This window comes from Bufo bufo, chromosome 1 (genome assembly GCF_905171765.1).
Source record: "Bufo bufo chromosome 1, aBufBuf1.1, whole genome shotgun sequence".
NCBI lineage: Eukaryota > Metazoa > Chordata > Amphibia > Anura > Bufonidae > Bufo > Bufo bufo.
In genome coordinates, this window is record NC_053389.1 from 143,866,994 (window position 1) to 143,939,082 (window position 72,089).

The 72,089-nt window shown below is 44.1% G+C and overlaps 1 pseudogene; it reads right to left on the minus strand.

The window, feature by feature from the left end:
- Positions 1-40,003: 40,003 nt before the first annotated feature.
- On the minus strand, positions 40,004-40,119 carry LOC120987520 (annotated as a pseudogene).
- Positions 40,120-72,089: the final 31,970 nt, after the last annotated feature.

Genomic DNA, 72,089 nt, shown 5'->3' on the forward strand with positions numbered 1-72,089 from the left:
GGTGGCAGCGGTGATGGTTCTAGAGGTGGAACATACTTCTTGAGTAACGATTTATGGAAGACGTTATGGATCTTAAAAGTCTGAGGTAGCTCCAGGCGAAAAGCCACAGGGTTAATGACGGCTACTATTTTATAAGGACCAATGAACCTAGGGCCCAGTTTCCAAGAGGGAACCTTCAACTTAATATTCCTAGTAGACAACCACACATAGTCATTCACCCCTAGGTCCGGACCTGGCGACCGTTTCTTATCGGCCATGCATTTATATTTACCACTCATCTTTTTCAAGTTAACTTGCACCTTCTGCCATACCGAAGAAAGAGATGAAGAAAACCTTTCCTCTTCGGGAACCCCAGAAGACCCCCCCTCTTTGAAAGTACAAAATTGGGGATGAAAACCGTATGCACCAAGGAATGGTGACTTGCCAGTGGACTCCTGATAATGATTATTTATGGCAAACTCAGCTAACGGTAAATATGATGACCACAACTCTTGGTTTTCAGACACAAAACACCTTAAATATGTTTCTAGGTTTTGGTTGGTACGCTCAGTCTGTCCATTCGACTGAGGATGGAAAGCTGAGGAAAAGGACAAGTGTACCCCCAAACGGGAACAAAAAGCTTTCCAAAACTTAGAAATAAACTTGGTTCCCCGATCCGAAACCACATCGGAAGGGACCCCGTGAAGCTTCACGATTTCACTGACAAACACCTGAGCAAGAGTTTTAGCATTAGGAAGTGCGGGTAGCGCAATAAAGTGTACCATTTTGCTAAACCTGTCTACTACTACCAAAATAACTGTTTTACCCGCAGACAACGGTAAGTCAGTGATGAAATCCATTGACAGATGTGTCCATGGCCTATTGGGGATAAAAAGAGGCAATAAAGACCCTGCTGGACGTGTATGAGAGACTTTCGCGCGTGCACAAGTAGAGCAAGTAGACACGAAATCCATAACATCCTGACGCAACCTTGGCCACCAAAAACGACGAGATAATAGCTCCAAGGTTGCTTTACTACCCGGGTGCCCAGCAAGTGCCGAATTATGATGTTCTTTTAATAATTCAAGACGCAGGTTTAACGGTACAAACAATTTCTCTGAGGGGCAAGAGGCCGGGGCGTCCCCCTGGGCCTCTAACACCTTTCCCTCTAGAACAGAGTGTATAGCAGAGACAACCACTCCTCTTTGTAAAATAGGTACCGGATCACTAACATTACCCCCTACAGGGAAACTACGAGATAACGCGTCTGCCTTGGTATTTTTTGCCCCAGGACGATAGGTGATTACAAAGTTAAATCTGGTAAAGAATAGCGACCACCTAGCTTGTCTAGGGGTGAGACGCTTAGCCGATTCTAGGTACAGAAGGTTTTTGTGATCCGTAATCACCGTGACGGGGTGGATTGCTCCCTCTAAGAAGTGACGCCACTCTTCAAGCGCCAGTTTAATCGCCAACAGTTCCCTATTTCCAACATCATAGTTCTTCTCTGCAGAAGATAATTTTTTGGAAAAGAAAGCGCAAGGGCGCCATTTGCCAGGAGACGGACCCTGAGACAATACAGCCCCCACTCCCACCTCTGACGCATCTACCTCAACAATAAAAGGCTGGGTGACATCAGGTTGAATTAGAACAGGTGCCGAGGTAAACCTCTCTTTTAGAGAGGAAAATGCATTTTTAGCGGCGTCAGACCATTTGGAAAAATCAGTCCCCTTCCTAGTCATGTCGGTAAGGGGTTTAACGATCACTGAATAATTTTTAATGAACTTTCTATAGAAATTTGCGAAACCCAAAAACCGTTGTAGGGCTTTAAGGTTCTCAGGAAGATCCCAATCTAAAATTGCCTGGACCTTCCCAGGATCCATACGGAAACCTGAAGCAGATAATAGATATCCCAGGAACTGTATTTCCTGAACGGCGAAGACACATTTTTCAATTTTCGCATATAATTTATTCGTCCGTAGGACCTGCAGTACTTGCCTGACATGCACCTCATGTGTTTTCAGATCAGCCGAATAAATTAAGATATCATCTAGGTATATGACTACAAACCTGCCGATGAGATGACTGAAAATATCATTAACGAAATGTTGGAAGACAGCGGGGGCATTGGTCAGACCGAAAGGCATAACTAGATTTTCATAATGCCCCTCAGGGGTGTTAAAATCTGTCTTCCACTCATCCCCTTCCCTGATACGAATCAGATTGTAGGCCCCCCTAAGATCAAGTTTGGAGAACCACCTAGCACCCGCAATCTGATTAAAAAGGCCAGTTATAATATCACGGTCGGCGTGACTATCACATACGTGATACAGAGGGAGGGAACAAGGAAGGCCCTGCCCAAGTGAGAGGGAAGGTGGTGACCCCTGACTCACCTAGCGGCTGGCACCTGGCTGCCTTGACGTCCCTAGACGGGTTCCTCACCCGTACGCCGATCACGTGCCTAAAGCCCTGGCTTTCCCTAAGCTGAGCCCTAGATAGTGAACAGGGCGGTGGGAACACTAGTCCGCACCACTAGCTCTAAAGGAAAACACCAAGGGAAGGACAGACAATACAAACTCAACATATAATCCCAGGTGGGCGACAACAGGAGACAACAAGAAGCCCAACAGGGATCCGGAGGGTAGCACTCTGGAACGACAACCAGGATTCACAACTCCAGTGGGTCAGTATAGATGTCCAGGCAGGAAGCTCTATAACTGGCAACTAGAGAAGTGTGAGGGAAGAATATAAGGAGGTTGGGAGTGGCAGACAAGAAACAGCTGAGGAGGAGAAGCTACGGATCCCTGATAGAGACAAAAAGGATAGCAAGGCAAACACAGAAAACAATCACTAAGAAACAACGTGATCTTTAGATATAGAGCGCGCAGCCACCCGCTGCGACCTCCTGACCCCGGGTATAACGGAGTCAGACGTGGCTCTTGATACCCTCGTGACAGATAGAATCAATTCCCAATACTATTGGTCTTCCTGGGGGACATTTCAGATCTTTATGGATCTTAGGAAGACAATAGAAAACGGGAATTCTTTTTTGTGTTTCCATAATATATCTAGCCTCATGGTCCTGCAGGAATCCCGCCGTCATTCCCTTATCACAAAACATCTTCAACTCTCTATGATATTCCTCTGTGGGATCTCCTTTCAGTTTCTGATATGTAATCCCATCTCTCAACTGTCTTAGACATTCTTCGCTGTATGCTTCTGTATCTAAAATCACTACCGCTCCGCCCTTGTCGGCAGGTCTAATAGTGATCTCTTTAGTATCTTGTAGTTCTTGGATCGCATCTCGTTCCATTCTTGTCAGATTTGAATTCCGGGTGCGACCCTTAACTCTTTTTCTATATTTGTCTTAAAGGTGACCATTTCTCCACTCATTTCCTGCCTTGGGTATTTTTTGGATCTAATTCTTAAATCAGTATGGGAATATCTCCCAACACATGGAACGTCCGGGGCCATACCCGTAACTGGATTTTTGAGAAAGTACTTCTTCAAGCAGAGCCTGCGCATAAACTTTTCAATGCCCACATATGTGGAAAATTAATCTAAGGCCCTGGTCGGAGAAAACTTTAAACCTTTATTGAGAAGAAGTGTCTGTGCCTCTGTGAGTGTGGTAGTGCTGATATTAATTATGTTTGATATTTCCTCGGTGAATTGTCATATGTTCTCATGCGTTTATATCATTTTTATTATTTAGACATTCATATTGCTATGTCTATATGCATTTTAATATGTCTATATTATTTATGACGTTAGTCTTGCAGGATTAGATGTTTTATATGGTTCGGGATACCGAATATAATTGGTTTCCATACCGGGATTTCTTGATGTCCCAATTAGAGCAGTCCCACCCATGCTTTCTGGGAGGATATAAAATGCTGTTTAGAGCTCACTGTCTTTACCACTGAGGAAGGGGTGTACTGTATACCCTGAAACGCGTTTGGACAAGTTGGGACAGTGAGCCTTTTTCCCCCAAGTAACTACAATTGACCGAGAATAAACTACGTCGGTCGGGGTGATCTGCATAGCCAGTCTCGCATTGAAGTGGTGTTTTCAAGTTCAACCGAGTACGTTACCACAGCTCCAGCTGATGAGTCACGTGAGACGTCACGTTTAGACTCTATACCACGTGGGACGCCGCGTTCGAGCTGTGATCGGCTGTCTCTTTGATTCACCACAGTGAGCCTACTGAAGGCATAGGGTAAGAGACGTTTGTCACTATTTTGCTACAACATCTGAAGAGAGATTCCTCTCAGGACTTGACACAATTGTCTATCCTCCTATCTTGGAGGTTTGAAGTTGGACAGTGTTTAACATCTATACCCTCCGTTTGACGCTGTCAAACCATGCGCTTTTGGAGCCTTATCCAGGTTTATCAAGACCTGCTGGGACTGATTTTCATTGCGGGGAGTGTCTCATGAACCCTTGAACTTTTATACCATCAGGTTTTTCTAGGGCCCTGCTCGCATTCACCTATTTTACTGTTATTTGATATGATGTTTTTATGTATGACTATCTGATGCGATGTGTGGTATTTTCAATTAAATTCTAATCCTTAACTACCGTCTCCTGTTCCCTTATACGGAGTGCCCCTCATATTTCCATTACGATGAGTGGTTTGTGCCAGTCAGCCTCAAGCCCGGCCTGGTGGTGTGTGATAATGGGCGAAATCTCGTAGCATCTCTGGGACTAGCCGGTTTGACGCACATCCCTTGCCTGGCGCATGTGCTGAATTTGATGGTGCAGAGATTCCTTAAGAATTACCCCGATATGTCAGAGCTGCTGCATAAAGTGCAGGCCGTTTGTGCGTGCTTTCGGCGTTCTCACCCTGCTGCTGCTCGCCTGTCAACGCTGCAGTGTAACTTTGGCCTTCCCGCTCACCGCCTCATATGCGACGTGCCCACAAGGTGGAACTCCACCTTGAACATGCTGGCCAGACTGTGCGAGCAGCAGCAGGCGATAGTGGAGTTTCAACTGCATCATGCACGGGTGAGTCGCTCGGCGGAACAGCACCACTTCACCACCAATGACTGGGCCTCTATGCGATACCTGTGTTCCTTGTTGCGCTGTTTCGAGTACTTCACCAACATGGCCAGTGCCGATAACGCTGTTCTCAGTGTTACTATCCGACTTCTATGCCTCCTTGAAAAAACGCTCCTGGCGATGATGGAAGAGGATGTGGCACAGGAGGAGGAAGAGGGATCATTTCGAAGGGTTTCCGGCCAGTCATTCCCAAGTGGCTCCGAGGGTGGGTTCCTACACCCACAAACCCAAGGTACGCAATTGTCCAGCCAGGCCACAGTTCTGGGAGGAGAAGGAGGAGGAGGAGGTGGAAGAGGAGGAGGAGGCATGTTCACAGCAGGGTGGCACCCAGACCAGCTCATGGCCATCACTGGTGCGTGGATGGGGGGGATACAGAGGACACAGACGATACACCTCCCACAGAGGACAGCTTTTCATTGCCTCTGGGCAGCCTGGCACACATGAGCGATTACATGCTGCAGTGTCACCGCAACAACTGCCGAGTTGCCCACATTCTAACTTGTGCTGATTACTGGGTGGCCACGCTGCTGGATCCCCGTTACAAGGACAACGTACTGTCCTTAATTCCATTACTGGAGCGTGATCGTAAGATGCGCTGCTGGTGGCATTCCCACCTGACAGCGGGGGCACAGTGGAAGCACAAGGCGAAGGCAGAGGATGAGGAAGAGGTCGCCAACGCAGCTGGGGCACTGCCAGCACCTCAGAAGGCAGGGTTAGCATGGCCGACATGTGGAAATGCTTTGTCAGCACGCCACAACAACCAGTACCACCAGCTGATATGTAACGTCTTAGCAGGAGGCAGCATTTCACCAACATGGTGGAGCAGTATGTGTGCACATGCCTACACGTACTGAATGACGGGTCTGCCCCCTTCAACTTCTGGGGCTCCAAATTGGGCACATGGCCTGAACTTGCCCTTTACGCCTTGGAGGTGCTGGCCTGCCCTGCAGCCAGTGTATTATCTGAACGTGTGTTTAGCACGGCAGGGGGCTTCATCACAGACAAGCGCAGCCGCCTGTCCACAGCCAATGCGGACAAGTTTACGTTCATTAAAATGAACCAGGCTTGGATCCCACAAGACTTGTCTGTACCTTGTGCAGAATAGACATGTATACCGGCACTAAGCAGCCATTGTTATACTGCAGCACAATTGCTCATGTTTGTATTTTGGATATTTCACACTCTTTTGGAGTGTACCTTAATTTTACTAAATTTAATTAAAACCAAAAACCTGTGTTGGCTATCTCATCCTCCTCCACCGCCGCTTCCACCTACACCGCTACATCAATGATATTTTTTTTTTTTACGACCATTGATACATGACCCTTCCAACAACTAATTGAATAAAATACCATCACTTAAACACAGTGTGCGTAGCTTGGAGACACGCGTCCCATATGTAACAGGTATCAGAAAACATGGGACCATACCTATTCTAGGCACATGCTTACACCAATAGCAATATGCAATAGCCCCCAACAAGCCCCTAAACAGCCGGACAAAATATACTAACAGTCATTTGACCATTAGCGCCCAACTCTGCTTCGTCCCAGCGTATGCGCAGACTGCAGACTGGGACTCAGATCGTAACTCTCCGCTGCCACCAATGATCGGGGGCCACCAATGAAAATAATACAACAGAGGGAGGGAGGGGGGCCGGGGGTGGCCGCACTGGCCACCAATGAAATTAAAACTGGGGAGGGAGGGGGGTCTGCCCCCTCCTGCCTGGCAGCCCCTGATCTCTTATAGGGGGCTATGATATGCACAATTAACCCCTCAGGTGCAGCACCTGAGGGGTTAATTGTGCGGATCACAGCCCCTGTAAGAGATCGGGTGCTGTCAGGTAGCAGGGGGCAGTCATGTACACAGTTATACTGTCGGTTCTGAGTTTTCACGAAGTGAAAACTCAGCTCTGAAAAAGCTTTTATGCAGACGGATCTTCGGATCCGTCTGTATGAAAGTAACCTAGGGCCACGGATCACGGACGCGGATGCCAATCTTGTGTGCATCCGTGTTCTTTCACGGACCCATTGACTTGAATGGGTCCGTGAACCGTTGTCCGTCCAAAAAATAGGACAGGTCGTATTTTTTTGACGGACAGGAAACACGGATCACGGATGCGGCTGCAAAACGGTGCATTTTCCGATTTTTCCACGGACCCATTGAAAGTCAATGGGTCCGCGAAAAAAAACTGAAAACGGCACAACGGCCACAGGTGCACACAACGGTTGTGTGCAGGAGGCTTAACTGGGGCAGGAGACCAATCTGATTGAATACGAACCAGAAGTAAAGGAGACCAGTCTGAGTGAATGCAAACCAGGACTAAAGAACACCCAAAAAAATGTATTTAGTTTTTTTAAATCGAAGTGAACAGAAAAGGTAGACCTATGGAAAGTAACAAACCACTGAGGAAAGCAACGCAAGCCTGAAAATAAAGCAGCTATGTTTATCGGAAGAGCAGTATTAGAGCGGTGTGCTGATTGCCCTAGTAAGAATACTGAGTAACCATAATGTAGCAATGTAAAGAAATGCAGCTTTAAGTTGAAGCAGAGTATAACACATAATGTAAGAACAAGTGGGTGAATGCAGCTCTGGATGTGAGTGGTGCCTAAAACATGGTATGGGCACAGCTCTGAGTATGAGCATGAAGAGCATGGTATAAAGCAGCCGTATGAATGTAATCTGAAAGTGAGCAGATTATTAACGTAATGCAACAGCGGACGCATGAACGCAGCTCTAGTAGTGAATGGTGTATAGGACAAAATGTAAATGCAGACAGACGTAGCTTTGAAGTTAACCATCCTAACCCCAATAATTCGACCATTAGCGCCCAACCCCCTTCGCCCCAGAGCGCTACAAGTCATGGACCGTGTAACCAAGTCCGATCCTACCGTGAATGCCAGCACTCGCCTGGCACCTTTTGCTGTTTACCCAGATGTGAACGAGCTGCCACACAATGCTGCAGGGTCTTTTTTTTTTTTTTTTACGACCATTGATACATGACCTTTCCAACAACTAATTGAATAAAATACCATCACTTAAACACAGCGTGCGTAGCTTGGAGACACGCATCCCATATGTAACAGGTATCAGAAAACATGCGACCATACCTATTCTAGGCACATGCTTACACCAATAGCAATATGCAATAGCCCCCAACAAGCCCCTAAACAGCCGGACAAAATATACTAACAGTCATTTGACCATTAGCGCCCAACTCTGCTTCGTCCCAGCGTATGCGCAGACTGCCATGTGGGTCTCGTACAAACAAGTCTGATTCTACCGTGAACACCAGCACTCGCCTGGCACTTTCTGCCGCTGCCCAGGCGTGAACGAGCCTCCGCACGATGCTGCTGTTTTTTTTTTTTTTAATCGACCATTAATCCACATTTACCATCACTTAAACACAGCATGCATAGCTTGAACCAACTGCAGACACGCGCCCCACATGTAAACCAGGTATCAGAAAACATACCCACCAGGCCTCTGAATAGCCAGACAAACAATACAAACAACCATCGTTCGACCATTAGCGCCCAAACTCTGCTTCATCCGAGAGCGCTACATGTGGCGTGCAAACAACTCCGATCCTACCATGAATACCAGCGCCCTCCTGAGACATTCTGCCGTCACCCAGCTGTAAGGAGCCTCCACACCATGCTGCTGTATCCTAGAGCTGAGCCAGAGGTAGTGAAATCAGCTGAATCAGCATCAGCCTGGGCCCACATGTGCCTATAAATAGCCTAGTAATCAGCCAGCCTGGGCCCACAGGTGTATGAATAGCCTTGTAATCAGCCAGCCTGGGCCCACAGGTGCGTGTAATTAGCTTAGTAATCAGCCAGCCTGGGCCCACATGTGCCTATAAATAGCCTAGTAATCAGCCAGCCTGGGCCCACAGGTGCGTATGAATAGCCTTGTAATCAGCCTCCCCTCCCACAAATGCAGCAATATCTTCCTTATACTTTACTACTTTGTCAATTACATTTTCTGGTAAAATTAACAAATTTTTGGGTGTATAGTACCACTGCTATACCTAGTAGGCCAGTTGAAAAAAATAAAATAAATTGTCATAAAAATTTTCTGGTGAAATTAACCAATTTTTGGGTGTATAGTACTACTGCGATACCTAGTAGGCCGGTTAAAAAATATATATATATTTGTCAGTTACATTTTCAGTTGAAATTCAACAATTTTTGGGTGTGAAGTACCACTGCTATACCTAGTAGACAGGTTAAACAATAAAAAAAATTGTCTGCTACATTTTATGGTGAAATTCACCAATATTTGGGTGTGATGTACCACTGCTATACCTAGTAGGCCGGTTAACAAAAAAAATAAAAAAAATGTCAGTTACATTTTCTGGTGAAATTCAGCAATTTTTTGGTGTGTTGTACCACTGCTATACCTAGTAGAGCGGTAAAAAACAAACAAACATTTGTCAGTTACATTTTAGGGTCAAATTCACCATATTTTGGGTGTAATATACCCCTCCTCTACCTAGTTGGCAGCTTAATAAATTTCAATAATTTTTATTTTACATTTTCGGGTGACCATAAACAATTGTTTTCTGTCATAGAGCAGGGCTCTACCAAGTAGACAGGTTAATTAATTTCTATAATTTTTCTGTTACATTCTTGGGTTGACATTATACAATTTTAGACGTGAATAAACCCCCTGCTCTGCAGAGGTGACAGGGAATAAAATTTCTGAAATGCTTCTTTAATTGATATGCGCCACCTCCTTTGATTCAATGGTTAAATTTAAACAATTTGTAAAACATTTAAGCTTCAATACTTTGTCCCACATTTCCACTATACTCTTTTGGCCAACATTTGCGCCTCAATAGCTTTTTCCACAATTCCGCTTGACTCTTTTGGCCCACATTTGGGCTTCTGTAATTTGTCCTACATTTGCGCCCACATTTCTTCTCGATCATAATTTTTTCAAATAAATTTATCTCCCTTAAATTTGGTCTCTTTTTCTCACGCTCCCTCTCCAGCTTGGAACCCTGATTCCCCGCCACCCGTAATCACCATGGTAGGCGCATAAAAGAACATCGAAAGTTGATAGAGCACATATCAAATTGGATCGTGAACATCACGGGGACGTGCGACATGGTGGGGCAGTAAGTATGCACACGCCTACACGAACTAACTGACAGGGGTCAGCCCCTACAACTTCTGAGTCTCCAAATTGGGCACATGGCCTGAGCTTGCCCTTTACGCCTTGGAGATGCTGGCCTGCCCTGCAGCCAGTGTATTGTCAGAACATGTGTTTAGCACGACTGGAGGGTTATATTTCCCAATGTTTTGGGGTGTACCCTAGTTTAAAAAAATATAAATAAATTTTAAACCAAAAAGCAGTATAGGCTACCTCCTTCTCCTCCACCGCCACTTCCACCTACACCGCCACATCCACCGCCTCCTCAACTTCCTACTCCATATGGACCTGGTCCTCCTAGATCAAGATTATTATTTTTAATTTTTATGTATTTTATCTTATTTTAGGTCATTTCCCTATCCACATTTGTTTGCAGAGCACTTGCCATGTTCTTAACCACAATTTGATGACATTTGCAGCCCTCTAGCCCTTTCCATGACATTTTTACAGCCATTTTAGTGCTCAAAAGTTCAGGTCCCCATTGACTTCAATGGGGTTCGGGGTCAAGTTCGGGTCAAGTTCGGGTCCCAAACTCGAACTATTTTCCGAAGTTTGGCCGAACCCGTCAAACCCGAACATCCAGGTGTCCGCTCAACTCTAGTACAAACACAAAATAACACACATCAATCAACGACCACCTCTAAGATCCCCCTCCCGCTCAAACAAACCCCCCCATTAACCCCTTAGGGACACAGCCTTATTTCACCTTAAAGACCAGGCCATTTTTTGCAAAGTGGTGATAACTTCAAAACGCTTTGACTTATCCAGGCCATTCTGAGATTGTTTTTTCGTCACATATTGTACTTCATGACACTGGTAAAATGAAGTAAAAAAAATATTTTTTTTTGCATAAAAAAATACCTAATTTACCAGAAATTTGGAAAAATTAGCAAATTTCAAAGTTTCAGTTTCTCTACTTCTGTAATACATAGTAATACCCCCAAAAATTGTGATGACTTTACATTCCCCATATGTCTACTTCATGTTTGAATTATTTTGGGAATGATATTTTATATTTTGGGGATGTTACAAGGCTTAGAAGTTTAGAAGCAAATCTTGAAATTTTTCAGAAATTTACAAAAACCCAATTTTTAGGGACCAGTTCAGGTCTGAAGTCACTTTGCAAGGCTTACATAATAGAAACCACCCAAAAATTTCTATAAACTACACCCTTCAAGGTATTCAAAACTGATTTTACAAACTTCGTTAACCCTTTAGGTGTTGCACAAGAGTTATTGGCAAATGGGGATGAAATTTGAGAATTTCATTTTTTTGCCTAATTTTCCATTTTAACCAATTTTTTTTCACTAACAAAGCAAGGGTTAACAGCCAAAAAAGACTGTATCTTTATTGCCCTGACTCTGCCGTTTACAGAAACACCGCATATGTGGCCGTAAACTACTGTACGGCCACACAGCTGCATTCTAGAAACTACACCCCTCAAGGTATTCAAAACTGATTTTAAAAACTTTGTTAACCCTTTAGGTGTTGCACAAGATTTAATGGAAAATAGAGATACAATTTACAAATTTCACTTTTTTGGCAGATTTTCCATTTTAATATTTTTTTTTTCCAGTTACAAAGCAAGGGTTAACAGCCAAACAAAACTCATTATTTATGGCCCTGATTCTGTAGTTTACAGAAACACCCCATATGTGGTCGTAAACCGCTGTACGGGCACACGGCAGGGCGCAGAAGGAAAGGAATGCCATACGGTTTTTGGAAGGCAGATTTTGCTGGACTGTTTTTTTGACACCATGTCCCATTTGAAGCCCCCCTGATGCACCCCTAGAGTAGAAACTCCAAAAAAGTGACCCCATTTTAGAAACTACGGGATAGGGTGGCAGTATTGCTAGTACTAGTTTAGGGTACATATGATTTTTGGTTTCTCTATATTACACTTTTTGTGCGGCAAGGAAATAGCTTTTTGGCACCGTTTTATTTATTTTTGTTATTTACAGCATTCATCTGACAGGTTAGATCATGTGGTAGTTTTATAGAGCAGGTTGTCACAGACGCGGCGATACCTTTTTTTTAAAAATAAATATATATTTTTATTTTCCAAATCAAAATGTTAATACATAAAACGATATCAATCTCAACGGACGCGGCGATACCTAATATGTATACAATTTTTTTTATTTATGTAAGTTTTACACAATGATTTCATTTTTAAAACAAAAAAAAGTTATAGTGTCTCCATAGTCTAATAGCCATAGTTTTTTCAGTTTTTGGGCGATTATCTTATTTAGGGTCTCATTTTTTGAGGGATGAAATGACGTTTTTATTGGCACTATTTTGGGGTGCATATGAATTTTTGATTGCTTGCTATTACACTTTTTGTGACGTAAGATGACAAAAAATGGCTTTTTTTACACAGTTTTTATTTTAATTTTTTTACGGTGGTCACCTGAGGGGTTAGGTCATGTGATATTTTTATAGAGCCGGTCGATACGGACGTGGCAATACCTAATATGTATACTTTTTTTATTTATGTAAGTTTTACACAATGATTTCATTTTTGAAACAAAAAAAATCATGATTTAGTGTTTCCATAGGTCATTTAGGTCATTTAGTGTTTCCACATAGTCATTGTTTTTTCAGTTTTTGGGCGATCATCTTGGGTAGGGTATGATTTTTGCGGGATGAGATGACGGTTTGATTGTTACAATTTTGGCGTACATGAGACTTTTTGGATCACTCTTATTACCTTTTTTGGGAAGTAAGGTGGGCAAAATTTCAATTTCATCATAGTTTTTTATTTTATATTTTTATGGCGTTCACGTAAAGTAACATGACCGTTTTATAGATCAGGTCGTTACGGGCGCAGCGATACCAAACATGTGTAGTGATAAATATGTTTTTTGATTTTTACCTTTTTTTCACCCAGACCCACTTGGTTCTTGAAGATCCAGTGGGTCTGATGTCTGTATAATACAGTACAGTACACTATATAGTGTTTTGTACTGTATTTTACTTACACTTTGTCTGAACAGATCTATGCCTTTAGCTGTCAGGACTTGAACCTGTGGCCAGTCATGTCCCAGGCGGTAGCTCTACCCACTAGGCTACCGTCTCTCCTTGGACTGCTCTCTAGCTAACTTCTATCTACCTCTCTTGTCCTTGCCTTGACCTGATGATTATTCCAATCTCTTGCACCTTCTACTTCCCTATAAAACCCAGCCCTTGAACCCAGCCCTTTGCTGGTTATTGTGCCTCCAAGCCTGTAGCAAGCTTCCTCTCTGCTCCTCCACCACTATTGCTGATTTACCATCGTTGCCAACCCGGACCGTTTTGACCTCGCTGAATTGCCGCCTGCATTGACTCACTGCTTACCACCGACCACGCCTCCGTCTACTCTTGCTTTTATCTCGCTGCCATCTCTGCTGCCGACCCGGACTGATCGACCACGCTACCTACCTCCTGCTTCTGTGGGCCTCTGCCACTGGACTCCATACTTCCAGCTCGGGTGTCCTCAGACTCAGGTGAGCCTCGATTGACACTACTCCATAACAGAATAACCAGCCTAAAAAAAAAAATGGAGTCCGCAGTGGCCACCCTGCGCAAGCAGGTGTCTGAGCTGCAAGAGTTCGGCACCACCTACCAGGAGAAATTTTCGCAAATCCAAGGCCTGGTACAGAGTCAACAGGGGGAGATCATTGAGCTCCAACGGCAACTCCTGGACATACGTGGCGCGGCTGCAGACACCCGCATGCCACTACCCTCGAAATTCAATGGAGATCGTTGCCAGTACCGGGGCTTTCTCAATCAGTGCCGTATCTACTTCCGGATGCATCCGGCCCCCTTTTCCACTGACGAGAAGAAAGTATTGTTCATTGTTAACCTCCTGACGGACGAGGCCCTGGCATGGGCGTCTCCATACGTGGAAATCGATAGCCGTCTGCTGCACGATCTGGATGTTTTCATCACAGCTATGAGCCAAGTCTTTGATGACCCCAATCGCTGTGCGACAGCTGAGGCAAGACTACACAGTCTTCGACAGGGAAGACGCTCTGTCGCCGAGTACGCCGCCGAGTTCCCACGCTGGGTCTCAGACACCAACTGGAACCCAGCTGCTCAAAGGAGCCAATTTCAGCGAGGTCTATCAGAGGCGATCAAAGATGAACTTGCCAGACTTGAAGCCCCGGATGATTTGGACAACTTCATTCAGGTGTGTGTCCGTATTGATCAGAGGCTCACCGAGAGAAGGAAAGAAAGGCTCTGGTTCCAAGGCGACAGACCCACTTACTCTACTACCCAGCAGGTCGCCCAACCTCCGATCGAGCCGATGATGGTTGACACAGTGCGCAAGACTCTGTCCGTAGTTGAAAAAGAACGACGACTGGCCGAAGGCCTCTGCCTCTACTGTGGGGAGCCAGGACACATTGCCATCAAATGCCCCAACAAATCCCGCAGAACCATTGCCGTCACTAAACTGCGAGAGCAGCAGCAGGCCGCAATCCCACAGGTGACGGCAGAGACAACTGAGTTAGCAGCCACCGGGTTCCACTTCACCGTTCCAATTGTCATTACCATCGGGGATCGACAACTTCTCTGTTCTGCAATGCTCGACTCCGGGGCTGGCGACAATTTTATGGATCAAACTTTTGCTCACGAGAACAACATTCCGCTTGTAACCAAGACAGCCCCCATTGATCTGGAAACGGTGGATGGGTCCCCACTCTCCTCGGGACCCGTTACACATCAGACCACAGATTTACAGCTCCACATTAAAATCGACAACCACGAGACGATCCACTTCTCTTTGATTGCCTCCCCCAAGTTTCCGGTGATCTTGGGCATCCCGTGGTTAGCTACTCACAACCCTTCGGTGGACTGGGAAACCCGCTGTCTACAGTTCACATCCGAGTTCTGCTCTTCGAACTGTCTGCATGAACCTGCTTCCCCAACACCCAAAGTATCTATCATCTCGGAACCAATGGTCAAGGAGCTGTTGCCTCCACAATATAGCGAGTTTCAGGATGTCTGCGGGAAAAAAAACACAGACAACCTGCCCCACATCGACCATACGACTGCCCAATTGAATTATTACCTGGGGCTGAAATACCCTTCGGCAGCATCTACTCCCTCTCAGAGCCTGAACTCGAGGACCTAAAGAAGGGCTTCATTCGACCCTCCACCTCCCCGCGAGAGCACCCTTCTTCTTCGTGGAGAAAAAAGACTCCTTTCTACGCCCTTGCATTGACTACCGCAAGCTGAATGATGTTACGGTAAAAAAAACGTTACCCTCTCCCCCTGATTTCGGAACTTCTCGAAAGACTCCGGGCGGCAAAAGTCTTTACGAAACTCTATCTTCGAGGGGCCTATAATCTGGTTCGCATTCGCCCCGGGGATGAATGGAAGACCGCCTTTCGCAGACGATATGGACATTTTGAATATTTAGTTATGCCCTTCGGACTTTGCAATGCCCCAGCCACTTTCCAACATTTCATTAATGACGTCCTTAGGGACATGCTGGATCTGTTCGTAGTGGTATACCTGGACGATATTTTCATTTTCTCTGAAAATCTCGATCAACATCGCGAACATGTCCGCAGGGTGTTACAAAGACTTTGCGAGCAGTCCCTTTACATCAAGCTCGAGAAATGCGAGTTCGAACAGACCACCACCCAATTTCTCGGTTACATCATCTCCCCGGAAGGGCTGAGTATGGATCCTCGGAAAATTCAGGCTGTAATAGATTGGCCTCCCCCTAAGAACGAAAAAGAAATACAGAGGTTTGTCGGCTTCGCCAACTTTTACCGAAAATTCATTCGGAACTTCTCAAAAATCATTACTCCAATTACCCAGTTAACCAAAAAGACTGTGCCCTTTTCCTGGACACCCGAAGCACAGGAAGCCTTCACCAAGCTTAAATCCCTCTTCACGTCTGCTCCAATTCTGATCCATCCTAATCCCGAACTGCCATTCACAATCGAAGTGGACGCTTCCGACACCGCAGTAGGCGCTGTCCTATCACAACGTACGGGAGAAAAGATGCTTTTACACCCTTGCGCCTTCTTCTCTCGCCAAATGTTCCCCGCAGAGAGGAACTATGATATCGGGAATAAGGAGTTACTGGCAATCAAAGATGCCTTCTCGGAGTGGAGACATCTATTGGAGGGGGCCATCAATCCCATAACTGTGTTCACTGACCACCGAAACCTCGAATTCATCTGTTCTGCCAAGAGGCTTTCCGCCAGAGAAGCCAGATGGAGTTTTTTTTTTCTCGATTCAATTTCATTATCACATATCGTCCTGGGTCGAAGAATAGCAAAGCAGATGCCCTTTCCAGGATGTTCTCTGAACCTTCACAGGACAACAAGGGCCAAGCCAGCATTCTACCCGAGAAAAAGGTCTTAGGAGCTACTTACCCAAAGGAACTCCTGGGGTCAATCAAGAAGGCTTATGAAAAGGACCCCTTCCTCACCCACCCAGCAGAAGACGTTAACCTCACCCTCAAGGGTGGCTTCTGGGTATACCTGGGTCGACAACTGTACGTACCAGAAATGGCACGGCTCGATGTACTAAAATATAACCACGATACCAAGTTGGCTGGCCATCTAGGTACAAGAAAGACCCAGGAACTCCTGTCCCGCTCCTTCTGGTGGCCGACGTATAAGAAAGATACTAAAAGGTTTGTCTCCTCATGCACGGTCTGTGCCCGCAACAAGACTCCCCGCTCTTCACCCGTGGGCTGCTGCGACCACTTCCCATCCCCTCCCGCCCTTGGGGTTCAATTTCTATAGACTTTGTGGTTGACCTACCCCCTTCAAAAGGGATGAACACCATCCTGGTCGTCGTGGACCGCCTTACCAAGATGGCCCATTTCATCCCCTGCAAGGGCCTACCCACCGCCAAACAGACGGCTGACCTAGTATTCCGTGAAATCTTTAGGTTACACGGGGTTCTGGATGATGTGGTCTCTGACCGAGGAGTGCAATTCACCTCTAAATTCTGGAACGACTTCTGCCTGGCCCTTGGGATCACGGTAAACCTGTCCTCCGCTTTCTATCCCCAGTCTAATGGGCAGACAGAGAGAACAAACCAGACCCTCGAGCAGTACCTACGTTGTTTCATCACTCATTTGCAGGATGACTGGTTGGACCACCTTCCTACGGCCGAGTTTTCCTACAATAATGCGGAACACAGTTCCACCCATTACAGTCCTTTCTACGCCAACACTGGCCTGCATCCAGCTTTTATCCCACCCCTACCCATCACCTCCATGCTTCCAGCTGTGGCCGAACGCCTGGCAAATTTACAAGAGGCACAAGAGAACATTTCCAATAATCTCCTTGAGGCTCAGAGACGCTTTAAGCGGGCGACAAACGTCGTAGGCCCGCTCCGGACTTTCAGATAGGAGATCAAGTGTGGCTCTCCACAAGAAACCTAAGACTGAAGGTACCTGCTCAGAAATTGGGCCAAAAATACTTGGGGCCTTTCCGGATCTCTGGCCGGATTAATGAAGTCACCTTCCGGCTGGACCTCCCACATTCCATCAGGGTGCACCCAGTCTTCCATTGCTCCCTTCTCAAGCCGTTTGTAGAAAACACCTTCCCTGGCCGCAATCCTCCCCCCCACCACCAGTAAGGGTACAAGGCGAAGAGGAGTACATTGTCTCAAAGATCCTTGACTCCAGACTCCACCGGGGCAAAATCCAATACTTGATTTCCTGGAAAGGTTATCCTCCGGAAGACAACTCCTGGGAACCGGAGGAGAACATTCATGCCCCCAGACTTGTCAAGGAGTTTCATCTGAGTCACCCAGATAAGTCTTCCCCTGCGGTGCCCGGAGGTCACCTTGGAAGGGGGGGAGTACTGTCAGGACTTGAACCTGTGGCCAGTCATGTCCCAGGCGGTAGGACCTCCGTACAACGAGGAGTCCCTCCCCAACCTGCTCAAGCAGGCTCTCATAACAGCTATAAACTGGAACCGAGAAAGAAACGAACCATCACCATGAACCAACAACGGTCCAACCCCTCCAAACTCTCTCCCTCCTCAAAATTCCTGAAGGCAGCGGACTGGGCACGCATGCAACCCTGCCACCTGATACAACACTACCCGACGACCCCGCCCCAATTGGTCAATTTTTGACCTCCTGATGCAAAACTCCAGCCTATCATTAAATAACTCCACATCCCTACCAAACAGGCCTCTGGCCCGACTCTTACTCGGACTAACCAACTCCCCAATCCTCAATGCCCCAAAAAAGGCGATCAAAAAAGACAGCCTAAACAGCCCGACCTCCCCCACCGACAAACAAAGCTGCTCTAACCGTTCCATCATATCTACCAACAAATCGAACAAAACCGGTCGACGTTGATCCACCTCCAGTGAATGCTTCCTCCAACCCCTCAGGGCCTGCGTAACCCAAAATGATTTAGTCACATCCGCCTCCCCCAGCACCTACAGCCAAAAGCCACCCCTGCCATAAACTTGCTCAATCTGGAAAACGACCAACCCTCTTCCCTACAGTGCCCCACCCAAAGCAACATCAAAGCTCCATTATCCAACTCACTTCGTTCAGAACGCTGCCAGATCTCCCATAAGCCCCATGCTCTCCCATACGCCTACAAAAAGATAAAATTATCTGGTATGGAAGTAATAGACAAGAAGCAGCAGTGCCCTTAATGGAGTTGGTTCAATCTCCTAAATGGCTAGAAACAAAAGGTGCGGGAACCGCGCTCTAACCAGACAATAATTGTCAGTGATAAAATCCTGTAAAAAACTGAGATATAAAGTTCAAACAATAGCCAGGGATGAATACACTGAACCTGATTGTTCGTGCAAAGATGGTAACAAGTTCTTCTACTCCTGGTCCTTGAATAAGTCTCCAAAGAACTATAACCAGACTTTGATCCCGAAATAGAAGAAACAGGTGCTGAGGTCACACAGCTTGTACTAATCCCCAGATCTCATACAAAGATTCCAACCGCTGAATCCAAACACCGGACCTTCAAAAGGAATAAAGCAAATGGTGCAATACCTTCGGTATCTTCAATAGTAAGGATTTTATTATACTTACAACAGGTAAGATAAAAGTTTGCACATAAAAATGCCCGACCCGGGTTTCGCTGTTCGCTTCTTCAGGGGCTGCGGTATACAAACCGCTGCAAACCACGAGCAGAAGTAGCCCTCCGCCCCGGAACTGAAACGGGCTTCCGTATTCAGTGATATGTCAATCAATTTCAAACTTAAAACGTACATTGACACAATCATTTAAGATCACATAAAAACACAAAGAATTACATAGTAAAAATACACGTGCATAAATACAATAACTAAAACATATGAATATCGCTAAAATTACGATTAAAATTACGATAAAACAAAAAGGTATCAAAACGGATCAAACCATGCAGACTGCCTTAATGTCCCACTCAATATTTAATCCTTGTGGCTGCAAGGTGTCCATTTCAAATATCCACTGAGCTTCTTTTTTATTAATTTGTGTGGAAGGATTGCCACCTCGCCAGTATTGTTTAACTATTTCCACACCGCAAAATTTTAGACCACTAGGATTTTTTCCATGAAATCTTTTAAAATGGGCTGAGACACTATGAGTCTCCAAGCCCTTTTTTATGTTTCTAATGTGTTCTGACACCCGTACTTTTAGCTTCCTGAGGGTCCTACCTATGTATTGGAGCCCACAAGGGCACTCCAACACATAGATGACCCCCTTAGTCTCGCAAGAAATATTTCCTTTAATCTTAGAGACGGTTTTCTTAGAGGTAGAACCGATCTCTTTAATTTTTGATTTTTTCTTTTCTTCCCTAGAGCGGTTTTTACAACAGGGACAAAAGCCGCACCATGTGAATACACTGCAGGGTTTAGTAGTGCTGGGAATATCTTTTATAAAACTATGCACAAGGCTATTCCGAACAGTGGGTGCCCTTTTAAAAATGATGGGGTTTTTTTTTGGGATAAGGTCCCCAATAGTGCGATCATTTTTCAACACATTCCAATTCTGTTGTATAATTTTTCTAATCTGGGGGCAAATAGTAGAATAGGAAGTGGAAAAAGCAAATTGATATTTTTCTTTCATAGAGTCTGAATGTTCTTTAGAGTCCTTATTTTTTATTATTTTATCCTTATCTGATTTTATTTCTTCCCTTTGTTCATACAGTATTTCTTTTTCATATCCCTTCTCAATGAACCGATCTACAATAATACTACTTTGATCTTCATAATCTTTGACGTTTGTACAATTTCTTCTGATGCGTTTTAACTGACCTTTAGGTACATTACATAACCAGGGCTTATAGTGGCAACTGCTCCTATCTATGTACCCATTTCGGTCAGTCGGTTTAAAAAATGTTTTAGTTACAATCTTGCTATGTTCTAATCTGATCTCTAGATCAAGAAAGTGAATGGCACTTTTGCTAATTTCTGCAGTGAATTTAATATTCCATTCATTGGAATTTAATCCTGAAATGAAATCCTTCAATCCTATTTCACTGCCTTCCCAGATGCCTATGCAGTCATCAATATATCTCCTCCAAAACCGAAGACTGCCGGCATCAGTGTCACTCTTTAGAGCAGGGGAGATGGTGGAATGCTCCCAATATGCCATAAAGAGGTTTGCGAAACTGGGTGCGAATTTCGCACCCATCGCCACACCAGAAACTTGCAAAAAATAATAATCATCGTACCAAAAATAATTATGTTCTAAGCAAAATTGTATACAATCTAGGATGAATAATGTATGATTTTTACTCATCCGTTCGTCATTGTCCAAGTAAAATCTCATTGCATCAATCTAAATGTTATTAGGTATTATGGTATATAATGATGTTACATCAAGTGTCACTAGAAGGGTGTTATCTGTAATATTGTCAAAAGCCCTCAACAGTTCCAAGACATGCCCTGTATCTCTTAGATAATAAGGAGTAGTGGTGACATACCGCTGTAAAAAAATGTCCATATATTCAGATACACGGCTGGTAATTGAATCAATACCAGAGACTATCGGTCTGCCAGGGGGGGCGCTCTGCATCCTTGTGCACCTTTGGAAGATAATAGATAGTTGGTGTTTTAGGATAAAGATTATTCAAATATTGGAATTCTTTTTGATTGAGAACCCCTTGAGCTAACCCCCTTTCCAGAAGTGCTTTTAATTGCTTCTTATATTCATTAACTGGATCATTTTTCAGTCTCTATGTATTAACATCAGCCAAAATTCTCTGCATTTCTGCATTATAGTCTTTTTTATTCAATACCACTATCCCTCCTCCCTTATCAGCAGGCTTAATAATTATTTGATCATGTTGTTCCAAATTTTTTAAAGACTCTTTCTCTTTTTTGTTCAAATTATTTTGTTTCAAGCCCCTATTATCAATTTGATCGAGTCCCTTCAAAACACCTCGTTTGAAGGCATCAATACATTCATTTTCCTTGTTGTCTGGATAAAATGTAGATTTATTCCTTAACTCTGTATAGATACTCGTTCCATCTAATTGGGGGCTTTCAATAGGATTTTTCACAAGATACTTTCGAATGTTCAATTTTCTAATGAATCGATGTAGATCCAAATAGGTCTCAAATTTATTGCCCCGAAAAGTTGGAGCAAACTTGAGACCCTTACTCAGGACCGACACCTCATCAGACGAAAGCACATAAGAACTTAGGTTGTAAATGCCTATAGATTCCCCCTGCCTTTCTTTGCATCGGGGCTTATTATGTCTCCTTCCTCCCCTATTACCTCTACCTCTCTTTTCTTTTTTCTGGGTGTTTCGTCCTTTCTTTGAGGTGTTTGCGGTGTTTTCCCTTTTATTAACTTGTGTGGAAAATTTTCATCCTGAACATTATTATCAGTTCTTTCATTCGGATAAGATCGTTCATCATTCCTATTCTTATTTTCATATTGACTACTAACCTTGGGTAACTCATTCCCCCTTGGTGCAAATACTGTATTATTAACATAATTGGTCTCATTAGGATATTTGTCATTCTGATACCTATAATTTGTCTCACTCTGATACCTTCCATTATAATCCGGTGCATACCTAACTATACCACTATTCTCATAATTATCCCTATGTCTATTGTCAAAATACGGACGGTACTGTTGTCTATAATTCCCTGAGTTTTGATATTCTCGGGGACCAGGGTGGTATCGATTGTTATTGCCTCGATAATGATAACTATTATAGTGGGATTGATTGTTCCCTCCATAATTGTGATGGCCGTAATTCCTACGGTATCCATTCCACCTTGGTCTATAGCCCCGGGAATTATGTTGACCCCACCCGGTGTTTGATTCCACATGAGGATCATGTGCGATGTTCCTTTCATTGCTAGGTGCGGAGTAATCAATGTTTACAGCTTCACTGACAAAAACTGCTATATCTTCCTTTTTTTGTTTCCATTTGTACACTGTGTTGTTTTTATAGTCATCAACTACCTTTAAATACTTTTTTTGTTTTTTCTTTTTTACTTCCTGCTCAGCTTTTGTTACCTCCTTCTGGCATTTTAGTGATAGTTCATGGTATTCAGGTAGTTCTTTAAATGGAGCTAATTTGGTTTTTATATCATCGATTTTATTGCATAGCGAGGTAAGTTTCCTTTTCCTCCTATCAATGATAAACCTAATAGCCCCAAAACCACATGAATTGACAAACTCTTCCCATTCCCTTTTACGTTTAGAGACAATATGCATTTGAATGTACACAAAGTTTTTAGTGAAAAACCACAATTACATGTTAGTAATGATATTGATGTTGTGTTTAACAATTTGGAGGCGCTAATGGTTAAAGAAATTAGGACCATCTGGGATGTAATATCCCTGGAAAAACTTCTGGTAGAGGATAAAATTCCAGAGGGTCTAAGATGGCAGCTGCCTTTTAATTCTGACTCTGAGGAAGATTTAAGGGAATGGGAAGAGTTTGTCAATTCATGTGGTTTTGGGGCTATTAGGTTTATCATTGATAGGAGGAAAAGGAAACTTACCTCGCTATGCAATAAAATCGATGATATAAAAACCAAATTAGCTCCATTTAAAGAACTACCTGAATACCATGAACTATCACTAAAATTCCAGAAGGAGGTAACAAAAGCTGAGCAGGAAGTAAAAAAGAAAAAACAAAAAAAGTATATAAAAACAACACAGATATAGCAGTTTTTGTCAGTGAACCTGTAAACATTGATTACTCCGCACCTAGTAATGAAAGGAACATCGCACATGATCCTCATGTGGAATCAAACAACGGGTGGGGTCAACATAATTCCCGGGGCTATAGACCAAGGTGGAATGGATACCGTAGGAATTACGGCCATCACAATTATGGAGGGAACAACCAATCCCACTATAATAGTTATCATTATCGAGGCAATAACAATCGATACCACCCTGGTCCCCGAGAATATCAAAACTCAGGGAATTATAGACAACAGTACCGTCCGTATTTTGACAAATAGACATAGGGATAATTATGAGAATAGTGGTATAGTTAGGTATGCACCGGATTATAATGGAAGGTATCAGAGTGAGACAAATTATAGGTATCAGAATGACAAATATCCTAATGAGACCAATTATGTTAATAATACAGTATTTGCACCAAGGGGGAATGAGTTACCCAAGGTTAGTAGTCAATATGAAAATAAGAATAGGAATGATGAACGATCTTATCCGAATGAAAGAACTGATAATAATGTTCAGGATGAAAATTTTCCACACAAGTTAATAAAAGGGAAAACACCGCAAACACCACAAAGAAAGGAGGAAACACCCAGAAAAAAGAAAAGAGAGGTAGAGGTAATAGGGGAGGAAAGAGACATAATAAGCTCCGATGCAAAGAAAGGCAGGGGGAATCTATAGGCATTTACAACTTAAGTTCTTATGTGCTTTCGTCTGATGAGGTGTCGGTCCTGAGTAAGGGTCTCAAGTTTGCTCCAACTTTTCGGGGCAATAAATTTGAGACCTATTTGGATCTACATCGATTCATTAGAAAATTAAACATTCGAAAGTATCTTGTGAAAAATCCTATTGAAAGCCCCCAATTAGATGGAACGAGTATCTATACAGAGTTAAGGAATAAATCTACATTTTATCCAGACAACAAGGAAAATGAATGTATTGATGCCTTCAAACGAGGTGTTTTGAAGGGACTCGATCAAATTGATAATAGGGGCTTGAAACAAAATAATTTGAACAAAAAAGAGAAAGAGTCTTTAAAAAATTTGAAACAACATGATCAAATAATTATTAAGCATGCTGATAAGGGAGGAGGGATAGTGGTATTGAATAAAAAAGACTATAATGCAGAAATGCAGAGAATTTTGGCTGATGTTAATACATATAAGAGACTGAAAAATGATCCAGTTAATGAATATAAGAAGCAATTAAAAGCACTTCTGGAAAGGGGGTTAGCTCAAGGGGTTCTCAATCAAAAAGAATTCCAATATTTGAATAATCTTTATCCTAAAACACCAACTATCTATTATCTTCCAAAGGTGCACAAGGATGCAGAGCGCCCCCCCCTGGCAGACCGATAGTCTCTGGTATTGATTCAATTACCAGCCGTGTATCTGAATATATAGACATTTTTTTACAGCGGTATGTCACCACTACTCCTTATTATCTAAGAGATACAGGGCATGTCTTGGAACTGTTGAGGGCTTTTGACAATATTACAGATAACACCCTTCTAGTGACACTTGATGTAACATCATTATATACCATAATACCTAATAACATTGGGATTGATGCGGTGAGATTTTACTTGGACAATGACGAACGGATGAGTAAAAATCATACATTATTCATCCTAGATTGTATACAATTTTGCTTAGAACATAATTATTTTTGGTACGATGATTATTATTTTTTGCAAGTTTCTGGTGTGGCGATGGGTGCGAAATTCGCACCCAGTTTCGCGAACCTCTTTATGGCATATTGGGAGCATTCCACCATCTCCCCTGCTCTAAAGAGTGACACTGATGCCGGCAGTCTTCGGTTTTGGAGGAGATATATTGATGACTGCATAGGCATCTGGGAAGGCAGTGAAATAGGATTGAAGGATTTCATTTCAGGATTAAATTCCAATGAATGGAATATTAAATTCACTGCAGAAATTAGCAAAAGTGCCATTCACTTTCTTGATCTAGAGATCAGATTAGAACATAGCAAAATTGTAACTAAAACATTTTTTAAACCGACTGACCGAAATGGGTACATAGATAGGAGCAGTTGCCACTATAAGCCCTGGTTATGTAATATACCGAAAGGTCAGTTAAAACGCATCAGAAGAAATTGTACAAACGTCAAAGATTATGAAGATCAAAGTAGTATTATTGTAGATCGGTTCATTGAGAAGGGATATGAAAAAGAAATACTGTATGAACAAAGGGAAGAAATAAAATCAGATAAGGATAAAATAATAAAAAATAAGGACTCTAAAGAACATTCAGACTCTATGAAAGAAAAATATCAATTTGCTTTTTCCACTTCCTATTCTACTATTTGCCCCCAGATTAGAAAAATTATACAACAGAATTGGAATGTGTTGAAAAATGATCGCAGTATTGGGGACCTTATCCCAAAAAAAAACCCCATCATTTTTAAAAGGGCACCCACTGTTCGGAATAGCCTTGTGCATAGTTTTATAAAAGATATTCCCAGCACTACTAAACCCTGCAGTGTATTCACATGGTGCGGCTTTTGTCCCTGTTGTAAAAACCGCTCTAGGGAAGAAAAGAAAAAATCAAAAATTAAAGAGATCGGTTCTACCTCTAAGAAAATCGTCTTTAAGATTAAAGGAAATATTTCTTGCGAGACTAAGGGGGTCATCTATGTGTTGGAGTGCCCTTGTGGGCTCCAATACATAGGTAGGACCCTCAGGAAGCTAAAAGTACGGGTGTCAGAACACATTAGAAACATAAAAAAGGGCTTGGAGACTCATAGTGTCTCAGCCCATTTTAAAAGATTTCATGGAAAAAATCCTAGTGGTCTAAAATTTTGCAGTGTGGAAATAGTTAAACAATACTGGCGAGGTGGCAATCCTGCCACACAAATTAATAAAAAAGAAGCTCAGTGGATATTTGAAATGGACACCTTGCAGCCACAAGGATTAAATATCGAGTGGGACATTAAGGCAGTCTGCATGGTTTGATCCGTTTTGATACCTTTTTGTTTTATCGTAATTTTAATCGTAATTTTAGCGATATTCATATGTTTTAGTTATTGTATTTATGCACGTGTATTTTTACTATGTAATTCTTTGTGTTTTTATGTGATCTTAAAGGGTTTCTGTCACCCCACTAAAGTGATTTTTTTTTTTTGGGCTAGTTAAATTAGTTATATAGCGATATCTGAAAATATAATAGTGTTCCTTACTTTGATCCAGCAGTTTAGTCAAAAAACAAAGTTTTATCCTATGCAAATTCGGTCTCTACCAGCAAGTAGGGCGTCTACTTGCTAGTAGCTGCTGCAGAAATCCGCCCCCTCCTCTTGTTGATTGACAGGGCCAGCCGGGATCTCCTCCTCCGGCCAGCCCTGTCGGCGTTTCAAAAATCGCGCGCCCGTGTTGAATCTGCGCATGCGCTCTGAGATGAGGAGGCTCGTCTCCTCAGAACTCCCTCAGTGCGCCTGCGCCGATGACGTCTTCTATTTCTGATTTTTGAAATGCCGACAGGGCTGGCCGGAGGAGGAGATCCCGGCTGGCCCTGTCAATCAACAAGAGGAGGGGGCGGATTTCTTCAGCAGCTACCAGCAAGTAGACGCCCTACTTGCTGGTAGAGACCGAATTTGCATAGGATAAAACTTCGTTTTTTGACTAAACTGCTGGATCAAAGTAAGGAACACTATTATATTTTCAGATATCGCTATATAACTAATTTAACTAGCCCAACAACAAAAAAAACACTTTAGTGGGGTGACAGAAACCCTTTTAATGATTGTGTCAATGTACGTTTTAAGTTTGAAATTGATTGACATATCACTGAATACGGAAGCCCGTTTCAGTTCCGGGGCGGAGGGCTATTTCTGCTCGTGGTTTGCAGCGGTTTGTATACCGCAGCCCCTGAAGAAGCGAACAGCGAAACCCGGGTCGGGCATTTTTATGTGCAAACTTTAATCTTACCTGTTGTAAGTATAATAAAATCCTTACTATTGAAGATACCGAAGGTATTGCACCATTTGCTTTATTCCTTTTGAAGGTCCGGTGTTTGGATTCAGCGGTTGGAATCTTTGTATGAGATCTGGGGATTAGTACAAGCTGTGTGACCTCAGCACCTGTTTCTTCTATTTCGGGATCAAAGTCTGGTTATAGTTCTTTGGAGACTTATTCAAGGACCAGGAGTAGAAGAACTTGTTACCATCTTTGCACGAACAATCAGGTTCAGTGTATTCATCCCTGGCCATTGTTTGAACTTTATATCTCAGTTTTTTACAGGATTTTATCACTGACAATTATTGTCTGGTTAGAGCGCGGTTCCCGCACCTTTTGTTCCTCCCATACACCGCCCAGGTCCCCGCCAACAAGATCTTCACCAGATCTTCAACCGACCATACGGCAGATTCCACTTCTCCAGGGGAAAGCTTGTTCCTTCCAACTCCGCCTCCGGTGCCAACGCCTGAAAACGGTCCCACTGGAAACGAAACAAAGCATCTGCAATTGAGTTACTAACCCCAGGGACATGAGACGCTACCACCCATGCGTTCAAGGATAAGCAATCCTTAACCAAATGCTGAAGCATACGTGGCGGCAATGAAGCTCAATTACGAATAATGGCCTCAACCACCCCCATGTTGTCGCAATGAAAACACACCTTCCGGTTGCGAAAAATCACACCAAATGGAAACCGCCACCACAATGAGAAAAAGCTCCAGCAACACCAAGTTCTGCACCAAACCCTCTTCCTTCCATTCCTCTGGCAACTCTCCCACACACCAACGACCCCCCAAATACGCCCCAAAATCTAGGCCCCCCGCCGCATCCGTAAACAAATCCAAATCAGCTGCCTCCATCCCTTCCGCTATCCACAAGGACAGCCCATTGTACTTCTCCAAAAAGGACGCCCACAACCACAATTCATCCTGCAACTCCCAACTAATCCGAACAAAATGATGGGGGGCCCGGACCCCCGCCGTCGCCTGCGCTAACTTCCTACAAAAAATCCACCCCATGGGCATTATACGGCACGCAAAATTAAGTTTCCCCAATAAGGACTGTACCTCACGAAGCTGCATTTTTTGCCGACCGCACGCTGCCGACACCCCCCGCCGTAGATCCATGACTTTATCCTCCGGCAATCGGCACTCCATAGCCACAGTATCAATGACTATTAACAAAATACTCAACTGTGTCGTGGGGCCCTCCGTCTTCTCAGACGCCAAAGAAACCCTGAAAAGGCGAGACATGGCTTCCAACAAATGTAACATTACGGAACAGCCATTTGAACTTGGCAGCCCTATGAACAAAAAATCATCCAGGTAATGGATGATGGAACCCCAACCTGACCACTCTCGTACTACCCACTCCAAGAAAGAGCTGAACTGTTCAAAATAGGCGCACGAAACCGAACAACCCATTGTCAAACACTGATCCATGAAAAAATCCCCGCCCCAAAAACACCCCAACAAATGCTGACCCCCTGGATGAACCGGCAAAAGCCGAAATGCCGCTTCAATATCCCCCTTGGCCAACAAAGCTCCCTGCCAATAAAACCGTACCCACCGAACCACCTCATCAAACGACGTATACACGAGCGAACACAATTTTGGCGCAATCCCGTCATTAACCGAGGCCCCTTTTGGGTACGAAAGGTGGTGTATAAGGCAAAATTTATTAGGCTCCTTTTTGGTGACACCCGCAAATCCTGCATCAGCAATTCCCTAAAGGGCCCTGCCATGCAACCTAACCTCACCTCCTTCCGCAACTTCTCCATCACCACTCCAGGAAGCTCCGTCGCTGACCGCAAATTCTTCCCCCCTTTTCCCACGACCCCCTCCACAAATGGTATACGAAAACCTTACTTAAAACCTGTTAACAGGAATTTTGTCGTCTCCACGTTAGGGAACCTATTTAGAAACTCTCTTTACAAACTGACCCCTACACACGTGTTGAGACACAATCAATTATTTATTTACAATTGGTCATATGAGACCATTAGTTGTCTCTAGATTAACACGTGCTGGAATTTTATATTTAATATATAACATTTATTTTGCATCCCTAAAATCATTCCTACCTAGAACACACTTATAATTAAAAATTTTCAGCTGCGTTTGCATTATCCCTTTAAATGGCCAGTTAGAGCAATGTGGCTGCCTGGATATCTGCTCAGCAATAGAGGTTGCTTAATAGACTCCTCTATTTCCACACGGCTAAGCGCTGTGCTGCGCAGTGCCTGCCGTAACTTTGCAGTCTCCTATCTTGGAATCAGTGTTTGCAGGTCCTAGCTAGTCAATTTGCTAATATACATTGCTGGGCCATCACTGAGCAAACCGCTAGCTGGTTAAAACACTAAGTTCACAATCTGCCACCCGACATGTTTCGCCAGGGATCTGGCGTCTTCAGGGGTTTGGGCAGTAACTGTGAAGGGGGTGGGGTCCGGTCTTTATAACCTCCCTTTCGGTGTCGAAATGCTCCTGACTAATATGTGTCTCTTTTGTTGCTACCTGTATCATTTTAGCCAATCCAAGTTAGCTTCTGAGGACCTTCGGCTGTTATGTTGCCTCCCACGGTTCCTATTGTCCAATGGGTGCCGTCTCTGTGAGTGCGCTTGCGTTCTCACTTTACTGCGTACCTGATGAACAGATGATAGCGCGCATGTCAGGGTACTTTGTCTTCACAGCGGACATCCTGATTACTGCGCGCGCGTGTAGTGATTGCAGTTAGCTCTCTCCCCGTTATTCGCGCTTGCGCACTTGTATTATAGAGGCATATCGTAGAAGGGTGTATACTTCCACTACGCATGCCTGGAAACTTTGGTAAGTGGGGAGACCTTGCATGAGCTGCGCATGCGTGAGGTGATACTGTAGTTCATCTTCCCATAACCAATGTTTACATGCGAACATATGAACTTTGAATAGATATATTCGGCATAATCCTGTATCAACTCTGCGTTTCTCTGGATGCTGGTGTCTGTAAGATGTTTTCTTTAGCTTTAACATTTTCATGGGGTCCATAGCCTTTTGTCATATGCTCTTCCCTAATTGCACATATCTACTTGCTTATGTTTTAATTCACAATATTTTACTATATTAGCCTGATGTGCATATAAGGGGACCTTGACCTCCCTTAGGTCACCGAGTCACTATGCAGGCTGTCCCTGTATATAGAACTGCAACATGATGAGTTAACCTATAACTACTCAGAAGGAGGAGGATACAGGGCCGATGGTTACCTTTACAATTGCGTATATTATAATAGTTTTATATAACCTATTCATTATATTGTCTCCCGCAATCAGGGTATCTATCATACTTTTACGCTGGTAGCCTAACTATTTTCTTATTCAATATACTTATGTTATCTGTTTCTTTTCTTTCAGGTCGCTCGGTCTCATCTCACTACTAGGACTGCTGGTAGACTGGTAAGTATACATGTAATTTTAATTTTCTTTATATTCTCATATTTGTGTTGTTATCTGTATCTCCCAAATTAATTTCAGAACATTTTTATTTTTTTATTTTATTTTTTATTTAAATTTTCGAGTATATGACACATTTTTTGTAAGGACCACTCTGCCCCCTTGCTCTTACTTATGTCTTGGTTCATAGATAGTATATCTAATCTAGTTAGTAATTTTTATTTTGGAGTTCCTAAATCTCTTTTCAGAGGAACGAGGCATATGTGAATCCCTCATTTAGACCATGGGGGGCTAGACTGCCTAGACGATATATCCAGCGAGTCTCCTCCTGTTGTAACCTTTTATCAAGATTCCCCATTCTGGGGCCTAGCTTTACTTTCTGAATACCCCATATTTTTAAAGTCTGGGTATTCCCATTATGATGGGTTTGTACATGTCTTGAGAGGGGTGTGTCACCGGCCGTGTTTATTGTACTAAGATGTTTCGAGATGCGTCTCCTCAATTCCTGTATGGTCTTACCTATATAGATTTTGGGGCACCCACATTGTATGGCGTACACTACACCCGTAGATTTACAGTTAATGTATTCTTTAATTTGATATTTTTTATTGTCAACCGGGTTGATGAATTCTTTTTTTGGTATCATTTTTCCACAGAAGGTGCAGTCACCACAGGGGTAGGATCCCACCGTATTCAACCAGGTAGGTTTCCTCTGCTTTTCACCCTGTGTAAAGTGACTATGCACAAGTTTTTCTTTTAAATTCTGCCCCCTCCTGTATGTGATAGCTGGATTTGGGGTGATGATCTCTTTAAGTTCTTCATCAGCTAGTAGTATATGCCAATGTCGTCTTAATATGCCTCGAATTCTTTCATGTTGCCCATCAAAATTCCCTATACATCGCACTACTTTCTCATTTGTATCTTCTGACTGTTGTTTGTTATCACGGAGCAGAGTATTTCTACTACTTTTTTTAGCTCGATTATACGCGTAATGTAGTGTTTTTTTGGGGTATCCGCGTGATATAAATCTCTCATATAGTATTTTGCATTCTTCCTCAAAACTCTCATTAGTAGAGCAATTTCTTTTTGCTCGAAGGTACTGCCCTATTGGGATTCCTTTTTTGAGGGTTGTGGGGTGATGGCTTCCCCAATGCAAAAGGTTGTTTGTAGAGGTGGGTTTCCTAAATATCCTGGTATTGACACTGCCATCTTCCTCCAGGGTGATTGTAAGGTCCAAGAAGTTTAGTGTTTTTTGCTCTAACTGGCCATTTAAAGGGATAATGCAAACGCAGCTGAAAAATTTAAATTATAAGTGTGTTCTAGGTAGGAATGATTTTAGGGATGCAAAATAAATGTTATATATTAAATATAAAATTCCAGCACGTGTTAATCTAGAGACAACTAATGGTCTCATATGACCAATTGTAAATAAATAACCTATTTAGAAACTGCTCCATTTCGGTTACCCGGATTGGCGTCCGACCCTTTTCCTGCCGCATCGCCCCAACTTTTTCCTCTTCGCCCTCTGAAGCACATCTGTGTCTCATGATTTCCACCGCATGAGGAACACTCGTGCTTAAATTTGCACTTGTCCCCATACTTGCAACCTCCCTCGTTGAACAGAAAACATAACCCTTTAAGCGAGGCTGCCGAGCGCTTCGATTGCCCAGAACCCCGGCGCCCTGGAAAGGGCGGCCCTCCCCTAACCGGAGTCATCACCCGCATCCAAAGACCAATGTCCTTATGGTCCCAGCGCATATTAGGCCGGACCACCTTTCGCTGCCAAAACTGCTCATCGTACCTCAACCAACCCTGCCCCCCATACACTCGGTACGCCTCCCCTATTGCGTCCAGGTAACAGAAAAGCGCCGAACAATTGTCCGCCGTTTTTTCCCCAATAACACTGGACAGGATCACAAACGCCTACAACCAGTTAGAGAAGGTCCGCGGAATCAAATCGTACCGCCGCTTGTCCTCCTCCTCCTTCTTCCTATTCTTCCGCCTATCCCGGTCCAAATTAAAACTTTCAAGCGGGAGTAGCAAAAATATGTCCATGTACTCCCCTTTCCAAATTCTTTCCTTAACTTAATGTTTCAGGTGGGCCCCCAGTGGACCTTCAAAACACACATAAACCTCCCCTTTAGCCGCGTCATCAACTCGCAGCTCTTCCCCATCCTTATCACCAGTCCCTGCCCTCTCCTTATCCCCGTCCTTATCCGCCGATCCATGCTGCGCTGCCTTAAGCTCCCCCCCCCAGCACCCATACCCACATCCCTATCCCCGGTTCCACCTGCCGCACCTGCAGTAGGTATCCCCCCCTTGTACGCCCCAAGCCGCCAATGGCGACCCTGCCACAGACCCCATACCCACCAACCCTGACACCAAAGTACGCAACCCCAATAATAACTCCCCCAGCCCTCCCATAACGGACACCCCTGAGCTCCCCCCCCCACTACAAGCAACCGCTAATAAGGGATCCCGGCATATCTCCCCTGGTTGCGTAGACGCTGTGATTCCACCAGCTGGAACGTGAGGAATGTGGACTTGACTGGCGACGAAATCCCTTCAGGCCGTCCCGCGATCTTCAGCACCTCTGGCGCCATGTCTTGCTTTTGCTAACCCCAAAGCCTGCACCTATGCAGCCGTGCCACCAGATGTCGCCCTGGTTCCAACTGGAGACACCAAGGCCTGCAATTCAGCAGCCTCACCACTAGGGGTCAACCCTTGTCCTGATTGAAGATACCAAGGCCTGCAGTTCCGCAGCCTCGCCACCAGATGTCGCCGGTCTTCCAACTTGCGCCAACACAGAGCCAGCACCGCGCTGCCCGGGTAATTGAAACAGCTCAGGGCCGCCTTCTTGACCCCGCCGTCCTGCCGCTGCAACCGGCGCTTCTCTTCCTCGCTGGGCAGGGAGTCCGCGGCCTGACCCCCCCACCGATCCCGGTCTGGATTCCCTGCCACCTGCATCTGAGGAGGGGGCATCCCGCAGCCCCCTCCTAGGGTCCCCCCGGACCACAGGATTCCTCCCGGCACGCGCCCGCCCAGCTGCTCTGATACTCACTGTGGCGCATGCCGGAGGGTCCACAGAGGGGCTCCTTACTTGGCGCCTGACCCTGGTCATTTCGGGGCTAAGGCGCGCCGGAGGCCTAGTCCTCCGCAGCCGGCTGTTGCTGCAGCCATCCCGATCCTCTGCTTTCCGCCACCACACGGATCTGCGCTAGAATTGCTTCTACCGCACATCGTGGGACACTTCAGCTAACAAGAGGTACTGCAGCAGCTCAGGCAAGGGCTGCTGCCACACTTTTGTCCCTACAAAATGGCCCCTTTTCCTGCCCCTAGTAACATAGTAACATAGTACATAAGGCCAAAAAAAGACATTTGTCCATCCAGTTCGGCCTATCATCCTGCAAGTTGATCCAGAGGAAGGCAAAAAAAAACTGTGAGGTAGAAGTCAATTTTCCTCACTTTAGGGGAATAAAAAATTCCTTCCCGACTCCAATCAGGCAATCAGAATAACTCCCTGGATCAACGACCCTTCTCTAGTAGCTATAGCCTGTAATATTATTACTCTTTAGAAATACATACAGGCCCCTCTTGAACTCTCACCATCACCACCTCCTCAGGCAGAGAGTTCCATAGTCTTACTGCTCTTACAGTAAAGAATCCTCTTCTATGTTTGTGTACAAACCTTCTTTCCTCCAGACGCAGAGGATGTCCCCTCGTCACAGTCACAGTCCTGGGGATAAATAGATTATGGGATAGATCTCTGTACTGACCCCTGATATATTTATACATAGTCATAAAATCTCCCCTCAGTCGTCATTTTTCTAAAGGTGAATAACCCCCATGGATTGCAAGATGAAAAACAACATGGGTTTACTTCAGGGAGATCATGTCAAACAAATCTTATAGATTTTTTTGACTGGGTGACTAAAATAATAGACGGTGGAGGTGCAGTAGACATCGCATATCTAGATTTTAGCAAGGCTTTTGACACTGTCCCACATAGAAGACTTATCAATAAACTGCAGTCATTGAGCATGGACTCCCATATTGTTGAGTGGATTAGGCAGTGGCTGAGTGACAGACAACAGAGGGTTGTAGTCAATGGAGAACATTCAAAACAAGGTCATGTTACCAGTGGGGTTCCACAGGGATCTGTACTGGGACCAATTTTGTTTAATATCTTCATAAGTGATATTGCAAAAGGCCTCGATGGTAAGGTTTGTCTTTTTGCTGATGACACAAAGATATGTAACAGGGTTGATGTTCCTGGAGGGAAACGACAAATGGAAAAGGATTTAGGAAAACTAGAAGAATGGTCAGAACTCTGGCAACTGAAATTTAATGTGGATAAGTGCAAGATAATGCACCTGGGGCGTAAAAACCCAAGGGCAGAATATAGAATATTTGACACAGTCCTGACCTCAGTATCTGAGGAAAGGGATTTAGGAGTAATTATTTCAGAAGACTTAAAGGTGGGAAGACAATGTAATAGAGCAGCACGAAATGCCAGCAGAATGCTTGGATGTATAGGGAGAGGTATAAGCAGTAGAAAGAGTGAAGTGCTTATGCCGCTGTACAGAACACTGGTGAGACCTCACTTGGAGTATTGTGCGCAGTACTGGAGGCCATATCTCCAGAAGGATATAGATACTCTAGAGAGAGTTCAGAGAAGAGCTACTAAACTAGTACATGGATTGCAGGATAAAACTTACCAGGAAAGGTTAAAGGACCTTAATATGTATAGCTTGGAAGAAAGAAGAGACAGAGGGGATATGATAGAAACTTTTAAATACATAAAGGGAATCAACTCGGTAAAGGAAGAGAGCATATTTAAAAGAAGAAAAACTACCACAAGAGGACACAGTTTTAAATTAGAGGGGCAAAGGTTTAAAAGTAATATAAGGAAGTATTACTTTACTGAGAGACTAGTGGATGCATGGAATAGCCTTCCTGCAGAAGTGGTAGCTGCAAATACAGTGAAGGGGTTTAAGCATGCATGGGATAGGCATAAGGCTATCCTTCATATAAGATAGGGCCAGGGACTATTCATAGGATTCAGATATATTGGGCAGACTAGATGGGCCAAATGGTTCTTATCTGCCGACACATTCTATGTTTCTATGTTTATAATCTTTCAGGGTACTGTAGTTGCCCTATTCCAGTTATTACTTTAGTTGCCCTCCTCTGGACCCTCTCCAGCTCTGCTATGTCTGTCTTGTTCACAGGAGCCCAGAACTGTACACAGTACTCCATGTGTGGTCTGACTAGCGATTTGTAAAGTGGTAGGACTATGTTCTTATCACGGGCATCTATGCCCCTTTTGATGCAACCCATTATCTTATTGGCCTTGGCAGCAGCTGCCTGACACTGGTTTTTGCAGCTTAGTTTGCTGTTTATTAAAATTCCTAGATTCTTTTCCATGTCAGTGTTACCGAGTGTTTTACCATTTAGTATGTACGGGTGACTTGCATTATTCCTTCCCATGTGCATAACTTTACATTTGTCAGTGTTAAACCTGTCCTCTTCAGTGTTAATTACATTACACAGTTTAGTGTCATCTGCAAAAATTTATATTTTACTATGTAAGCCTTCTACAAGATCATTATTAAGACTGCTGGTATCTAGGGAAGAAGGGAAGGGGACCACCATTTACTCACCTCTGGCCCCTTTACCCAACCTTGACCCATAAAAACACTGACAACTGTGTCACTTTTATTGCTGGGTGGTGATCGGCTACAGCTTCTTTATTAAAGCGGCAAACCTTAATAAACCATAATATCGGAGCGGTATGCCAAACGCCGGACTCCCAGTGGTCAAGTTAAACCGTAATCATCAGAGCGGTATGCCAACCGCTGAACTCCCAGTGGGCACGTACGCCATTAGCCACCACCATATCTCTGCTGAACTCAAATGCCGCCACGAAGGAGACAACGGGGCTCCGACCACCACCCAGCAGAGCCGAGTCTGTTAAAACCTTTACAACAAGCCAAAAAGAAATAGCCCCAACTAACATCCAAGCGGAAGATGCAAACGGTTCCCCTTAACAAACCAAAGCCAATAAGATAATGGGTCGCATGACAAACGGGAGGCCTAGATGCCCATGATGAGAACATAGTCCTACCACTTTACACATCAGCCCACACATGGAGGACTGTGTACAGTTCTGTGCCCTTGCGAACAAGGCAGACATAGCAGGGCTGGAGAGGGTTCAGAAGAGGGCAACTAAAGTAATAACTGGAATGGGGCAACTGCAGTACCCTGAAAGATTATCAAAATTAGGGTTATTCACTTTAGATAAAAAATTAATAAATAAATTGACTAAGGGGAAGTCTAATAACTATGCCAATAATACAAAGAACCATCCAAAGACAACTCCCCCATCTATTTATCCCCAGGACAAGGACTAACCATGAAACCTCCTCTTATCTGGAGGAAAGAAGGTTTATAAACAAACATAGTGAGCTAACTAAGGAACTCTTTGCCTGCAGAGGTGGAGATGATAAGTCCACCAAAAGACTTCCAGCGTGGCCTGTATATACTTCCGGAAGGTACTAATAATACAGGTCATAACCAATTAGATAGGGGTTGTTGATTCAGAAAACTGTAACCAGTACACTAAATAGCTGCCTCTTCCCAATAACGGCACCGGACTACCACCCATTGTACAGTCATGGCCAAAAGTTTTGAGAATTACATAAATATTGGAAATTGGAAAAGTTGCTGCTTAAGTTTTTATAATAGCAATTTGCATATACTCCATAATGTTATGAAGAGTGATCAGATGAATTGCATAGTCCTTCTTTGCCATGAAAATTAACTTAATCCCAAAAAAAACTTTCCACTGCATTTCATTGCTGTCATTAAAGGACCTGCTGAGAACATTTCAGTAATCGTCTTGTAAACTCAGGTGAGAATGTTGACGAGCCCAAGGCTGGAGATCATTATGTCAGGCTGATTGGGTTAAAATGGCAGACTTGACATGTTAAAAGGAGGGTGATGCTTGAAATCATTGTTCTAACATTGTTAACAATGGTGACCTGCAAAGAAACGCGTGCAGCCATCATTGCGTTGCATAAAAATGGCTTCACAGGCAAGGATATTGTGGCTACTAAGATTGCACCTCAATCAACAATTTATAGGATCATCAAGAACTTCAAGGAAATAGGTTCAATTCTTGTTAAGAAGGCTTCAGGGCGTCCAAGAAAGTCCAGCAAGCGCCAGGATCGTCTCCTAAAGAGGATTCAGCTGCGGGATCGGAGTGCCACCCATGCAGAGCTTGCTCAGGAATGGCAGCAGGCAGGTGTGAGCGCATCTGCATGCATAGTGAGGCGAAGACTTTTGGAAGATGGCCTGGTGTCAAGAAGGGCAGCAAAGAAGCCACTTCTCTCCAAAAAAAAACATCAGGGACAGATTCATCTTCTGCAGAAAGTATGGTGAACGGACTGCTGAGGACTGGGGCAAAGTCATATTCTCCGATGAAGCCTCTTTCCGATTGTTTGGGACATCTGGAAAAAGGCTTGTCCGGAGAAGAAAAGGTGAGCGCTACCATCAGTCCTGTGTCATGCCAACAGTAAAGCATCCTGAGACCATTCATGTGTGGGGTTGCTTCTCATCCAAGGGAATGGGCTCACTCACAATTTTGCCCAAAAACACAGCCATGAATAAAGAAGGGTACCAAAACACCCTCCAACAGCAACTTTTTCCAACTATCCAACAACAGTTTGGTGAAGAACAATGCATTTTCCAGCACGATGGAGCACCGTGCCATAAGGCAAAAGTGATAACTAAGTAGCTCGGGGACCAAAACGTTGACATTTTGGGTCCATGGCCTGGAAACTCCCCAGATCTTAATCCCATTGAGAACTTGTGGTTAATCCTCAAGAGGTGGGTGGACAAACAAAAACCCACTAATTCTGACAAACTCCAAGAAGTTATTATGAAAGAATGGGTTGCTATCAGTCAGGAATTGGCCCAGAAGTTGATTGAGAGCATGCCCAGTCGAATTGCAGAGGTCCTGAAAAAGAAGGGCCAACACTGCAAATACTGACTCTTTGCATAAATGTCATGTAATTGACGATAAAAGCCTTTGAAACGTATGAAGTGCATGTAATTATATTTCACTACATCACAGAAACAACTGAAACAAATATCTAAAAGCAGTTTAGCAGCAGACTTTGTGAAAACTAATATTTGTGTCATTCTCAAAACTTTTGGCCACGACTGTACTAAACCATTGTATAGTATAACTAACGTTTCCCCCGTATGACCAAAACAACCAACTCAGAAAATGACACCAACCCCCCCAACTACAATGACAGGACACATAAGGTCCTGAGCATCAGGATAACCAAGGGGCAGCAGTATAATTGCACCTCGGGTGCAAAGCTATATCAACCACTTCCGGAAGAAGTTGTGACCACCTGAATTCCTGGATCCCTGTCCAAAGACTTCACCTCTCGAAAACAAGGGCATGCTATCCTCCCTGCACTGGAGATATATGAAAGGACACCATCAACTCGCTGAAAGCCCAGGACCTGAAAAAAAAAAAACAATTAGCCCAATACTCAACCCACAAAGAGAATCATAAATTAGGTCTAAAATAGATATCGTTCAGTTATATAAATATCCCATTATTATTAGTATATAGATATATGGACAAAAAGTTTATGATGGGATCCGAACCCATGACCAAAGCACTTACCCACACAGCTAAAACAGCTGTACTATATATATATATATATATATATTTTTTGTTATATACATAAAGGAACACCACAAAATCAAAGAGGAAACCATCCTAATGTCAAATTAGAGCTCACCATATGTGAAGTGAAAACGAATATCAACGAACCTTACCTACCAGACCAACCCAGGCGGAGGAGAGGTACCCGCCCAATATTTTACCGTATCATCATGAATGACGGACCCCCAACTCGAGAGTACTAATATTCCTTACCCCGACTGAAATAACAACCAAAATAATTATTATTATTTTCTTTTTTTTCTTTTTTCTTTTTTTTCTTTTTATTATTCATTATTTACAGTCATTAATTTATGTATGCATATTGGGTGAGGGATTCCCTACCCAAGAACACTGCAGGAAAGCAAGCTGCTAAATCACAGACCTACAGCTGCAGACTACGCCACGCATATTACAATGAAAAGACAAATAGCCTGGAGAAATTATCAATCAGCCAGAATAAAAGGGCGAAGGGGACAGCAGGGCCGAAAAATTTAATACACCCCAAACTATACCCGAATCGCCTATGAAATTTTGGTAGAGATACCACAAGGTAGGTGGCAAACATGTGTTGTGAGGGCTGTGCAGCCTAGTCCATACTTGTCAAGGGGGGTGCTAAGCTTCCCTTCTGTCAACCAACCCAAAGAAACTGATGCATCTCTATCACAGCTGCCCAGAGTGGGATCCGAACCCATGCAGCCAGAAACGACCTGAACCAGTGACTTAGACCGTTCGGACATCCAGACCAAACCGTACAGCGAAACGAGTCATGTAGAAAGATGCTTGGAGGATCACCATGCTGACCTGTGAAGACCTACCAGGAGGACCATTAAGTGGTTGAGCCGTACAAACATAAGAAAACCCAAATGTGTCGAACAAACCCCAAGGAATAGAGCGAATGTAGAGGGATTATTACTACCGCGCTTCCCCCCGGAAATATGAACTAAGAAAGTCATATCATTCTTGGAAGCCCAAATCGTGTTTTTTTTTTTTTTTTTATATACCTCTTCCCAGGTAGATAAGGTGATGTGAGCCCCAGGCCCACTGATCAGGAGGCGATGACACTACCCCTAAACTAGTAAATTGACACAAGCAGGAACTTAACATGAAATACTACTTTCCACCGGAAATCACCCAAATATACTGCTCTCATACTCCCAATGTGCATCATACATATATATAGATAGAAATACATATATTTATTTATTTATGCTTTATTTATTTTTTATACCCATAAAAAAACGAATTCGACTTTTGCACAAAAGGAGAATTAAAAAGGCCAGCCAATAAACACGACACAAGATAGAAGCAAGGCTTCTCACGCAGGAGGATTTCAGCATACGTAATAAATTTATATATAGATCAAACCTGTGTATTTATTCATATATGTATTTTTTATTTTTATTTTTTTAAACATTTATTGTACTATATATATTCCAAATTATTTTTATTTTTTTAACTATAAAATTGCTTTTTTAAATTATTTATTATTAGTATCATTTTATTCTTTTTAATCACGTTTTATTTTAATTATTTTTTTATGTACATAGATATATATACTCAGTTCAGTTTTTTTTAAATTAATACCCTTTGTTATTCATTTGTTTATTTTAATGCTTATAATACACTGCTCAAAAAAATTAAGGGAACACTTAAACAACACAATGTAACTCTAAGTCAATCACACTTCTGTGAAATCAAACTGTCCACTTAGGAAGCAAAACTGAGTGACAATCAATTTCACATGCTGTTGTGCAAATGGGATAGACAACAGGTAGAAATTATAGGCAATTAGCAAGACACCCCCAATAAAGGAGTGGTTCTGCAGGTGGTGACCACAGACAACTTCTCAGTTTCTATGCTTCCTGGCTGATGTTTTGGTCACTTTGGAATGCTGGCGGTGCTTTCACTCTAGTGGTAGCATGAGACGGAGTCTACAACCCACACAAGTGGCTCAGGTAGTGCAGCTTATCCAGGATGACACATCAATGCGAGCTGTGGCAAGAAGGTTTGCTGTGTCTGTCAGCGTAGTGTCCAGAGCATGGAGGCGCTACCAGGAGACAGGCCAGTACATCAGGAGACGTGGAGGAGGCCGTAGGAGGGCAACAACCCAGCAGCAGGACCGCTACCTCCGCCTTTGTGCAAGGAGAAACAGGAGGAGCACTGCCAGAGCCCTGCAAAATGACCTCCAGCAGGCCACAAATGTGCATGTGTCTGCTCAAACGGTCAGAAACAGACTCCATGAGGGTGATATGAGGGCCCGACGTCTACAGGTGGGGATTGTGTTTACAGCCCAACACCGTGCAGGACGTTTGGCATTTGCCAGAGAACACCAAGATTGGCAAATTCGCCACTGGTGCCCTGTGCTCTTCACAGATGAAAGCAGGTTCACACTGAGCACATGTGACAGACGTGACAGAGTCTGAAGACGCCGTGGAGAACGTTCTGCTGCCTGCAACATCCTCCAGCATGACCGGTTTGGCATTGGGTCAGTAATGGTGTGGGGTGGCATTTCTTTGGAGGGCCGCACAGCCCTCCATGTGCTCGCCAGAGGTAGCCTGACTGCCATTAGGTACCGAGATGAGATCCTCAGACCCCTTGTGAGACCATATGCTGGTGTGGTTGGCCCTGGGTTCCTCCTAATGCAAGACAATGCTAGACTTCATGTGGCTGGAGTGTGTCAGCAGTTCCTGCAAGACGAAGGCATTGATGCTATGGACTGGCTCGCCCATTCCCCAGAACTGAATCCCATTGAGCACATCTGGGACATCATGTCTCGCTCTATCCACCAACGTCACGTTGCACCACAGACTGTCCAGGAGTTGGCAGATGCTTTAGTCCAGGTCTGGGAGGAGATCCCTCAGGAGACCGTCCGCCACCTCATCAGGAGCATGCACAGGCGTTGTAGGGAGGTCATACAGGCACGTGGAGGCCACACACACTATTGAGCCTCATTTTGACTTGTTTTAAGGACGTTACATTAAAGTTGGATCAGCCTGTAGTGTGTTTTTCCACTTTAATTTTGAGTGTGACTCCAAACCCAGACCTCCATGGGTTGAAAAATTTGATTTACATTTTTACATTTTTGTGTGATTTTGTTGTCAGCACATTCAACTATGTAAAGAACAAAGTATTTTAGAAGAATATTTAATTAATTCAGATCTAGGATGTGTTATTTTTGTGTTCCCTTTATTTTTTTGAGCAGTGTATATTAATTTGGTTATTAATTTTTTTTATTTTTTTATTTTTTTATTTTACTTCTTTAATTAACGTATAAACAGAAAAAACCTCCATATATGCTAATGATATCCCGATGCTCAGGGCTGCACCTAAATTGGCCAATCTCCAGGAAAATATGTGTAGGTAACCTACAGGCTTACCCACAGTGGGAGCAACCATCTAGATCGTTGTTTTTTTTTTGCTATTAAGCAGGGACGCAGTCTCTACCAGTGATTCTAAATCTGCACAAGAACCACCCTCTCCGCATTACTCACCAGTCACAGAAAGGGACGGCACCTCCAAAGGAGCGGGTACGGGCTGCAGCGACCAGGCCGAGCCCTGGAGTGACGGTCAGGCAACATCCTCGTACGGCGATTGCATAACCAGACTCCTCCGATGCGCCTGACATTCCGTCCTAAAGACGATGGTAAGCGCCACCTGAGGATCTGGAGCGCCCATTTCTCCCGGAAACCCAGGAACGGCGACGGGACTGGTGCATGCAGAATCCAATACGGCCATGCCTCCTGGCACCCTAAGGGAAGAAAAAACCACACTTGCGCCTGCATGAAGGGGAGGAAGGGGGAGTAGGGGTGTCTCCATAATGGACTACAAATAAGACCCAGCGAGTCTCATTGTACGAAAAGGGGCTCTGCTCGCAAAGTCGGGACAGTAGGAATACCCCTCAGAAGCCATAGGCACAGGTGAACCACAATCAGACATGGCAAGCACAAGGGGTTAATCTATAATACTGGACAGGAGACTGGGGGGAGCTACAACAAGCACCACATATAAAAACTCGCCTGCCCAGAGGTGCCCGATACGGGACCAGGTAAATGCTGCAGGGGAAGGGGGCGGGGCTAGGCGAAGCGACCTAGCTAGCGCCATGGGAACTAAAGGAGCCCGTCCAAAGCAGCAGGGGGAGGGGTGAGGACCCCATATTGCCCTACATTACCGGGGAGACAAACAATCCCGCACGACATGCTTAGCCCTAACGCCATGGAACAGAAGCTGGGAAGGGGATGCGGAGCCACAGCGCAGCGCCACAGACATCACCAGGATGGGGCGAAAGAAACGGCCTGAACAGCGCACACACGCGGGCAGCTGGGGGATAATAAGAGTTGGGGGGGGTTAGGAGGAATGACGAGCAGCTGAAGCGCTGGAGCTGCATGCATACCACAGCAGCAGCTCCACAAAGCCCTAGAAGCAGGCACAGGGGAGCAGGATGGCAGATTAGAGCTCAAGCTGCTCTAACAGAGCACAGCTGACCCTCCCCTCCTCATGTAACTCACCAGGAAGCAGCCAAAAGGGGAGAACCACCTGTGGACTCTTGGTGTGGACAGAGCAAAGGGGTATGTACATACCAATCTGCTTCCACTGGCAAGAGGAAGTGCCAGCACTGGGAGGGAGTATATACAGGGAGTGCAGAATTATTAGGCAAATGAGTATTTTGACCACATCATCCTCTTTATGCATGTTGTCTTACTCCAAGCTGTATAGGCTCGAAAGCCTACTAAAAATTAAGCATATTAGGTGATGTGCATCTCTGTAATGAGAAGGGGTGTGGTCTAATGACATCAACACCCTATATCAGGTGTGCATAATTATTAGGCAACTTACTTTCCTTTGGCAAAATGGGTCAAAAGAAGGACTTGACAGGCTCAGAAAAGTCAAAAATAGTGAGATATCTTGCAGAGGGATGCAGCACTCTTAAAATTGCAAAGCTTCTGAAGCATGATCATCGAACAATCAAGCGTTTCATTCAAAATAGTCAACAGGGTCGCAAGAAGCGTGTGGAAAAACCAAGGTGCAAAATAACTGCCCATGAACTGAGAAAAGTCAAGCATGCAGCTGCCAAGATGCCACTTGCCACCAGTTTGGCCATATTTCAGAGCTGCAACATCACTGGAGTGCCCAAAAGCACAAGGTGTGCAATACTCAGAGACATGGCCAAGGTAAGAAAGGCTGAAAGACGACCACCACTGAACAAGACACACAAGCTGAAACGTCAAGACTGGGCCAAGAAATATCTCAAGACTGATTTTTCTAAGGTTTTATGGACTGATGAAATGAGAGTGAGTCTTGATGGGCCAGATGGATGGGCCCGTGGCTGGATTGGTAAAGGGCAGAGAGCTCCAGTCCGACTCAGACGCCAGCAAGGTGGAGGTGGAGTACTGGTTTGGGCTGGTATCATCAAAGATGAGCTTGTGGGGCCTTTTCGGGTTGAGGATGGAGTCAAGCTCAACTCCCAGTCCTACTGCCAGTTTCTGGAAGACACCTTCTTCAAGCAGTGGTACAGGAAGAAGTCTGCATCGTTCAATAAAAACATGATTTTCATGCAGGACAATGCTCCATCACACGCGTCCAAGTACTCCACAGCGTGGCTGGCAAGAAAGGGTATAAAAGAAGAAAATCTAATGACATGGCCTCCTTGTTCACCTGATCTGAACCCCATTGAGAACCTGTGGTCCATCATCAAATGTGAGATTTACAAGGAGGGAAAACAGTACACCTCTCTAAACAGTGTCTGGGAGGCTGTGGTTGCTGCTGCACGCAATGTTGATGGTGAACAGATCAAAACACTGACAGAATCCATGGATGGCAGGCTTCTGAGTGTCCTTGCAAAGAAAGGTGGCTATATTGGTCACTGATTTGTTTTTGTTTTGTTTTTGATTGTCAGAAATGTATATTCGTGAATGTTAAGATGTTATATTGGTTTCACTGGTAAAAATAAATAATTGAAATGGGTATATATTTGTTTTTTGTTAAGTTGCCTAATAATTATGCACAGTAATAGTCAGCTGCACACACAGATATCCCCCTAAAATAGCTAAAACTAAAAACAAACTAAAAACTACTTCCAAAAATATTCAGCTTTGATATTAATGAGTTTTTTGGGTTCATTGAGAACATGGTTGTTGTTCAATAATAAAATTAATCCTCAAAAATACAACTTGCCTAATAATTCTGCACTCCCTGTATATCTCCAGGATCCCTTGAACCGCCCACATCCTGTCTAAGAAGGCTCCCCAATTCATTAACCCTTAATGGCCCTAAACAACCACCTTCTTAAGCACTAATGTAATGGGGCCAGCACCCTAAATGCCTAAGGGGGGAAAGGGGAGGGAGGACCATCAGTCCCTAATCACCCTCCTTATACAGTCGGGTGCTTACCAATATATTGAAGAGAATAGGGCCCAATACTGACCCCTGAAGTACCCCACTAGTGACAGTGACCCAATCAGAGTATGTACCGTTAATAACCACCCTCTGTTTTCTATCATTGAGCCAGTTACTTACCCACATACAGACATTTTCTCCCAGTCCGAGCATTCTCATTTTATATACTAACCTTTTATGTGGTACAGTGTCAAATGCTTTGGAGAAGTCCAGATATACGACATCCATTAATTCGCCGCTGTCAAGTCTAGAACTTACCTCCTCATAGAAACTGATTAAATTAGTTTGGCATGTCCGATCCCTCATGAAGCCATGCTGATATGGCGTAATTTGCTTATTTCCGTTGAGATGTTCTAAGATAGCATCTCTTAGAAAACCTTCAAACAGTTTACCCACAACAGATGTTAAACTTACCGGCCTATAGTTTCCAGGCTCTGTTTTTGGACCCATTTTGAATATTGGCACCACATTTGCTATGCGCCAATCCTGTGGGACATTCCCTGTCAGGATAGAGTCCGCAAATATCAGAAATAAGGGTCTGGCTATGATATTACTTAATTCCCTTTTTAAGTTGCTGTACTTCTTACTGGGTCAGACAGGACACTTTTAATGGGGAATTTATTTTTACATTCAGCATTTCACCTGACAGTTTATTTTCCTCATTGGAGAATTTTTTTTTTTTTTAACAGCTTTGCTTTCTCCTTGTCGCTCTCTGCGCCTTCCCCCTCATTACTCTTTAAAGGGCCTACACCTTCAGATTTATACTTTTTAACATTTATATGATTGAAGAACATTTTAGGGTTAGTTTTACTCTCTTTGGCAATTAATCTCTCGGTCTCTAGTTTGGCCGCTTTTATTTGTTTTTTAAATGTTCTATTTTTTTCCTTATAGTTTTTCAGTGCTTCCGTGCTACCCTCCTGTTTTAGTGATTTATATGCTTTCTTTACAGTCCTATTTATCCACATTGGTTTCTTTTTGTTCCTTAACCTTTTATTCCCATACGGTATGTACCTCACACAATGAGATTTTAGGATGCTTTTAAAGATATCCCATTTTGTGGCTGTATTTTTATTTTTGAGGACTTTGTCCCAGTTAGTTAGGCCTATGGCCTCTCTTAGTTGGCTAAATTTAGCTTTTTTGAAGTTTGGTATTTTTGTTCATCCATGTAGTAACGCTCTTTTAAATTATAACTGGAAGGTTATTATTTTATGGTCACTATTTCCCAGGTGTCCCCCAACCTGCACGTCTGTTGTTCTGTCAGGCCTATTGGTTAATACTAAGTCCAGTATGGCCGTCCCTCTAGTCGGGTCCTGAACCAGTTCGGAGAGGTAATTGTCTATGGTTATTGCCAAGAACCTGTTTCCTTTATAAGATATACAAGTTTCGTAGAAAATATATGGAAATGTGGTAACCTTTAATAATTAACTTTTATTAATATTTATAATAAAATAAATGCCCTTAGATATAGGTGCAGAAAAAATGGAGAGGGGTGGGCATCCACCCCACTCGTGCTGCGAGTACGGTACTCCTAGGGAGGGTATAGGGAAGAGGCGGAAGGGAATTCTGTGTCTCAACCCCTATTATTACCCTGGTCAGAGGGCCCTTCTCCTGGTACACCGCAACCTCGTATACTACCCCTAACTGTATCCCAGTGCAGTTCTCCGACTGCCCAGCTTCGTCCTGAGGGGGTGGGAAAGGGGGGGAGGGGGTCCCTAGAGGAAGGTCAAGTACACCACCCACAGATTCGCTCCCAGATCCCTGGAAACGACTGTGAAAGACAACACTAGACCAGTGAGGATGTGTGTCCTAAGAGAAATAGTATGTTAGGGTGTCACTTCGTGAGTCACCCAACATAGGTAGATGATGTCGTCGCAAATTCTACGACACAACTTCTTCTTTTGTGTGGCTCCAAATCAGTTAGAATTATAAGTATGAGCTCATACAGCTTTCTCAATGAGACCAATGCAGGCTGGTATCATGGAAAATATCTCTCTTTATTACAGTTACATACACTTATATAGGCAACATGAGGTAGACAAAAGGGTGGTCCTAGATGAAAGTTTATTGGCTCTGTGACAAAAAGGGAGTAGTTTACTAACTTTATTCCTGAGTTGATTGGCACATTTGAAACTAGCAACTTAACTCCTCCTTTCTTTCACTAATGATCTTAGAACAAAGAAAATGTACATGAGGCTCCTAATTGATCTAGTGAAGACAAATGTGTACTACAGCAGAAATAAAATCTTGTCTCTCACAATGATTAGTGCTGAAAGGATCAGTAACCATAAGGTGGCCCGACGCGTTTCTCTGATGTGTTTCAGTTTGTCAGGGGCCCACAGGAATTGATGTCAGCAACAGTATCAATGGCCTACCCTCAGGTGGGGGCAGGTCACCAAGATTTCAAACAAACTGTGCTCAACAGTGGTTAGTGACAACAACTGTGTAGATGTATAAATTTGACTTCACAGAACTCCCATAGTGTGGCAGTGTAACATTGGCCGCAATCACAAATGGGAGTGGAAGGATATTACTTATCTCGTCAGGAGTGACCGGTCAGTGGACCTGTTCCAACGATACAGACTGGTTCCTATTCCTCGCCAGTCTGTGCGCTGGATCCCGCGTGTGGCAGTACCGCAAGAGACGCCGGAACCGCTGCACCATTTAAAGCCGTCCGCGTCATCATAGCTCCGCCCATAATCCCGATCAGATGACCCATCACGTGACCACAGCGTCATGGCCTTGTGGGGCGTCATGTGATCGCAGGTCCTGCGACCATATTGAGACAGGGAGAGATTGATAGGGGGATTTTCACGATAAAGGGGCGTGCTCACAATACTTAAGTCACGCCCACTAGCTCCCTATGCTAGAGTCTCATTAGAATATCTGAGTAATTAGATACCCATGAGACCACGGCGGAGATAGTGTGTGGGGATACCCTACAGGGATAGGGATACCCCACACTGTAGCAAGAGGATGAATGAAATTCCATATTCATTCAGATGGACGGTGCGCCGCTGTAGCCCACAGAAATAGTGGCGCGCCGTAACCCAGAGTACAAACCGGATTCCAAAAAAGTTGGGACACTAAACAAATTGTGAATAAGAACTGAATGCAATGATGTGGAGATGGCAAATGTCAATATTTTATTTGTAATAGAACGTAGATGACAGATCAAACATTTAATCCGAGTAAATGTATTATTTTAAAGGAAAAATACGTTGATTCCAATTTTCACGGTGTCAACAAATCCCAAAAAAGTTGGGACAAGTAGCAATAAGAGGCTGGGAAAAGTAAATTTGAGCATAACGAAGAGCTGGAAGACCAATTAACATTAATTAGGTCAATTGGCAACATGATTGGGTATAAAAAGAGCTTCTCAGAGTGGCAGTGTCTCTCAGAAGCCAAGATGGGTAGAGGATCACCAATTCCCACAATGTTGCGCAGAAAGATAATGGAGCAATATCAGAAAGGTGTTACCCAGCGAAAAATTGCAAAGACTTTGCATCTATCATCATCAACTGTGCATAACATCATCCGAAGATTCAGAGAATCTGGAACAATCTCTGTGCGTAAGGGTCAAGGCCGTAAAACCATACTGGATGCCCGTGATCTCCGGGCCCTTAAACGACACTGCACCACAAACAGGAATGCTACTGTAAAGGAAATCACAGAATGGGCTCAGGAATACTTCCAGAAACCATTGTCAGTGAACACAATCCACCGTGCCATCCGCCTTTGCCAGCTGAAACTCTACAGTGCAAAGAAGAAGCCATTTCTAAGCAAGATCCACAAGCTCAGGCGTTTTCACTGGGCCAGGGATCCTTTAAAATGGGAAAAGGTATAGGAAATAGCTCACCCACTCGCATCCACTAAGAGGTGCTCTAGTCTGTATGTGAAACACCCTTCACGGTCACAAAATACATAAAATACTGGAAGACTGGCACTCTCAACATGTGGAGTCATATGGTTTAGTTGCAGATCACAAGATTTATTAATAAGTACATAAAAGATTAAAAAGTAAAAGTATGTAAATTCATACACTAACAATAAATGGTCACAATCTGGTGCCAGTGATGACAAATGTATCAAGGTCAAATGTTCACTTATTCAGTGTTACAGGTCTTTTTTATGATAGTTCACCAAAATATTTAAGAATAAAGAATAACAAGGAAAGAATCCTCCTTCTTCTTCTTGGTGAAAAAAGATCCAATAATATAGATGTTTCAGTTGTAATAAACTTTAAGTATAATATTCCTTTTTGTATCTTGAACGGACTATATAATTTGGCAGTTCGGAATGTATCTGGTAACAACCCACTCTGTGGGTTTACCTTTGTGATGATCAGTCCCTCTGATGTTTCAAGGTATGTTTGATACCAACCCGCATTTGTACCCCTCTCTTCACCCAATATTATGTACCTTGAAAAAGATTTATAATCCCAATAAGAATTATTACCACAATTCCGAAAAGCAAAATCGACTCAATTCCCATACCCTGTTGATTGGTGGTTAATCCACACAATATTGGTTATTAGATGAATGTCTTTGACGATATCCATTATACTCTGAGCAATCCGAATAAGATGTCACATATAATAGTAATATATAGAACCAAGATAAAACATGGAGAATCACAATATATGCAGTTTACATTTTATAAGAAATCTAAAAATATATATATTTTTTATAATAAGATTGACTTTTATAATTTTAAATAATGTGTGTTTCTGATAAAAATGATGGTCAACATTACACAATATATGGTGAGAGATGACAAATGAACCAACTGGATACAAATTGAATATGATTTGAAAATAATGACATAAATCACTATAAAAGCTTAATTAAAGCTGATGCAACAAAATCCTTTAAGGACCTTACAACCTGAGGAGAGTTACAACTTTTGCCAGAAAACGCATGTGTCAAATAAAAAACGCATTCAAAACGCAATAAAAACGCAAATGGAAAAATTGAAAAACAATGTAATTTATAGAATACTAGATGAGAAAAAATATTGAGGGTATATTTGAAAAATGAAAAATGATATTCAAAATATCTAGAATTGAAAGAAATGATGTTAACAAATACTCTATGTCTGATTTTTGAAATTTCCAACCAAGAGTATAAAAACCAACCAAACATGGAGTAGGGTTATTGCCACTGAAGAAGGGGAGAGGTGTCCACGAAAAAAGACCTGTAACACTGAATAAGTGAACATTTGACCTTGATACATTTGTCATCACTGGCACCAGATTGTGACCATTTATTGTTAGTGTATGAATTTACATACTTTTACTTTTTAATCTTTTATGTACTTATTAATAAATCTTGTGATCTGCAACTAAACCATACGACTCCACGTGTTGAGAGTGCCAGTCTTCCAGTATTTTATCATTTAAAATGGAAAGTGGCAAAATGGAAGACTGTTCTGTGGTCAGACGAGTCACGATTCGAAGTTCTTTTTGGAAATCTGGGACGCCATGTCATCCGGACCAAAGAGGACAAGGACAACCCAAGTTGTTATCAACGCTCAGTTCAGAAGCCTGCATCTCTGATAGTATGGGGTTGCATGAGTGCGTGTGTCATGGGCAGCTTGCATGTCTGGAAAGGCACCATCAATGCAGAAAAATATATTCAGGTTCTAGAACAACATATGCTCTCATCCAGACGTCATCTCTTTCAGGGAAGACCCTGCATTTTTCAACAAGATAATGCCAGACCACATTCTGCATCAATCACAACATCATGGCTGCGTAGGAGAAGGATCCGGGTACTGAAATGGCCAGTCTGCAGTCCAGATCTTTCACCTATAGAGAACATTTGGCACATCATAAAGAGGAAGGTGCAACAAACAAGGCCCAAGACAATTGAACAGTTAGAGGCCTGTATTAGACAAGAATGGGAGAGCATTCCTATTTCTAAACTTGAGAAACTGGTCTCCTCGGTCCCCAGACGTCTGTTGAGTGTTGTAAGAAGAAGGGGAGATGCCACACAGTGGTGAAAATGGCCTTTTGGGATTTGTTGACACCATGAAATTCTGATTCAGCATATTTTTCCCTAAAAATTGTACATTTTCTCAGTTTAAACTTTTGTTCCGTGATTTATGTTCTATTCTGAATAAAATATTAGAAGTTGGCACCTCCACATCATTGCATTCAGTTTTTATTCAGTTTTTATTCACGATTTGTATAGTTTCCCAACTTTTTTGGAATCCGGTTTGTATTTTGGCCGGTGGAAATCAAAAGGTTAAGGCTATGTGATTAGACTAGATCCCCTATCATGTTATACAGGGGAGAACTTAATGCACTTAAGGCACTGTTGCACATTTCACAACAATGTGCCTAGATGTTAATGACATGTCAAGGAACCATATAATGGCAAATACAAGTCCAAATGACACCAAAGTGTGCCGGTGCGCAGGAGGTAGGGGATTTAGCTCAAATAAAGCAACTAAATGAGAGTTGTTCATTTAATCCTTGTGGGTGGACAGTTTTTAATTGAAAGATCCACCAGGTCTCTCTTTGTAGGATCTTTTGGTCCCAGTCGCCTCCCCTATTTGGGGGTAGGACGACCTCAATACTCATGAATCGAACTTGTGAGTAGTCCCCGCCATGGAACGTTGTCACATGGCGTGCCAGGGGGGTATCCCTTTGGTGACATAGATCCCCCAGATGTTCTCCTATCCTCCTGCGCAGCTCCCGCTTTGTTTTGCCAATATATTCCAAGCCACATACACATTGTGCTCGATAGATCACCCCTCTAGTGCGGCAATTTATAAATTGTTTGATGGTATACATATTTTTTGTCACATGACCGGTAAAGCTATGCCCCTGTTTGATGTATGAGCAAGCAACACAACCACTGCAATGGTAAGAGCCATGTGGTGCTCTCAGCCACCCAGTCGGCGTGGTGCCGGCGCCAGAGTAGTGGCTATGCACCACATGATCTCTTATATTGCGCCCTCTTCGATATGTGACTTGAGCATTGGGGGTCACCATTTTTGCAATATCTGGATCAAGCAGCAAGGTTCCCCAGTTTTTCTTCAGGATCTCTTTTATCTCTTCAGCCCCCATGTCAAAAGTGCCTATCAGACGTATCACTCTTTCCTCACTTCGGGATCTCTGTGGGTGTAACAGCCCTGTACGGTCAGAGGTAAGTGCCTTCTGATATGCTTTTCTCAAGACATGGTCTGGGAAGCCCTTTGCTAGAAATCTTTGGCGGAGGTCCCTTGCTTGTTCCTTGAAATGATGGATGGAGGAGCAATTCCTTCTCATCCTCAGGTACTGACCTGTTGGAATTCCTCGTTTCAAAGGGTCGGGGTGAAAACTCTCCCACTCCAACAAAGAGTTTGTGGCTGTCGGTTTTCTATAAGTTTGTGTGTGGAGTTCACCCTCCGGTCCCTTGTCAATCCGGATGTTAAGGAATGGCAAGGAAAGGGCAGACGTCTCGTACGTGAACCGAAGTCCTAGGTTGTTCACATTAAGAGTGTCCACCAGTTCTAGGAAGGTGCTCACCGACCCCCGCCAGATAATGAAGATGTTATCAATATACCTGGCCCACATCACCACTGGTATGGTGAGTGGCCTGGGGGGGTCGGTGAACACCACTTCCCTTTCCCACCAGCCCAGGAACAGATTAGCATACGATGGGGCACAGGGACTCCCCATCGCAGTGCCCCTGAGCTGGTGGTAAAAGGACCCGTCAAAGATGAAATAATTGCAAGTTAGGGTAAAATGCAACAATCTCATAACAAAAGCATTTTGTTGGGTAAACTGACAGCCTCTAGTAGCCAGAAATTCTGTCACTGCCCTCATACCTAGGTCGTGTGTGATGGACGAGTATAAAGCCTCCACATCGATAGAGCCTAGGAGGCAGTCGTCCTCCAAGGTAACTCCCTCTAGTCTTCCCAATAGGTCGCTGGTGTCCCTTGTACAGGACGGCAAAGCCCTGACAAAGGGGGCCAATATCCGGTCCACATACACACCCACATTCTGATTAAGGCTATTGATGCCAGAGACAATGGGGCGTCCCTTCAGAGGTGAAGTGCCCTTATGAATTTTTGGTAAAGAATAGAATGTAGCAACTTTTGGATGTCTACACTCTAGAAATGCCAATTCATCTTGAGAGATAAGATCTTGTTCTCTGGCTTCCCTTAATATTAGGTGTAATTGTGATTGATATTGTTTAGTTGGGTTATCCTTCACTTTTTCATAGGTTTCTCGATCCGACAGTAGCCTCAGACACATTTCCCTGTATTGTGGGGTGTCTAGGACCACGATATTGCCCCCCTTGTCAGAGGGCTTTATCGTCACACACTTGTCTTTTTCGAGACTCCTCAGTGCAAGATGTTCTTCCCTAGTACAGTTGTACAACTTGCGGGACACCGTCAGGTGATCTAGGTCAATGAGGACCTGGTGCAGAAAAACATCCACACAGTTGGGGTCTCCAATCGGTGGCATCTTTGTGCTTTTGTTTTTCAGCAAAGTGAAGGGGCCTTTCCCATCCAGTGGGGTACTATCAGAGAGACTAAAGAGGAGATGAACGTCCTGTAGGATGTCTAAAGTGACGCCTAGTTCCCTACTCTCACGTTTGTTGATTAGGGAAAAATGTTTTGACCAGCGTAATTTTCTCACGAAAAGATGGAGATCTTTTACCCAGTTGAACAGATTGAAAGGAGGTGTGGGGACAAAGGACAGGCCTTTACTGAGAATTTTCAATTCAGGCGGTGAGAGTTTTTTTTTGGATAGGTTCAAGATCTGAGTGGGGGGTTCTGAGGATAGATTCAAGATCTGTGCGGGGGGTTCTGAGGGGTATTGGCATCCGGAGGTGATTTCCTTTGTCGCAGGTGATACGGTACTGCCTGTTCTAAAAAAACCACGGCTCCTACCATCCTGACTCCCTCTGCCTCCCCTGCCCCCAGATCTTCCCCTCCCTTTTCCTCTATTTTTTCTCCCTCCGTCCCTCTCTCCCTCAGATGCCTCAATATCACTCGAGGAAACGTCAGACTCAGGTTTTTTCTTAGGGATCACCGTTAGATCCAGATTCGTATAGACTCTGTTGTCCCGGAAGTCCTGAAGGTCACGGTTATATTGCTTGTGTTTGCGTTCCTTCAAGTGATATTCAAATTTGTCAATGGTATTTTTCAGCTGGAGTTCTTTACTGGGGAAGTCGGGCTCCTGTTTGAATTTATTAATGGTCTCGGTCAGACCTTTCAGGGAGGAATCTAATTCTTCTAACTTAAGTTTTTCTTCTTCAAGTAAAAGATTCATGAACCGAAGGGAGCTTGCTGTTGCTTCCTCCTCCCACTTTAAAGTAAGCCTGGGACTTTTGCACCTATTTGCTGGCAGCAGTGGGATCCGAAGGCCCCTTGGTACAATTCTGTGTCTAATATAATTTTCCAGGGACTGTACTTCCCACCAGGAGGTCACCTGTTCTTTGTATGCTTTCGTTAATTCCTTAAATGCCGCCTTGAAGGAGGGGGTGTATTTAGTCAGTGTGAGGGCCTTTTCAGAAAAAACATCACTAACTGCATTAAGTCTAGACACATGCTCGAACCCAATCTCCAGGAACCCAGCCATACTCTAATCAGAATAACGGACTGTAGACTAACTAAGAGATAGACCGTTCGAGTAATAGGTACCTGGTAATTGCGTAGAAAATATATGGAAATGTGGTAACCTTTAATAATTAACTTTTATTAATTTTTATAATAAAATAAATGTCCTTAGATATAGGTGCAGAAAAAATGGAGAGGGGTGGGCATACACCCCACTCGTGCTGCAAGTACTGTACTCCTAGGGAGGGTGTAGGGAAGAGGGGGAAGGGAATGCTGGGTCTCAGCCCCTATTATTACCCTGGTCAGAGGGCCCTTCTCCTGGTACACCGCAACCTCCTATACTACTCCTAACTGTATCCCTGTGCAGTGCTCCGACTGCCCAGCTTCGTCCTGAGGGGGTGGGAAAGGGGGGGAGGGGGTCCCTAGAGGCAGGTCAAGTACACCACCCACAGATTCGCTCCCAGATCCCTGGAAACGACTGTGAAAGACAACACTAGACCAGTGAGGATCTGTGTCCTAAGAGAAATAGTATGTTAGGGTGTCACTTCGTGAGTCACCCAACATAGGTAGATGATTAGTGCTGAAAGGATCAGTATCCATAAGGTGGCCCGACGCGTTTCTCTGATGTGTTTCAGTTCATCAGGGGCCCACAGGAATTGATGTCAGCAACAGTATCAATGGCCTACCCTCAAGTTTCAGTTTCCCAGTCTAGTAACATAGTACATAAGGCCGAAAAAAGACATTTGTCCATCCAGTTCGGCCTGTCATCCTGCAAGTTGATCCAGAGGAAGGCAAAAAAAAACCTGTGAGGTAGAAGCCAATTTTCCCCACTTTAGGGGAATAAAAAATTCCTTCCCGACTCCAATCAGGCAATCAGAATAACTCCCTGGATCAACTACCCCTCTGTAGTAGCTATAGCCTGTAATATTATTACAATCCAGAAATACATCCAGGCCCCTCTTGAACTCTTTTAGCGAACTCACCATCACCACCGCCTCAGGCAGAGAGTTTCATAGTCTAACTGCTCTTACCGTAAAGAATCCTCTTCTATGTTTGTGTACAAACCTTCTTTCCTCCAGACGCAGAGGATGTCCCCTCATCACAGTTACAGTCCTGGGGATAAATAGATGATGGGATAGATCTCTGTACTGACCCCTGATATATTTATACATAGTAATTAGATCTCCCCTCAGTCGTCTTTTTTCTAAAGTGAATAACCCTAATTTTGATCATCTTTCAGGTTCTATATCTGGGTAATTGAAGTTCCCCATAATAACCACCTCATTATGATTTGCCGCCTTGTCTATCTCGTTTAGTAGTATATTTTCTGTGGACTCTGGTATATTAGGTGGCTTATAGTAAACTCCTATTAGTAATTTATTATTGTTTTTAGCTCCATGTATCTCTACCCACAGTGACTCCATATGTTCATGTCCCTCACTTATATATTCCCGGAGTGTGGGCTTTAGACAGGACTTTACATAAAGGCAGACCCCTGCCCCTGTCCGGTTTTGACGATCCTTTCTAAACAGACTGTAACCTTGTACATTAACTGCCCAGTCATAGCTATCATCCAGCCATGTTTCCGTTATTCCTACTATGTCATAGTACTCCTCACACATCACTAATTCCAGTTCCCCAGTTTTATAAGTCAGGCTTCTGGCATTAGTATACATATATATTTGTTTATATTAGATTGTTATATGTTACGAAGACAACATGTATCCAGTATATTGTATATATTTCTCATTAGGAGAATATCTGTCTCTAAAAGAGTGTCTGTGAAGATGTGTGTTTTGTAACAATTATTCACATCTTTGGTATGACAGGAGGTACTGATATCTCTGTGAGAAAACAAGGTCATTCATATCAATAAATCAACAGTGTGAGAAACATTCAGAGAGACGCCTAGAGATCTGTCTCTAATGGCTACAAGTGTCAGAATTAATCCCTATAGCTTTGAATTAAAGCTTCTAAGGTCAAAATGTATATTCAGACTTACATAAGTTAACCCTTTATACTATGATGCAAATAGCTTATACAGCAGTGCCACCTAGGTATCAGTAGGTGACAATACAACAGTAGCAAAAGTGCATTCTGGGTAGGGTTATGATGTCACATTTTTATCAATGGTCACGCCCATCCGACAATGATTGGAAAGTTCCAAACTAGGAAGGTGTGTCTAACTGATAAGTTTGTGATCATAAGCCATACACAGAAGATAAGGGGGGAGAAAAAAAAGAGAAAAGGAGAGAGGAGAAGACAAGTAAAGCTCTCTAGAGGGGTCTATCAAGATGAAAGCCATGGTGAGATGTGCTATGATGAACCACCCAGCTTTCCTAGGAGCAGAAGTGAGATTCCTACTAGGACTTGGTAAGAGACACAGAAAATGATATTTCATTTTATTAAGACTAATTTGATAGTGTGGGTGAAATTATACCATCTAGATTGGCGAATAAATAAATTAATTGATCATCTCCATATTGAGATGTAGTCTTAGGATATTGTGAGGCTTCATTTTACCTGCAGAAGAATCTAGACTCATAATCTAGCAAAGCATTAAATAATTGCTTTTATATGTATATATATATATATATATATATATATATATATTTATATTAATAGAACATTCTTCGCCAAGCTAAGTGATGGATTCCCACAGGAAAGACTTGTTTCAAGTCCTTCCCATTTAAGATCCTAGACCCCTGATATTTGTCTTAATAGTCTTACCAAAGTTATATATGTGAAAATAGTACAGGATGGGGTGGAAGGATACAGTTATCTCTTCTAAGTTATATCCTTGGATGGAAGTGCCCATCTTGAAGTCATGTGATGTGTATTTGGTTAGAGGGGGCAGAATGTATTTAGCATTCTATAATGATGTCTAGGATTAGACATGCCCATCTTGATATCATGAGGTTTTCTCTGAACAGAAGTAATATATATAAATTATGTTCCTACTTTGATATCCTAACCTAATAATAGCTTGGTTATAATGTGACAAGTTATTTCCACTCACATGTATTGTTAAGCTTGTAATGCTTTATATTAACACTATATATATTCATTTGCATGTATCATTGTGTTTATTTACTTATATATATTTATAATCTTGTAACCAATAAATCTGCATATTTTTATAATACCTGTGTATTATTGGATAATGCAGAACTACATTTTATCATTAACGTCATCTCACGTCAAAAAGAACTTATTTATCTGAGGAAATAGTCGGACTCAGATGTGAATTGTATCAATTAGGTTGTCTACAATTCACCAGGTCATGATTTTAAGAATTTATGACAAATTTTATAATTTTTTTTATTTTTTATGGTTAATTATTTTTATGACCATAATTAATAATTCTTAATTGAATTATTACCCACCAACGAAACTAAATCCCTGAAATCATTTTTAAGGACTCTCCACCTACCTCTAACTTTGTCATTGGTTCCGATATGGACCATGACTGCTGGATCTTCTCCAGCCCCTCCCAGTAATCTGTCAACCCGATCCGCGATGTGTCGAACTCTAGCGCCAGGAAGACAGCATACTGTTTGGCTATCATGGTCTTTGTGACAGATTGCCCTCTCTGTTCCCCTAATAATGGAGTCTCCCACTACCAGCACCTGTCTGGCCTGCCCTGCTCTCCTGGTCCCCTGCTTACTGGAGCTGACATTCCCCTGACTGGCAGAGAAAGTGTCTGGCTGCAGCAGTGCCGTCCCTGGACTGATATCCCCCTCATCTGCCAAGCGTGCAAACTTGTTGGGGTGTGTCAAAACAGGGCTAGCCTCCCTGGCACTCTTCCCTCTACCCCGCTTTCTAAATGTTACCCAGCTAGCTACCTCACTTTCCTCAGCCTCCTCTCTGTCACCCTCCCCCTCATCTACCCCAAAGAGTGCTTGCTCGGTGAGAAGCAAACTTTTTTGCAAATTGTCAATGCCTCTCACTGTTGCAACTTGCCCATTTGGAGACTCGACTTGCGATTCCAAACGGGTAATTTGCTCACATCTTGAACAAAGCTATACACCCTCGAACGGCTGTTCCAGGACTGCATACATCATGTAAGATGTGCACTGGACTGCATTGTCAATTGTGCAACACATACTAAATGGGGATTACACCACAAAAGCGAAAAATACAATATAATGTAGTAATAAGGAACTGGCTAATTGCAGTCCCCCACTGAAGTCCCTGAATCTAAAGTCACTTAATCTTAAGTTACACACTTAATCAACCACGCGTCACGGTCAAACTCGCGTTATACAGTACAGACCAAAAGTTTTGACACACCTTCTCATTCAAAGAGTTTTCTTTATTTTCATGACTATGAAGGCATCAAAACTATGAATTAACACATGTGGAATTATATACATAACAAACAAGTGTGAAACAACTGAAAATATGTAATATTCTAGGTTCTTCAAAGTAGACACCTTTTGCTTTGATTACTGCTTTGCACACTCTTGGCATTCTCTTGATGAGCTTCAAGAGGTAGTCCCCTGAAATGGTCTTCCAACAGTCTTGAAGGAGTTCCCAGAGATGCTTAGCACTTGTTGGCCCTTTTGCCTTCACTCTGCGGTCCAGCTCACCCCAAACCATCTCGATCGGGTTAAGGTCCGGTGACTGTGGAGGCCAGGTCATCTGGCGCAGCACCCCATCACTCTCCTTCATGGTCAAATAGCTCTTACTTTCAAAGTTTTCCCAATTTTTGGCTGACTGACTGACCTTAATTTCTTAAAGTAATGATGGCCACTCGTTTTTATTTACTTAGCTGCTTTTTTCTTGCCATAATACAAATTCTAATAGTCTATTCAGTAGGACTATCAGCTGTGTATCCACCTGACTTCTCCTCAACGCAACTGATGGTCCCAAACCCATTTATAAGGCAAGAAATCCCACTTATTAAACCTGACAGGGCACACCTGTGAAGTGAAAACCATTTCAGGGGACTACCTCTTGAAGCTCATGAAGAGAATGCCAAGAGTGTGCAAAGCAGTAATCAAAGCAAATGGTGGCTACTTTGAAGAACCTAGAATATGACATATTTTCAGTTGTTTCACACTTGTTTGTTAAGTATATAATTCCACATGTGTTAATTCATAGTTTTGATGCCTTCATAGTCATGAAAATAAAGAAAATTCTTTGAATGAGAAGGTGTGTCCAAACTTTTGGTCTGTACTGTATATCTCCTTATATTAATATAAATGAAGCTCACTACAACAGCCTGGTTTGTTTTCCCTCTGGATTCAAAAAGGAAACCCCTCCCCTAGCACCCTCCCCTCACTATTCCATCTTCTTAACCCCTTAAATCCTGGACTCCACTCCCTCCATGCCAGGCCTCTATCCAGGCCTGCAGCCCTAATTCTGGCCTGTACTGGACGGATCCGTTTGGCTTTGCATCGTCAGGTGGACACCAAAATGCTGCAAGCAGCGTTTTTGGTGTCCGCCTCAAAAGCGGAACGGAGACCAAACGCAGCCAAACTGATGCATTCTGAACGGATCCTTATCCATTCAGAATGAATTGGGGCTGAACTGATCCGTTTTGGGCCGCTTGTGAGAGCCCTGAAACAGATCTCACAAGCGAACCCAGAAACACCAGTGTGAAAGTAGCCTTAGATACACAGCTAAGCAGACAGTATCACACATTATAAGATGAGATACACAGCACAGAGGCTGGTATCACACATGAAAGGATTAGATACACAGCTCAGCCGAAAGTATCACACATGATAGGATTAGATATACAGCTCAGCAGGCTGTATCACACACAATAGGCTTAGATACGCAGCTCAGCAGAAAGTATCACACATTATAGGATTAGATACACAGCTCAGCAGGCAGTATCACACATGATAAGATTAGATACACAGCTTAGCAGAAAGTATCACACATGATAGGTTGAGATACACAGCTCAGCAGAAAGTATCACACACAATAGGCTTAGATACATGACTCTGCAGACAGTATCACACATGATAGGATTAGATACACAGCTCAGCAGGTAGTATCACACATGATATGATTAGATACACAACTCAGCAGGCAGTATCACACAGAATAGGATCAGATACACAGCTCAGCATAAATTTTCACACACGACAGGATTAGACACACATCTTAGCAAAACGTATCACACATGATAGGATTAGATACGCAGATAGGCAGACAGTATCACACATGATAGGCTTAGATACACAACTCAGCAGGCAGTATCACACATGATAGGCTTAGATAGATGACTCTGCAGACAGTATCACACAGAATAGGATTAGATACACAGCTCAGCAGGCAGTAACACACATGATAGGATCAGATACACAGCTGAGCAGAAAATTTCACACACGACAGGATTAGATGCACATTTTAGCAAAACGTATCACACATGATAAGATTAGATACACAGCTCAGCAGGCAGTATCACACATGATATGATTAGATACACAACTCAGCAGACAGTATCACACACAATAGGCTTAGATACAGGATTCTGCAGACAGTATCATATATGATAGGATTAGGTACACAGCTCAGCAGACAGTATCACACATGATTAGATACACAGCTCATCAGGCAGTATCACACATGATAGGATTAGATACGCAAATTTACAGACAGTATCACACATGATAGAATTAGATACACAGTTCAGCAGACAGTATCACACATGATAGGTTTAGATACACAGCTCAGCAGAAAGTATCACACATGATAGGATTAGATACACAGCTCAGCAGGCAGTATCACACACAATAGGCTTAGATACACAACTCTGCAGACAGTATCACACATGCTAGGATTAGATACAAAGCTCATCAGGCAGTATCACACAATATGATTAGATACGCAGCTGAGCAGACAGTATCACACATGATATCTGGATTCTGGATTTAGTGTTCCTTTATTCTCATGTGTTTGACTTTCGCACATTTAATATTCTCAATAGATCTCACCAAATCTAGCTAGGTCTGCCGTTAAATATCTCATATTTGAGGTTAGCTTCTCTGCTGCTTAAGCAATAAGCTAAATGTGGAGCACTCACCGCTCAGTGGTTGTGATGTGTATTGCAGCTTTTTAGAGTTTAGTTACAATCTCGCGATATGATATTGTTTTGCTCTCAGGACAAAATTGACACCACTTCCAGTTTGGAGACCAGGTAAGAGAGGACGCATCTGTAGAATGCCTGACCTGTACCTGTGCCGCCTGCCCTGACCTTTTGCCTGTCTGACTATGCCTTTCCCTCATCCTTCGGTACTGCACTGTGGCTCCTGGTAACGGCCCTGCCTGCCCGACTACGTGTATACTTCAGGTACCTACCCAGGTATCTACTAGTCCGCTTGGACCAGCTGCCACTGACTCAGGGATTGCTCTGGAGTAGCCCCTGGCAACTACCCTAATGGCTCAAGTCTATCTTTACCATCTGAGGCTCTAGTGAAAACCAGATAGTTGCTTAGACACGCCCCTCCAGAGTATAGCCAGTCAGTGGCACAGTGGGTTCACACTCGCTGATCCATGACACTCAACTGGCTAACTGTAGATATGGTCCACGCTAAGTTAAATAAGGTAACTGTGAACAAGGTTCCAGGACTAGATAGATTACACCCAAGAGTTCTTAAAGAGCTCAGATTAATTATTGCTGTGCCCCTATTCATATTTTTTTAGAGAATTTCTAGGGACTGGTACAGTACCAAGACACTAGCACAAAGTAAATGTGGTGCCCATATTAAAAAATGGATCTTCTCTAGGTAATTATAGACCAGTAAGCTTAACTTCTTCAGCACAAATGACGTACCGGTTAGTGATGTCGCGAACATAAAATTTTCAGTTCGCGAACAGCGAACGCGAACTTCCGCAAATGTTCGCGAACTGGCGAACCGGGCGAACCGCCATAGACTTCAATAGACAGGCGAATTTTAAAACCCACAGGGACTCTTTCTGGCCACAATAGTGATGAGAAAGTTGTTTCAAGGGGTCTAACACCTGGACTGTGGCATGCCGGAGGGGGATCTATGGCAAAACTCCCATGGAAAATTACGTAGTGGACGCAGAGTCGGGTTTTAATCCATAAAGGGCATAAATCAACTAACATTCCTAAATTGTTTGGAATAACGTGCTTTAAAACATCCAGTGTGTGTATACGATCAGGTATGATGTTGTATCGATCAGGTAGTGTAAGGGTTACGCCCGCATCACAGACATTGACAGACCAAACTCCCCTTTTAATGCACCGCAAACAGTTCATTTGCACAACCGCAAACTCCCCATTTGCACAAGGTTGGATACCAAGCTAGCCACGTCCCGGTGATGTCATTGAAGGTTTCTTCCTCCACCCAGCCACGTACAACACCAAGGGTCCCCGAAAGGTCAATTGAATTGATTTTTCGAACGGGGAGATGGTTAAAAAAACGCTGGCTCCCTCCCCTTTGTTTTTATCCACGGTGACTGCGTCTGCGCCGTGCAATTTACTGTCACACCCGATATGAGTGGTATTTTCTGTAGTACTATTCTCATCAGTTTAATCCCTCTAACGTCCCCGACTCCCCAATCTGGGGGCCATTTATTAAACAGATTTTTCGGACGGGGAGATGGTTAAAAAAACGCTGGCTCCCTCCACTCTGTTTTAATCCACGGTGACTGCGTCTGCGCCGTGCAATTTACTGTCACACCCGATATGAGTGGTATTTTCAGTAGTACTATTCTCATCAGTTTAATCCCTCTAACGTCCCCAATCTGGGTGCCATTTATTGAATAGATTTTTCGAACGGGGAGATGGTTAAAAAAAACCTGGCTCCCTCCACTCTGTTTTAAACCACGGTGACTGCGTCTGCGCCGTGCAATTTACTGTCACACCCGATATGAGTGGTATTTTCTGTAGTACTATTCTCATCAGTTTAATCCCTCTAACGTCCCCAATCTGGGTGCCATTTATTGAATAGATTTTTCGAACGGGGAGATGGTTAAAAAAACGCTGGCTCCCTCCACTCTGTTTTAAACCACGGTGACTGCATCTGCGCCGTGCAATTTACTGTCACACCCGATATGAGTGGTATTTTCTGTAGTACTATTCTCATCAGTTTAATCCCTCTAACATCCCCAATCTGGGGGCCATTTATTAAATAGATTTTTTGAACGGGGAGATGGTTAAAAAAACGCTGGCTCCCTCCACCGATATGAGTGGTATTTTCTGTAGTATTATTCTCATCAGTTTAATCCCTGTTACGTCCCATATCAGGAATTGCCTTTTATGAAAAAAAATTTAGGCCGGGTACCTTCGACTGCCTTCACAGTGACAGACCAAACTCTCATACACTAAACTGAATTGATTTCAGGAACCGGGAGATGGAAAAAGCAGCTTGGTCGGTCCTCTTACTCCCAAATTGGGGCACTGCGCGTGCACAGAGCAATGTGCTGTGACACCCTATATGAGTGGTGTCTTAACTAGTACTATTGCTATCAGTTTAATCCCTGTTACGGACCCTATCCGGTCGAATTGATTAACCATTGTCGAATCCCCCATTGACATCCCCCTTATAAGCTGTGTAAAGCATATTTTTTAGTTTGGTTTTGAACTGCTGCATCCTTTCCGACTTTTGGTAATTTGGTAACATTTCTGCCACTTTCTGCTTATACCGGGGGTCTAGTAGCGTGGCCACCCGATCGCTTTTGGTCTGACCATAATGAAGCAACGGCCTTATCATCTGGGGTGTGGCAACATTGCCAACACACTTTTATAGAGGTGATGATGATTGCTTCATTGTGATACGCAAGCCCCTTCACCACAACAAGGTAACGATCACGAAGGGGAATTGACACTTGTATGTGCCTTTTTTTTTTGGTTTGTTTTTGCAGCCACAGTGCTGCACCATAGGACAGAAAAATTAGGCATGTACACATGCCTGAAAAATAATGGCACTGTTGCAGACGCTATTGTAGCAGCGGCCGGAAAAATTTATGTTTTCCAGGCAGAAAAGTGACTAAAACATTACGGCTTGAACCCTAGTTGGTGGTGGAGAATTCACGAAAGTCATCCGGTATGCAGACATTAAATACAGCAGCGTGGGGACCATTTTGAGGCCAAGGCATGTAATCAGGCCTTTTGTTAGTCAAACGTATCCCCCACTGTCAGTCCCTTCGGGATCCATGCCTCATTCATCTTTATGAAGGTGAGGTAATCAACACTTTTTTGACCGAGGCGACTTCTCTTGTCAGTGACAATGCCTCCTGCTGCACTGAAGCTCCTTTCTGACAGGACACTTGAAGCAGGGCAGGCCAGAAGTTCTATCGCAAACTGGGATAGCTCAGGCCACAGGTCAAGCCTGCACACCCAGTAGTGAAGGGGTTCATTGCTCCTCAGAGTGTCGATATCTGCTGTTAAGGCGAGGTAGTCTGCTACCTGTCGGTCGAGTCGTTCTCTAAGGCTGGATCCCGAAGGGCTGTGGCAATGAGTAGGACTGAAAAAGCTCCGCATGTCCTCCATCAACAACACATCTGTAAATCGTCCAGTCCTTGCCGCCGTGGTAGGAGGAGGATTACACTCACCTCTTCCCCTGTTAGATTCCCGTTGTGCTGTGACATCTCCCTTATAAGCTGTGTAAAGCATATTTTTTAGTTTGGTTTTGAACTGCTGCATCCTTTCCGACTTTCGGTAATTTGGTAACATTTCTGCCACTTTCTGCTTATACCGGGGGTCTAGTAGCGTGGTCACCCAGTACAGATCGTTCTCCTTTATCCTTTTTATACGTGGGTCCCTCAACAGACATGACAGCATGAAAGACCCCATTTGAACAAGGTTGGATGCAGAGCTTCTCATTTCCCGTTCCTCGTCCTCACTGATGTCATTGACGGTCTGTTCTTCCCCCCAGCCACGTACAACACCATGGGTCCCAGATAGGTGACAACAACGAGCACCCTGGGGTGCCTGCTGTGGTTGGTCTTCCTCCTCCTCAAAGCCGCCACATTCCTCCTCTGACTCCTCTTCCTCATACTCCTCTTCCAGCGTTGCTGCAGGTCCGGCAAGCGATGATGACAAGGCTGTTTCTGGTGGTGATGGTGACCACAACTCTTCCTCTTCCTCTTCACGCTCATCTACAGCCTGATCCAGAACTCTTCGCAGGGCACGCTCCAGGAAGAAAACAAATGGGATGAGGTCGCTGATGGTGCCTTCGGTGCGACTGACTAGGTTTGTCACCTCCTCAAAAGGACGCATAAGCCTACAGGCATTGCGCATGAGTGTCCAGTAACGTGGCAAAAAGATTCCCAGCTCCGCAGAGGCTGTCCTAGCACCCCGGTCATACAAATACTCGTTGACGGCTTTTTCTTGTTGGAGCAGGCGGTCGAACATTAGGAGTGTTGAATTCCAACGTGTCGGGCTGTCGCATATCAAGCGCCTCACTGGCATGTTGTTTCGCCGCTGAATATCGGAAAAGTGCGCCATGGCCGTGTAGGAACGCCTGAAATGGCCACACACCTTCCTGGCCTGCTTGAGGACGTCCTGTAAGCCTGGGTACTTAGACACAAAACGTTGTACGATGAGATTCAACACATGTGCCATGCACGGCACATGTGACAACTTGCCCAAATTTAATGCCGCCAACAGATTGCTTCCATTGTCACACACCACTTTGCCGATCTCCAGTTGGTGCGGGGTCAGCCACTGATCCACCTGTGCGTTCAGGGCGGACAGGAGTGCTGGTCCTGTGTGGCTCTCTGCTTTCAGGCAAGTCAACCCCAAGATAGCGTTACACTGTCGTATCCGGGATGTGGAATAGCCCCTGGGGAGCTGGGGGGAATCAGTTGATGTGCAGCCAGACGCCGCAGCAGAAGAGGACTCAGCCGAGGAGGAAATTAAAGAGGATGGAGTAGGAGTAGAGGAGGTGGCAGTAGGTCTGCCTGCAAGTCGTGGTGGTGTCACCAACTCCGCTGCAGAGCCACGCATTCCATGCTTGTCAGCCGTCAGCAGGTTGACCCAATGCGCAGTATACGTGATATACCTGCCCTGACCGTGCTTTGCAGACCAGGTATCAGTGGTCAGATGGACCCTTGCCCCAACACTGTATGCCAGAGATGCCATGACTTCCTTTTCAATGACATGGTAGAGGTTTGGGATTGCCTTTTTTGAAAAAAAATTTCGTCCGGGTACCTTCCACTGTGGTGTCCCAATAGCGACAAATTTTTTGAAGGCCTCAGACTCTACCAGCTGGTATGGTAAAAGCTGGCGGGCTAAGAGTTCCGTCAAGCCAGCTGTCAGTCGCCGGGCAAGGGGGTGACTTTGTGACATTGGCTTCTTATGCTCAAACATGTCCTTGACAGACACCTGACTGTGGGCAGATGAGCAGGAACTGCTGAAGGTGAGAGATGGAGTGGCGGGTGGTTGAGAGGGGGCAGGGAGGACAGCAGTGGTTGACGTGGCTGAAGATGCAGGACCAGGAGGAGCATGGTGGCTTTGAGTTTGTGTGCTGCTTGTACTCATGTGTTGATCCCATAGGCGTTTGTGATGTGAGATCATGTGCCTTCGCAAAGCAGTTGTACCAAGGTGGGTGTTGGACTTCCCACGACTCAGTTTCTTTTGGCACAGGTTGCAAATGGCATTGCTTTTATCAGAGGCAGACACACAAAAAAAATGCCACACTGCTGAGCTTTGCAATGACGGCATTCTAGTGGTGGCAACAGCATGCGTTGACTGGCGTGCTGTCTGGCTGACCCCAGGTGCCGATACATGCTGTCTGACTGTGCCACTAACTCCTTGCGACGACCTCCCCCTGCTTCCAACTCGTCTCCTCATTCTCTCTGTCTCCCCTTCAGAACTTTCCCCCTCTTCTTCTCTTCGAGCAGGCACCCACGTGGCATCCGTGGACACATCGTCATCATCAACCGCTTCACTTGTATCTGACACCTCAGCAAAGGAAGCAGCAGCGGGTACAACATCATCATCATCACACTGTACGTCCATGTGTGTAATCCTGCCTGACTGAGACATATCCCCGTAATCTACATCATCTGGCAATAATGGTTGCGCATCACTAATTGCATCCAACTGATGTGTAAATAACTCCTCTGACGGATCAAGTGAAGCGGCTGTGGTGGCTGTGGTGGTAGTGGCGACGGGCGGGTGCGTGGTAACTTGAGAGCAGGTGACCGAAGCTGAGTTGGAGGAGGATGGTGCGTCAAGGTTCTTAGCGGAAGCTGTTGAAGATTGGGTGTCCTGTCTAAGCCAGTCAACTACGTCCTCTGAATTTTTCGGGTTCAGGGTACGTGGCCTCTGAAAACTGGGCATTATTCCAGGGACAGTGGAAATCACAGCACCACGACCACGACGGCCCCTGCGGGGTGGCCTGCCTCTGCCTGTCATTTTTTTTTTAGATAAGTGGTACTACGCGTGCTAGGTACTGTGCCACCCGGTATGAGTGGTTGGCACTGGCAGTGGGCACACTACAGTCTGTGGAAGTGGGCCTGACACACACTGGCAGCAGGCAAGCAACTGAATTTAGACTACTGTCTAAAAATTAAATGCCTTATTTATCGGCAAGCTACTGTGCCACCCGGTATCAGTGGTTGGCACTGGCAGTGGGCACACTACAGTCAGTGGAAGAGGGCCTGACACACACTGGCAGCAGGCAAGCAACTGAAATTACACTAAAGTGTAAAAATTAAATGCCTTATTTATCGGCAAGCTACTGTGCCACCCGGTATGAATGGTTGGCACTGGCAGTGGGCACACTACAGTCAGTGGAAGAGGGCCTGACACACACTGGCAGCAGGCAAGCAACTGAATTTAGACTACTGTCTAAAAATTAAATGCCTTATTTATCGGCAAGCTACTGTGCCACCCGGTATCAGTGGTTGGCACTGGCAGTGGGCACACTACAGTCAGTGGAAGCGGGCCTGACACACACTGGCAGCAGGCAAGCAACTGAAATTACACTAAAGTGTAAAAATTAAATGCCTTATTTATCGACAAGCTACTGTGCCACCCGGTATCAGTGGTTGGCACTGGCAGTGGGCACACTACAGTCAGTGGAAGCGGGCCTGACACACACTGGCAGCAGGCAAGCAACTGAATTTAGACTACTGTCTAAAAATTAAATGCCTTATTTATCGGCAAGCTACTGTGCCACCCGGTATCAGTGGTTGGCACTGGCAGTGGGCACACTACAGTCAGTAGAAGCGGGCCTGACACACACTGGCAGCAGGCAAGCAACTGAAATTACACTAAAGTGTAAAAATTAAATGCCTTATTTATCGGCAAGCTACTGTGCCACCCGGTATGAGTGGTTGGCACTGGCAGTGGGCACACTACAGTCAGTGGAAGAGGGCCTGACACACTGACTGGCAGCAGGCAAGCAACTGAATTTAGACTACTGTCTAAAAATTAAATGCCTTATTTATCGGCAAGCTACTGTGCCACCCGGTATCAGTGGTTGGCACTGGCAGTGGGCACACTACAGTCAGTGGAAGCGGGCCTGACACACACTGGCAGCAGGCAAGCAACTGAAATTACACTAAAGTGTAAAAATTAAATGCCTTATTTATCGGCAAGCTACTGTGCCACCCGGTATCAGTGGTTGGCACTGGCAGTGGGCACACTACAGTCAGTAGAAGCGGGCCTGACACACACTGGCAGCAGGCAAGCAACTGAAATTACACTAAAGTGTAAAAATTAAATGCCTTATTTATCGGCAAGCTACTGTGCCACCCGGTATGAGTGGTTGGCACTGGCAGTGGGCACACTACAGTCAGTGGAAGAGGGCCTGACACACACTGGCAGCAGGCAAGCAACTGAATTTAGACTACTGTCTAAAAATTAAATGCCTTATTTATCGGCAAGCTACTGTGCCACCCGGTATCAGTGGTTGGCACTGGCAGTGGGCACACTACAGTCAGTGGAAGCGGGCCTGACACACACTGGCAGCAGGCAAGCAACTGAATTTAGACTACTGTCTAAAAATTAAATGCCTTATTTATCGGCAAGCTACTGTGCCACCCGGTATCAGTGGTTGGCACTGGCAGTGGGCACACTACAGTCAGTTGAAGTCGGCCTGACACACACTAGCAGCAGGCAAGCAGCTGAAATTACACTAAAGTGTAAAAATTAAATGCCTTTTTTATGCAAAGTCCTGTGCCAGCCGGTATGAGTGGTGGGCACTGGCAGTGGGCACACTACAGTCAGTGGAAGTCAGCCTGACACACACTGGCAGGCAACTAACCTTAGATTAAAGTGTAAAAATTAAGTGCCTATTTTTTAAGCAAAGTCCTGTGCCACTCGGTATGACAGGGGTGGGCACTGGCAGTGGGCACACTACAGTCAGTTGAAGTCGGCCTGACACACACTAGCAGCAGGCAAGCAGCTGAAATTACATTAAAGTGTAAAAATTAAATGCCTTTTTTAAGCAAAGTCCTGTGCCAGCCGGTATGAGTGGTGGGCACTGGCAGTGGGCACACTACAGTCAGTGGAAGTCAGCCTGACACACACTGGCAGGCAACTAACCTTAGATTAAAGTGTAAAAATTAAGTGCCTATTTTTTAAGCAAAGTCCTGTGCCACTCGGTATGACAGGGGTGGGCACTGGCAGTGGGCACACTACAGTCAGTTGAAGTCGGCCTGACACACACTAGCAGCAGGCAAGCAGCTGAAATTACACTAAAGTGTAAAAATTAAATGCCTTTTTTATGCAAAGTCCTGTGCCAGCCGGTATGAGTGGTGGGCACTGGCAGTGGGCACACTACAGTCAGTGGAAGTCAGCCTGACACACACTGGCAGGCAACTAACCTTAGATTAAAGTGTAAAAATTAAGTGCCTATTTTTTAAGCAAAGTCCTGTGCCACTCGGTATGACAGGGGTGGGCACTGGCAGTGGGCACACTACAGTCAGTTGAAGTCGGCCTGACACACACTAGCAGCAGGCAAGCAGCTGAAATTACATTAAAGTGTAAAAATTAAATGCCTTTTTTAAGCAAAGTCCTGTGCCAGCCGGTATGAGTGGTGGGCACTGGCAGTGGGCACACTACAGTCAGTGGAAGTCAGCCTGACACACACTGGCAGGCAACTAACCTTAGATTAAAGTGTAAAAATTAAGTGCCTATTTTTTAAGCAAAGTCCTGTGCCACTCGGGATGACAGGGGTGGGCACTGGCAGTGGGCACACTACAGTCAGTTGAAGTCGGCCTGACACACACTGGCAGGCAACTAACCTTAGATTAAAGTGTAAAAATGAAGTGCCTTTTTTTTAAGCAAAGTCCTGTGCCACACGGGATGACAGGGGTGGGCACTGGCAGTGGGCACACTACAGTCAGTTGAAGTCGGCCTGACACACACTAGCAGCAGGCAAGCAGCTGAAATTACACTAAAGTGTAAAAATTAAATGCCTTTTTTATGCAAAGTCCTGTGCCAGCCGGTATGAGTGGTGGGCACTGGCAGTGGGCACACTACAGTCAGTGGAAGTCAGCCTGACACACACTGGCAGGCAACTAACCTTAGATTAAAGTGTAAAAATTAAGTGCCTTTTTTTAAGCAAAGTCCTGTGCCACACGGAATGACAGGGGTGAGCACTGGCAGTGGGCACACTACAGTCTGTGGGCCTGCAGCTCCTCACACACAGGCAGGCCAGGCAACTGCAATATGTATATAAAGGAAAAAAAAAAAGCAGACTAATGTTGCAGCCCTAAAA